The 70142-nt window shown below is 35.6% G+C and overlaps 8 protein-coding genes and 1 pseudogene across 10 annotated transcripts; 6 read left to right on the top strand and 3 right to left on the bottom strand.

Moving 5' to 3' along the window:
- The first annotated feature begins 9444 nt into the window (after window positions 1-9444).
- On the top strand, window positions 9445-14746 carry LOC130722423 (serine/threonine-protein kinase PBL27). The gene is made up of 5 exons (XM_057573143.1): window positions 9445-9868; window positions 10746-10945; window positions 11112-11301; window positions 13163-13545; window positions 13690-14746. The coding sequence occupies exons 1-5, from the start codon at window positions 9733-9735 to the stop codon at window positions 14284-14286; spliced, it is 1506 nt and encodes a 501-aa protein (XP_057429126.1). The 5' UTR covers window positions 9445-9732; the 3' UTR covers window positions 14287-14746.
- Window positions 14747-15733: 987 nt separating this feature from the next.
- On the bottom strand, window positions 15734-23186 carry LOC130722932 (ISWI chromatin-remodeling complex ATPase CHR11). Its single transcript, XM_057573820.1, has 25 exons — window positions 22872-23186; window positions 22615-22743; window positions 22421-22527; window positions 21781-21884; window positions 21456-21553; window positions 21096-21275; window positions 20774-20995; window positions 19990-20124; window positions 19619-19901; window positions 19455-19528; window positions 19085-19305; window positions 18903-18990; window positions 18716-18809; window positions 18441-18629; window positions 18287-18318; window positions 18091-18167; window positions 17907-17996; window positions 17759-17828; window positions 17614-17668; window positions 17469-17527; window positions 17227-17392; window positions 16722-16900; window positions 16426-16641; window positions 16235-16333; window positions 15734-16139 (listed from the first exon to the last, which is right to left on the bottom strand). Exons 1-25 carry the CDS (start codon window positions 23106-23108, stop codon window positions 16122-16124), a joined length of 3222 nt encoding a protein of 1073 aa, XP_057429803.1. The 5' UTR covers window positions 23109-23186; the 3' UTR covers window positions 15734-16121.
- A 2365-nt stretch (window positions 23187-25551) lies between these two features.
- LOC130722371 (lipase-like) lies at window positions 25552-30832 on the top strand. Of its 2 annotated transcripts, none has more exons than XM_057573079.1 (11): window positions 25552-25697; window positions 25891-25965; window positions 26629-26708; window positions 27309-27374; window positions 27517-27564; window positions 27704-27771; window positions 28093-28165; window positions 28246-28407; window positions 29279-29473; window positions 30039-30127; window positions 30327-30832. In XM_057573079.1, the coding sequence occupies exons 2-11, from the start codon at window positions 25899-25901 to the stop codon at window positions 30550-30552; spliced, it is 1074 nt and encodes a 357-aa protein (XP_057429062.1). In that variant the 5' UTR covers window positions 25552-25697; window positions 25891-25898; the 3' UTR covers window positions 30553-30832. The 2 variants fall into 2 exon arrangements, with proteins under 2 accessions (XP_057429062.1, XP_057429061.1); XM_057573078.1 differs by having other exon boundaries at window positions 25552-25716.
- Window positions 30833-34196: 3364 nt separating this feature from the next.
- LOC130722372 (E3 ubiquitin-protein ligase MIEL1) lies at window positions 34197-37702 on the top strand. The gene is made up of 12 exons (XM_057573080.1): window positions 34197-34435; window positions 34541-34628; window positions 34730-34786; window positions 34880-34912; window positions 35037-35114; window positions 35294-35337; window positions 35432-35472; window positions 36291-36373; window positions 36480-36571; window positions 36650-36719; window positions 36860-36901; window positions 37231-37702. The coding sequence occupies exons 1-12, from the start codon at window positions 34386-34388 to the stop codon at window positions 37354-37356; spliced, it is 804 nt and encodes a 267-aa protein (XP_057429063.1). The 5' UTR covers window positions 34197-34385; the 3' UTR covers window positions 37357-37702.
- A 1744-nt stretch (window positions 37703-39446) lies between these two features.
- LOC130723585 (CASP-like protein 1D2) lies at window positions 39447-41343 on the top strand. The gene is made up of 3 exons (XM_057574691.1): window positions 39447-39934; window positions 40680-40806; window positions 40926-41343. The coding sequence occupies exons 1-3, from the start codon at window positions 39474-39476 to the stop codon at window positions 41148-41150; spliced, it is 813 nt and encodes a 270-aa protein (XP_057430674.1). The 5' UTR covers window positions 39447-39473; the 3' UTR covers window positions 41151-41343.
- Window positions 41344-48361: 7018 nt separating this feature from the next.
- On the bottom strand, window positions 48362-50094 carry LOC130725982 (divinyl chlorophyllide a 8-vinyl-reductase, chloroplastic). Its single transcript, XM_057577178.1, has one exon. It carries the CDS (start codon window positions 49868-49870, stop codon window positions 48632-48634), a length of 1239 nt encoding a protein of 412 aa, XP_057433161.1. The 5' UTR covers window positions 49871-50094; the 3' UTR covers window positions 48362-48631.
- Window positions 50095-52255: 2161 nt separating this feature from the next.
- On the bottom strand, window positions 52256-56445 carry LOC130726811 (uncharacterized). The gene is made up of 8 exons (XM_057578117.1): window positions 55982-56445; window positions 55163-55335; window positions 54180-54273; window positions 53783-53893; window positions 53582-53671; window positions 52865-52950; window positions 52656-52720; window positions 52256-52506 (listed from the first exon to the last, which is right to left on the bottom strand). Exons 1-8 carry the CDS (start codon window positions 56339-56341, stop codon window positions 52400-52402), a joined length of 1086 nt encoding a protein of 361 aa, XP_057434100.1. The 5' UTR covers window positions 56342-56445; the 3' UTR covers window positions 52256-52399.
- A 3380-nt stretch (window positions 56446-59825) lies between these two features.
- On the top strand, window positions 59826-65682 carry LOC130723204 (probable serine/threonine-protein kinase At1g54610; annotated as a pseudogene).
- Window positions 65683-67447: 1765 nt separating this feature from the next.
- On the top strand, window positions 67448-69053 carry LOC130727022 (leucine-rich repeat extensin-like protein 6). 2 transcript variants are annotated; one of them, XR_009015079.1, is made up of 3 exons: window positions 67448-67675; window positions 68148-68417; window positions 68869-69053. XR_009015079.1 is itself a non-coding variant. In XM_057578351.1 (2 exons), exons 1-2 carry the CDS (start codon window positions 67572-67574, stop codon window positions 68413-68415), a joined length of 372 nt encoding a protein of 123 aa, XP_057434334.1. In that variant the 5' UTR covers window positions 67448-67571; the 3' UTR covers window positions 68416-68662. The 2 variants fall into 2 exon arrangements, 1 of the variants encoding a protein (XP_057434334.1); XM_057578351.1 differs by lacking the exon at window positions 68869-69053 and having other exon boundaries at window positions 68148-68662.
- Window positions 69054-70142: the final 1089 nt, after the last annotated feature.

Here is a 70142-nt window from a genome sequence, read left to right as displayed (position 1 = left end):
CAAGTAAGTCTGACTTTAATTTGTCACTATTTCAAAGAGAAATGTCGTATGTGATGGCCTAATAACATACGTGAAAAGTGTGTAAATCATTTGCTCGATGACACAATATAACGAACAAGAATTTGCCTAGCTATTTGCGTGAATGGTCAAGTAGTTATCAAGGAATGGATTCTTCATACGCAGAGGGCTGACTCTGTCTTAATTATTTTGCAGGAAGGGCTTTACCATCTCTTTCAAGAACAATTTTTTCTTTACTTATTGGGCTTGGTAAAGGGGATTGCGAAATCCAATAAATAGTCGGGTCATGATTCGAGTTCTACTCGAATTGTAGATTTGTGAGTAAGGATGTTATACATTGTACTGTTTTTTTTAATGGAAAATACATTATTGTTGTGTTTGATTATGAAGCATTGTTGTATTTTATTTAGTATTTTGTAATGACTTTATTACATCTACTCATTTTTCAAAAACCACATTGTCCTCCAAAACCTTCCTTCGCAATTATGCCCAAATAAAGGAAGAAGAATAAATAGATTGTATATTTTCTTAGCAAAATTAGATAGATATGTAAGGTAATATTCACTATCTATAATTGGAGTGAAAGAATAGAATAAATTCTACTTTATCTAATAATCCAAAAAGTTATACCATCACCTGCACCCACTGTCTCATTCATTTTCATATGATGTAATTGTAAATGCTGTGGGCGTTCATAGAATTGATGCTCTGTTATATAATTAACCAGATTATTTTTCTGATCATTATCTCATATTCATAGCTGGAAAATGAGGGGAAAACTTCATATTTTAGTCCTAGCTGGATCCAGTTTCTATTTTTGGCCCATTAGCTGGAAAACCCAATCAGCGTATATACCAACCAACCCAACTCAAATCCCTTAATTAGGCTAGTGTTTGGTTTTTGAAAAACAAGCCCAACTTAGTTAGTTTAATTTACTGCAACAAGGGTTTGATCCCTGTATTTTGGCGACAAAAACAAAACCCTGTATATTTTTTTTAAAGAAACCAAAACTGCATTAAATAGAAGGTATAAAAGTCATTACATATGCGTTTGCCAAAACGCTCTGGCAAAATCCTCCTCCACCCAAATAGAATCAGGATAAGTGGTAACATTCTTTGTCAAAAAACCAGCAACAGAATTATCACTCCTACACACAAAAGATAAAATAACAAAATCAAAGATAGTTAAAAAAAAGGCTTAATCCTCAAATTAGTCCTTATCTTTGTCTCGCCGTCTGAACTAGGTCCCTCATCGGAAAAATTTGTGGAATACGTCCCTACTTTTGCAAAACGTCTGGAGCCAGTCCTCGCCGGAGCCCGGAGCTCCGGCGAGTGATGAAATGGCATGATGACTGTGTAAATGAAGCTGACATTTTTTTTAGTGCCATGTCAGCTTCATTTACACAGTCATCATGCCATTTCATCACTCGCCGGAGCTCCGGGCTCCGGCGAGGACTGGCTCCAGACGTTTTGCAAAAGTAGGGACGTATTCCACAAATTTTTCCGATGAAGGACCTAGTTCAGACGGCGAGACAAAGACAAGGACTAATTTGAGGATTAAGCCTAAAAAAAAACTCTACAATTACTCATAAGAAAAAGGATAATATAGAATTGTGTTACCAAACATTCACTTGTATATACAAAGCCATCAAAGTGATTACTTACAGAAAATTTTAATATTGTATAATACTCACCAAAATTAATTTGTATATTCCCTTGCAAGATCTGCCGGCTTAAATTTGATTTAAGTGGTTGAAATCGATTAAGGCCCTGTTTGGAAGAGCTTATTTGAGCTTATCTAACAGCATAAGCTCTTATGCCAGTGTTTGGAAGAGCTTATGCAAACAGCTCATGGTCTGCCATAAGCTATTTTCAGCTTATTTTCATAAGCTACTCAGAATAGCTTATGAAAAACAGCTTATGCTTATACACAGCTTATTTTTAATTTATTTCAATAAATTTTTAAAAATAGCTTATGAATAAGCGCTTATGACCATAAGCGCTTAATTAAGCTGTTTATCCAAACGGGGCCTAAAGCTAGTAGTAGTAGACTAGTAGTTGTTGAATGCTTTTGAAAACAGGCTTACTTTGGTTGGTACGTAGTTACACAACTTACAATAGTAAAGATCTACATAATCTCCAATTAGATTTTGACTTTCTACCGTCAACCGTTGAAAAGGTACAAGGTCCTAAATTTTCTGGGTCTTTATTTTCACTTTTCTGTTCTGTCTCATGTACTATTGAATTTTCTTATGTTACTAGTATTATGTAGCTGCTATATTAATTACTATTAAGTACCATGTTTAGTCAACTGAAATTAGTTTACTTTACTTACCCAAAACGGGAAAAATTTACATTGTGATACATGTGATTAAATATTAATCATCATTTGTCATTGCTATTGAAATAGAAAGCCAAAATTTGACTTAAAAAATGTAGCCGGCAGACGTGATGGCATGCTTTTTTGGGCTCAAGGCTTTGCTTTGCTTGCTGTCTGATTAAGATGTTGGGTCATTTACTCTTTGACCCGTACCCGTTTTGCTTGTGGCTACTTGCTACATTAAGCTTTTTTTTTAAAGACCGGTGTCCTCATTAGTAATCATGTTTGAGCCGGGAACATTCACATCATAGTGTGACTAATATTTGGGTGCGATTGTAAAATTAAATTTACGTTTCAAAAATAAATAAATATATGTTTAAAATAATATTACAAAAATTAATTTAAAATGTACATTATTTAAATAAACAATTAAATGAAATCAATTGTCAAACACAAGTTTTATATTTTATTTGAATAGTTTCACAACCTTTTTTTTGGTATTTAAAAAAAATATCTTTTGGGGCACATTCATTTCTCTTGGATACACAAGTTTCACAACCTAACTATTGATTTATTTTTATTTTATTTTTTAATTATTAAACACACAAAATTCAATTGTTATATATTTTTTTCAGAAGGATATATCACAACTGATAGTTATAAAGACTAATTCTCTTAAAACTCTCATATCACATTAAGTCGGTAAACTTTTCCCAACAAATAATTCTCCTACCCTCCGCTTCGAGATATATAATTCAATTTTGCACAAATACATCATTTAAGAGCTAGCTAGTGCATAGCATCCGCCATAATTAAGATAATAGTACAAAAATACTTGCGACATATAGTTTTTTTACTTTTTTTAGTATTGTAATAAAAGAGCTTTGAAACTGAGTTTAATATAACTTACCATCTATATATATATGTAAAGCTCACTTGAGCTATATGTAATAAAAGCATTAAACAATGAAGTTAAACAAATTAAATTTCTATTCAACTTTCAATATAATGTAACTTTTGAAATATTTCAATTTTTATGATTTTTGACTTTACACATGCCAATATGATGTAACCTTTGATTAAATTATGTAATAATATTTTTATTAAATACATTAAATATAAATATTGAAAACTGAAAGAAATTAACTAGAGACTATTTAGCTACCTATACTAAATAATAAAATTATAAACTAAATTTTGAATTTGTTTTTTACATTACTCATTTATTATTTCTTCATTTCAGAAAATAATTCATCAACTATAAAAAAAAACTACATTAAATCATATATATGAAAGTATTATATATTAAATAGTAAAAATATAAAATACATTAGATAATAAAATACTCATGTTTGTATTAGTTGTATTAACTATTAATTATAAATTGCAGTTGCTTATAAAAAAATGGTTTATTCAATATTAATTAAAAAATGTTAGAATATTAATTATCAATCATAAATTGAAGGGAAGAAAATTAAAATAGAACCAAGTAATATTTTTTATACAAAAAATACTGAGAGTTAAAATTAATTATAATAAAATAATATTTATTAAAAATAATTAAGAAAAAGTAGTCTTTAAATAAAAAGTCGCTCTATGAGTATTTACCATTAACTATAATATGTGTGTATTCGTTGAAAAAATTCTTCAAATATAATTTTTTATTTATTATATATTAGTAGAAATGACTTGAGAAATAATAACAGAGTAAAATAACTATAACCAGAGTTGAATAAATTTAAATTTAATAAATAATTCTTTACACTGATAAAATCATTTCTTATTGTAATTTTAAAAGTTAAAATTACTTTATTGTGGATATAAAGTGTAAAAAAATATGTCATTATAACTTATTTATGATATTAAAAACTTATTACTTGATTTAATATATTTCAAATTCACATAATGATTTCTATATTTTTAAATGAATAAAATATTAAGACTACTTCAGTGCTAATTATTTAATATCAATTACTAGAGATAAATGCATGCGTGTTTAATAACAATATTGTTTCTCTTGAACATATATGAGACTATTGCTTGGTTTGTGTGTTTTGGTGGGTCAAGGGGAAGTGGAATGATTGTTCATATGATTTGGAACAGTTTGCTAGCTAGAGGCTTTGAGCGTATTAAATGGTCACGAAAACAAAAGATGCCACAAAGAGTGTATTGGGAGCCACAACTAGAAACTGTTTTGAAGTTTAATGTAGATGAGGCGTTGAAAGGGAACCCAGTGGTGAGTGGTATTGGCGGGATTTTGAGGGATCAAGGAGGAGATTTGTTAGGTTACTTTGCAAAAGGAACTGGAATGTTGTGGGCTTTTGACGAAGGTTCAAGCAGTGTTACATGCTTTGTTATTTTTCCAACAATTTAAATTTTCAAATGTGGTAGTTGAGAGTGATTCTTCCTCAGTGGTTGGGTGAGTACGTCTATGGTAGATAGGAGGTCATGGAAATTGGAACATGTATTTAATCATATAGATCATCTGATGTCTATAATTCAGTGTGTTGGTGTGGTGCATGTATTGAGTCAGGAAAACACTATGACAAACTTTTTGGCAAATCAAGGGTGTGGTAGGGAACAACAGATATGAGTTTGTTATGATCCAATGTAATTATATAAATGAGAAAGTTTTTCTCATTTTTATTGCGTTTCAATAAGGTTTCTTTTTTAAAAAAGGTCAATTATCAAATTTGAGTAATATTAATTATTTAGATTTAGACAACTATAATTCTACTCAATGAAATGCCTCACCTCCATTATTATTTAAATATTATATTTTATAATTAAACATATTTATATATTTCTTAAAACTATAATAATCATATATAATTTTTAAAATATTATAAATAAACCCGTGCAACTCACGGGTATAATTTCTAGTGGATGGTAAAACAAGAGCAGAACTTTCTCAATTCTTAAATTCTGAACTTTATTTTATTGCAAAAGAAGATAAAAGGGTAGCTGTGTTTGTTGAATGTGAAATTTCACAGCTGTATCTAGTAAACAATTCCGTGATTCTCGTGTGAACTGGTAATGCAATTTGAATAATGCAATACGCGTAAACAAAATTGCAAATTACACAAGAAGGATGAGAAATTGCTGATAAAACAAAAAAATATGCAATCATGGGACCAAAGGAAAGAAAAAGATATGAATAAATTATATATAGAACAACTTAGGTGACCCACTCATGGTAAAATAAAAGAAAAGGAGTGAATACAAAGTTAAAAAGTAAGTCCCATAACGTTGGATACAGCGGGAGGCGGTGTGCAGTTTGACATTTGCCCAACCAGTGAGCTTCTTCACGATGGAGGAGACTAGAGGAGGGTGTGGTAAAGCTTAACTTCGATGCATCAGTGCGTATATGGTGTGGCGGGATTTGGAGTGGTGGCATGAAATTGGGAGGGTGAGGTGCTGGAGCAGCAGCATTCCATGTCCGGTCCTATCCCCCCTCTTGGCGGAGGCGACGAGCTTCAGGTGGGCGATGGTCTTAGCATTGGAGCTTAGGTTTTAGTGGGTTTTTTAGACTGGTTGCCTCCAACTGTACCAGAGTCGGTTGAGGAATAATCATGAACCACTCTTACTTAGCATCTTTTGTTTGTTAGACGTAAGGAATGCCTCGAGCTTTCTCAATGTTATTAGGGTAGAGGAGGTTACAACTTGTTGTGTCTCTCTTGTGAACGTTCATGTATTAGCATATTTGTCTGATTCATCTTAATTCCAATTGATGGTTTATTTAAATAAATAAAAATCGTCCCAATATATGCACAACGCACCATGAATCACTACAAACTTCCCGGGCTGGTCAACAACTTGGTAAGGAATTTGGGGGAATTAGCAAAGAAAGAAAAAGCATGAACATTCATCAACTTAATAAAGAAAATGAAAATTGAAAAAATTGAAAACTGAATAAAGTAAAATCTATTAAATCCTACATATTTTTTTCTTCTGAATTCATTTGTGCATAAAATGAGAAATATCAGGGGAAAGAATTGCTCTAAAATAGAAAGAAATCTTCTCAGTTCAAAGGAAACAAGAACCAAACAAAGCAAAATTTTATAATTACGCACTCATAGGGAAATTATCATAAATCATTATTTATTTTTTTGACAAAAAATCATATTAACTCAATAGGATAGGGTCAAATAATTACCACATCATATTTTTTTGTTATTTCTAATTAGGACGTGTTTAGTTCAAAAGAAGGGAATAAAGAGATTTAATGGAGGAGAGGAAGGAAAGATAAAAATTTTAAATCTTATAATCTTTGGTAAAGAGAAGATGGAGGGGGAGAAGTAGCCCATTTATTGTTTGGTTGAGAGAGATGATGAGAGTGAATTTAAAACAAATTTACGTTAAAATATAAGGAACGACATTTTTGTCTAACGAAATACTCTTCCTCCGATCTCCTTCACATTTAGAGGGGACACCAAATTGAATTAGAAGCGATTTTAACCCCCTTGTACTCTCCTCCCTCTCTTCATAAAAATTGAATCGAATATGATGAGCTTTAAAAGCCTTTATCCTCTATTTCATCCCCTCTAATCAAACACTATATATCTTAGTGTTCGTGTATAATCCAAATTTTAAATGTATTATTACATATTTATTATCAAATTTTATTTTTTCTCATTCAAATATTTTATAATTCAGAATGCTCAAAATTTCAACAAGAAAATTATTTACACGTGATTGAGTTTTATTTAAGTTTATTTCTATTTGAATTCTAACAAGTCCTCGCAATACCCATCACATATCCAAGAGGTGGGATCCACTGCTCGACCGTCACGATGAATTTTTTTAAGGACTTTTTTTTTAACGCTAAGGACTTTGTTCTAAAACAATGGATTATTACCTTCAAAAAGGAAAACAATGGATTATTCATTTTGATTTAGTCGTTTTAGTCAACTAAACAAATATTCATTAAGGAAATATCTCTAAGATCATAATTAATCATTTGTAAAAATGAAAATTTAGATTTACATTCATTCCTAAAGCTAAAATTAGTTCATATCTATTATAAAAGTAGTAATTTAAATTTATATCAATTTCTATAATTTATATTTTCAATTTAGGAATAAATTGACTAATGAATAATTTTCCCATAAATATCATATATGTTTTTTGAGACTAAACCAATCTACTATTAGTAAGATTATAAATTGCATTTGCGATAACAGCCGCGCTCACAACACAATTATGCCATAGTCTTTTATATTGCAAAAAATTGTATATAAATTTAGTTGTTGCTATTGAAATCACAATCACGTTGCGGCTCCAGAGACCTTCAAAATTTTAATGTCATGGCCGAAGACATAGTAGAATGTTAAATACTAGTGTTTTTTTCCCGTGCAACCGGGGAATATATTTATTGTATTTGATACATCAATTAATTATGAATGTGATTATGCGTTTTCGTTTGAATTTATTATGTTGCGGGACGAAGAGGTTGGTGGTGGGGAGAAGGATTCTGAAACAAAACATATCATTGGGATACCTTAAAGATGCTCACCATGTCTCTGAAACTAAAAGTAACCCAAACAATGAAAACATGAATCTTTCACTTCAATCCACAACACCAATTTTGTTTTAAAAAAGGATGGACCTTGTCAAGGGGAAAAGTACAATAAAAACATTTCAAAGAGTTCTACTTATGCTTAAATAATATGACTTGATAAAGATAGATAAAAACTAACAAAATCTAGCAAATCACCATAAAAACTCATAAAATCCCGATTTAATAAAAAATTCGAAAATTCAATAAAAATTAATTAATATATTCTAAAAATAAGTTTAAAATAAATTAAAAGACCAAATCTTATCTTTTAAAATAATATCAATCAATTATTTTAGAATATATAAAATTAAAAGATATATCAATTGGAAATTATATCTTCTAAAATAATATCAATCAATTAGTTTAGAATATATAAATTAAAACATATATGAATTGAAAATTCTACCCTCTAACAAATTGGCACGTGGAATAATTTTTATGAGAATTAATCTGGTGCTGACACGTCACTAAGAATTAATCTGGTGCTGACACGTCATTATGAAAGTTCTTTTTTTCTAATATATATTGATTGATATTGATATTGATATTGATATTGATATTGATATTGATATTGATTTTATAAATTAATACTATTTAATTAATTAAAACATAAATTATTAATATATCAATTAACAAAAATTAATATTAATTATAATATTTAATCAATTCATTGATGGAAATCATGTAACAAAAAAAAATTGATTGATGAAATTACTAAAATAATAATAGAAATTCATGCAATTACTATTGAGCTTTTATTATGAGTAAGTCATTGTGAGTTAGGCTATTTATTTACATCCAATGAGAGCTCCATCATCTCATCTCTCATTAGACCGTTAACCTAGACACTCTACACACTTATTAGAAGAAAAAAAAAAGAGAGCTTTTTTCTCACTTGTATTGGGATTTGTTCAAGAACACAAAAAGATGAGGTCTTCTCTTATACCAGGTACATAAATATTATGATTTGATTATACGTGTATAGATTGTTCACCATGATTTTGTGTATATTCTTAAATTTCCATCATAGAAACCTTGACCTCCGAAGTCATGGTAGAGGACATTGATTTTGAAACGAGTAATGTTACTCACACACCTCTCTTTTGAGGTGTGTGAGGTGGAATGATGAGAGAGATAGGAAGAAAAGAAAAAGTAAGGGAGAGAAAGTATGAGATGTGATAGATGGTAAGAGGAGAGAGATAGAAACAAAAAGAGGTGGAAATGAAGTGTTTTAAAAATGAGGTGTGGATATATCATTACTCTTAAACCATGACTACCACACTTTCACATACTAAAATGTTTTTTCATTTTTTCATTTTTTCTTTTTGTTGTTTATATTTGTAAATTTTGTGACTTGCAAGAAAATAGAATGGCAATCTCCAAAATTAGAGAGATTGTGTAATAAGTAATAACATGTTATAAATTAAAAATTTAATTTCCACTTATAAATGAAAAATCAGCAATTTTGAAATTGTTACCTTTATTTATTTTTGGTATTCTTCTATTTTTATTTATTTAATATTTAATAATTTCCTTCCTTTACTTTGTGTTTGATTCTTTCACCACAGCAACACCAGTTTGTTCGATTGGTTGATCTGCTTCTCCGGCAACTTGGTCTCAATCTTCCCTTTATTGTCCGATGAGGATCATCTTCCGACACAGACACACTCACTTCTAGAGAGAGAAAAACACAACACACACACAGTTCTAGAGAGAGAAACAGTGATTGGTGGCTGATTGATTTCAGCTGAAAAACTGAGAGGGTTTGTTGATATGAGAGCTGCTATCCCTTGCTGGTTTCTGTGAGGGGTGGCTCTGATTCGCTTGGATTTGACATGGGTGGGTGTTTTCCTTGCTTTGGATCATCCAACAACGAAGACAGTACTGGTTCGGTGAAAGAAGTTGTAAAGAAAGAGTCTTTCAAGGAAGCTTCTCTTCCTCAGTCTCTCCACCCCATCAGGGTCAGCTCAGGTTTGACACCAAATTTTCAAACTTTCTCCCTCAATTTTGCTTTTACCCCCCTCTTAGGTTAATGGGTAGGCTTCAATTGTGTTCAATTTTCATTTTTTTTTGCGTGTTTTGTTAGTTTTTGTTACCTTGTTTGATTGCCCAATTGACTTGTTGCTTTGATCTGGCTCATATGAGGTTGTAATTCAACTGAATTGATTTGATGGGTAGTGGACATGTTTTTACTTCAATGAATTGAATTGCATTTTTGTTAAGAGCTCTAAGGAACATCCTTGGAGATCTACCCTTAGCTTTTGAGATGACTCGTGTATCACAATGTTTCATGATGTTTTCATCTTTTGTTTTTAGCAATTCTGGGATTGGGATGCAAGGTAGATAGATGCAGGGTCCAATGGCTGCATTGTTAGTAATGTGCTCAACATAGTGGATAATTATATAGTTTTAACCAAGATCACCTGTGGCTCTATGAAATAGAATGTAGAATGCCATTATCTAGTGAAACATTTAGTTTGTTTAGAACATAGATACTGAATACTTTATAATCGAGGCCTGTTATTTCATTATTTGTGCTGCTGGAAAATTGGTATTATGAAAACTTCTTTTGAATCACACTCTTACTGATTTTGGGATGTAATATTTGATTTAACAATGAAAACCACATCATTGAGTAATTTTTTATACAAAGGTAGTTTCTTGTATACTTTGCAATTTACCTGATTATAGTCCTTATGCTGTTTTTAAGTATTATGTGATGTTGCACATTACGCGACTGCTTAGTAATTAGCAGCATGAGACTGTGGAATCAGCCTATGTACATGATTTTATGTCTAATTAAACTGATGTGTTTTTCTATTCTTTTCACTCCTGCTTATTCATGCAGACAAATCAAAATCACGAAGTGCCTCAGATCCTAAGAAGGAAACACCTGTTGCAAAGGATGGGCCAACTGCCCATATTGCTGCTCAAACATTTACGTTCCGAGAGCTTGCAGCTGCTACAAAGAATTTTAGGCCAGAATGTTTATTAGGGGAAGGAGGCTTTGGACGTGTTTACAAAGGTCGTCTTGAGAGCACAGGACAAGTAAGTTGTGGTTGCTCCTACAATTTTATTTTACCGTACACATAAGCTCAACCATTACCTCTGATATTAGAAGGATTCACCATTTTTCGCTTTATATTTAATGTTTGTCTGTTACTATGTTGCCTCTCCCTCTTAGTCCCTGTGGTTGAAATCATTTCCTTTGCAGGTAGTTGCAGTAAAACAGCTTGACCGAAATGGTCTTCAAGGCAATCGAGAGTTTTTGGTTGAAGTTCTCATGCTCAGCCTCTTACATCATCCAAATCTTGTGAACTTAATTGGTTATTGTGCTGATGGTGATCAGCGTCTGCTTGTTTATGAATTTATGCCTTTGGGATCTTTGGAGGATCATTTACATGGTCAGATCACGTTCCTTTTAACTGAAACCTTTCCTTCCTTAATTGTTGCGTTCATTTACATTGGAAAATAACAAATGAAGTCCTTCACAAGTCTTAAACAAGAACCTTCTAATTCCAAAACACTGTTAACAAGATGTCTCTATAGTTTACACATAATGTAATGACTCCAATCTCCAAAAACTTTAGCTTGATGTTTTGACAACCATCTTTACCTCTGTTATTGCTTCTGTCATTGTTAAGGTTCCACATTGACCTGAGTTATGGCCAAATAAGTATTTATAAAGGATAGTGCAATATCCTCGCCACTGGCTTTTGGGGTAGATTTAGGCCTAACCTAAATTCTTAAGATGATATCAAAGTCTATCTTAGATCCGATAATTGACTCACTCGCATATGTTCAGTCCTTCAAACTTTTCTCTCCTAATGTCCAGACAGGTTGCACATTAACTAGAGATATGACCAAAGAAATCTTTATAAAGGGTAGAGTAATCTCACCTCTGAGCTAGCTTGTGGGGTGGAGTTAGGTCTATCCGAATTTTATGAGCATAGGGGTGAGTATTTCCATACCTTTTGTTAGGATTTCTTTGGTCATATTTCTAATCAATGTGAGACCTTAGTCGTCATTGCCTTTCCATGACCACCACTATCATCACTCTCTGCTGTCACCATTCCCTTTGTTCCCTCTCCCTCCGCCTCCACCACTGTTACCTATACCACCCTTCATCTCGACCACCATTGCCACTACTATCACATGGTTACCACCAATGCTAGCCTACCATCACCACTACATTCTCTTGCTGTTTCACGACACCGTTAATTGGTACCATCTATGTTTCCACTATTATCTTTCTTTTGAAAAACATAGACCATTTCTAGTTAGTATCAACTCTGGGACTTCAGAAAATTAAATGAATATTTTGGATGGAAGGGATGTTTAAAACTTCATCACCTGAAGTTTTATAATTGTTAATAAGATGTTCAAATTAGCTGTAGGTTCTAAAAGTTACAAAATGAGGAAAAACGGCCCTGGGATGCCCATTCTTTCTTTCTCAGTGTCAGTAAGACGTTCATTTACTTTAAACGACTGAAGTATATTACGTTTCATCTTTCAAGGGAAGGGAGTACTTTTTAAAATAGAGGGTGGGTCAGGATTTGAGGGTCTCTTCGGGAAAAGCAGTGTTATTTACCTTTTCACCTCTTAATTTCTCGTGCAATCCAAACTTTAAGATTCTGACTAATTGACCTGAACTAAAGCCAGCATTGATTGATTCTAAACCTTATGTGTGTGTGTTTGCGTGTGTGGGTCGTATGGTAATCCTCAATGACACTGCTGAGGAAAACTCAAAACAAATGAACAATCATGTAAATGGCAGCTGGGGATCAACAAAGTTAATAGCTAATTATTGAAGATAAGGCTTTCTTTCAATACATTTATCTTCAATGATCTTGTTATGGACATGAGCTGTCTTAAGTAAAGTTTGATTCAGATCTGAAATTCTGAATTGATGTCACCTAGGAGGCTTGGTATTGTCATCTATCTAGTTACAGTCTAAAATCTGAGCTTTGTTTTCACAAATAAAAGAAAATAAATATCTTCCTGTATTGCAGTTTAGACCTTTTGTGTTGCTTGATCTAGTGCTTGCTGGTTTATGTTGCATCTGTAAATATGATGAATTACATGTGAACTGGCAGGGCTCCATGATGAACAGACCCTTGGATAAGTTATTTAGAAGTACATTATAGTGTCGGTTTACATTACTGATAGTCATTGCTTTTACAATTGTATGTTATTATTAGAATCTCCCAAGAAAGGTTTCAGCTTATCCACTGTAGAACTTCCTGACTCTGAATCTCTTTCCAGGAGACAAGGAGCCTCTGGACTGGAACACTAGGATGAAAATAGCTGCTGGTGCGGCAAAGGGATTGGAATATTTACATGACAAAGCAAACCCCCCTGTGATATATAGAGACTTAAAATCATCCAACATCCTCCTAGATGAGGGTTTTCATCCCAAGCTATCAGATTTTGGGCTGGCAAAACTTGGGCCAGTTGGCGACAAGACTCATGTATCTACACGAGTAATGGGAACATATGGCTATTGTGCCCCAGAATATGCTATGACTGGTCAACTAACTCTGAAATCTGACGTCTACAGTTTTGGAGTTGTCTTCCTTGAACTTATCACTGGGCGCAAAGCCATTGATAACGCGCGTTCACATGGAGAGCACAATCTTGTTGCTTGGGTAAGTACATCACCTGCTCATCATTTTGTTAGTTTGTAGGCTGTGTACATTACGTGAATTTGTTTGTACTTAACTGTTCTGATCAGCTTCTGGATTAACATAAAACAAATTCACTGCCATTTGTCTTCATATTCGACTTTGCAGGCACGTCCTCTTTTCAAAGACCGTAGGAAGTTCCCCAAAATGGCCGACCCTCTACTTCAAGGCCGTTATCCTATGCGAGGGCTGTACCAAGCACTTGCAGTCGCAGCAATGTGTTTGCAGGAACAAGCTGCTACTAGGCCGCTTATTGGGGATGTTGTGACTGCTCTCACGTATCTGGCTTCCCAGACATATGATCCAAATGCACCCAATCAGTCTACCAGGGTTGGTCCATCAACCCCCAGGAGCAGGGATGACAGGAGGAGCATGGCAGAAAGTGTAGATAGCCCAGACCGTGGCCGACTCGGCTCCCCTTCCACCCACAGAAACTCACCTGACTTCAGAAGGAGAGATGGCAGGGATCCAAGTGCTGGGAGCGACAATGGTGGCGGGTCAGGGAGAAAATGGGGATTGGATGAGTTAGAAAGACAGGATTCTCAGAGAGACAGCCCTGTGAGTGCTGGAAGAGCTAGAGAGACTCCAAGGAACCGCGACCTCGACCGAGAACGCGCAGTTGCTGAAGCAAAGGTTTGGGGTGAGAATTGGAGAGAGAAGAAGAGAGCAAATGCAATGGGGAGCTTTGATGCTACAAATGAGTGAAGAAACACATTGCTGTTTAGGGTCTAGTGAAGAGTTTTATGATTGAGTCACAGGGAGAGATCATGTTGGTTTTCATGTCTATCCATCCAACATTGACTGTTCTTCCACATCATTCTAGTAGTCATTCATCATGTGAAGCAAACACTTTTTTTTTTTTCAAAGAAGTTGGGGGAATGGGGAGAAATTAGTATGGGTTGGGGTTTAAAATGTAATCATGCTGTGGAATGTGAATTCAATGTCCTCATCTATGTATTAACGATTTCTAGGTTCTTGTTGGTTGCATTGAGCAACAAAAGTGTCTAATTTTTGGGCCTTCATGTTTGCTCTGCATACTGGGGGTAGCTTAGTGGATTTGGTGTGGGTGTCATTGGTGTCGCATGTTATCTCGTACAGTATCCTATCCTATCTATTGTATTTCTGAGTCTATGTTTTCGGCTTATACAAAAAAACATGTTGATTATATCATTAGTTTTGCTGCATGACTCATCTATCTCTTGCTTATGCACGCTTTAAGTTGAATTCATAATAAAATATGGTTAATGATTGATATCATATGCTGATCTTAGTAGATAGTTTACCATGAAAGTGAACATGTAGTGTATATTGACTGCACTGTTGATAAATATCTGGCATGCCTTTAATTGCTTCATTATACAATTGAATAGGTAGAAATATGCATTTCTTATCATCATTCATCAGACAAGTTCAGGGAAGTTGAGATAATCTAATGATGAGATACTTGCTTTCTTCCTGTCCACCATGATTTTGACTCACGGTGATTTTCATTTTCTGATGTGTATCCCAAGATGCACTACACAACATCTACAAGCAATATAATGGAATGGACTCCCAACATAAGAAAGAACAATACCAAAGCTTGTTTTTTGCCCTTAAACACCAGCAAGATCTTATAATTATTTAACATTTTTATGTTTGGGAAAATAAATTTAAGAATTCAACAATCCTGAAAGTGAAAATCAACTTCTAATGCGTAATCTCTAAATGACATTCTGGAACTTTATTTCTTGAACTAAAACATAACTTGATTCTGTAAATTAATCTCCGGAGCAAGAAACAACTAAAATCCAGCTCCACACCACAAGAAAGGGGTGATGTTAATAAGCGTAGAAAAAGGATTTCATAATTATCATTATTTTGGTCAAGAGCATTTCATATTTTAAGGTGAATAGCCTTAACGAAATTCATATTTTAAGGATAGTATGATTAGAAAGATTGTAGCCCCACAAGTTGTCGATCTTGACGAAATGAAACCTCAATTTTGTAAAATAAGCTGAAGTGAAACTGGTCTACGGGGCACATGAAATTTTTCACAGCTGAAATTATTTATTTTTATTCCACCTTTGCATCATTATTACCGTCTGATAACCGAAATGAGATGAAGAATATCAGAGAGAAAGATGGAATTTAGCATCAGCTTTGGAAAAGATGAGTCTTAATTTATATGGTCTTATTATTTGATGGGAGGGAAATGCAAGTATTGAACATTCATTGGCGAACTGTTCTTTAAAACATTTTAGCCTAATACATGTCTGCTACTGCTACAAAAGTGTAAAGGTGGGACTAAACATATTCATTGTACTAGTTAAATCTAAAGGATTTGTTCGTCGCTTTACAATATTACAACAACCAGTTTCAACATCGGCATAACATTATCAAACTAGCCTACACAAATACAAAAAGGGGGTTGGTCACACGAACTTTGGTCAGCAAGCCTGATCATTAGTTGTCATGTCAGAGCACATCAAAATCACCAAGGCTTTTAAAACCCAACCACCCTATACTTACTCTATAAGCAATTCTGGGTGTATGTCCATTTACTTTTTTTTCTTCCCCTGCCACAATAGCATGATCTGCTTCAGTAAAACAATCCAGCAAAAAACTTCTAAGTATCATGAAGAAATACAGCATGTTTAGAAAGTATGCATACCGTGCTTGCATAATCATCCATAGTTAATTGCTTGCGCTTCTTTGTAGAAGATGGAGACTCTGTTTGTCTAGCCACAGCACGCTTTGATGGGGTCATGCTCTGAAAAATTTGTCAAACTTGAGTATGGGGAAATTTCAAAAATGCAATAGTAGAAACCTGAAGGTATTTTGAGTAAACACAGATAAACTTACCTTGGCCAGTTTTTTCTCTTTACGAGCTTGTCTCTCCCTCTCATCATATTCTTGGTTTTCCTTTTCTACCAGCCGAATGAGGGTGTCACACCTCCTGGCTAGTTCCTGTGTTGTGCGAGACTTAACAAACCAATCAAATCTAAACAAGGGAGATGTTCGAAATGCTGCCTTCAACTCATCCCAGTTCCCATAGCCGAGTTTGTGAACCATGCATATCTGCAAATTTATAGCAGAATTAAAGACCACTGGAGCTGGACATGAAAGAAAAAAATTGAAAAAATAAATGAAATTCCTACCATAAATCTGTCACATTCTTCATTATATAACTTCCCTTTGTTTTGCCCATACTGTATCTTCAACTCTAGCCAAGGATTCTTGTAACGGTCCAACTTCTTCCCTATAGCTTTCATGATCTCATCTTTCCGAGAAATTCTAGCCTCCCCCCTCTCAATGTTTTTAATAATTCTATCATAATCTGTAGACAATGATTCAAAATGCACAAATTAAGCAGAACCTTAACATTTTGATGAGACTAAATTCAAGCTACAATTGATAAATAGCACATACACATGCATAACAAAAAGAATAAATCCAGAAATGAGATGCATTTTAACTCAACACAGCACAAGTCCATATCAAAATATCAATAATGTTGGCTACATGAAAAAAGAAATTTGATTTTCTTGGACACTATTGTCAACTCAGATACACTCATTTGGATTTGGCTATCTATTTAGATTCCATGTTCAAACATACAAAATAAAAAAAGATTGCTCCTTGGTCACATTGACTGTAACATACCATTTAACTCTTTGTATCTTTCTTTGAAGACATTTGCATATCTTTCAACTTCCTCCTCAGTTTTTCCTTCCATCTCAGAAGCAATATTTATTATATCACTCCGTCCATACTTTTCACAGGCCCTAAGAAAAGTATTAAAATCTCTCCGGCTCCATGATGAAAATCCCTATATTAGCCAAATAACAAGTTAAAAAATGTCCACATGAAAGCCTAGTTTGCAAAGTATGGGGGAAATTGTTCACCTCTTCTAGCAGGCGTTCCTTTTCTTCCAACTCTTCAGCAGTCAATGGTTCTCCCACCTCTAAACATCCAATACATCATAATTAAAATTAACAATAGACATGTAGAAAGGAGGATTCAAAATAATAGTGCAGAACACACATGTACCTTCTGGTTCATCAACATCTATCGAATCCTTTATTTGATTCTTCTGATGTGCTTGCTGAAATTTTTCAAATAAAACGCATTAAACAGCAATAACTTGGAGAACTAAACCTAAACATATAAGCAAATTCAGGTTCCAGACACCTACCATGAGATTGCGTACTTCCTTTTCATACAGCTCAGTCAGCCTGTGTGTGTTGAAGAACTGGAAATCATGCCTGGAAGCAAAAGGGGGGAAAAACTGAGTAATACAGGGGCACTATATATTGAAAGGAAAATCAAGTGTAGAAGCTTACAACTGGGGCATCCTAGGAATACGGGGCTCTTTTGGTTTAGTAGGACCACCTTGACGCATAGTTTGCTTGAAGTATTCAGACTCTGAGTAACTGTAAGAAGCCAGAAAAAACCAAACCAGTATGTCATGTCATTAGAAGATACTGAATAAATTTGGAAGTATGAAATTTAAAGGGCGATGCTTACTTGCGCTTCCGCTCCCTCTTTGGTGGTTCAATCCAATTTTCACTCACAATTTTTTTGAAATCAAATTTGTCCTCATCCTTTATTTAAAAAAGAAAAATGATGTCAATGTCAATTAAATAGATCAGGACAGGCTGGGAAGAGAAGGCTGATATAAGGCATTAATAGATGGCAAAGACAGAATAAATGTCATTTTTACCTTATCATCATCAAAATCATATAATTCAGCAGCTACAAAAATAAAGTATCAGTATCAGTATCTCCAAACTAGTGAACAGCTGAAAGCATAAAACTTGTAAAGATCAAGCCATTATAATTTCCAAAGCTATAATATATAGATATAGGTTACTTACTGTCATCCATCTTAAACTTGATTGCATCTTCAGTAAATTTCTTCATCTTGGCATCAAGCTCAGCAGTTGCCTCTTCTCCTTTAGCAATAATTCTATCAATATCCTCATCCGTAATTGTACTATCCTTGGAACTGAAAACCATTTCAGCCCCAAATCTAACCATTTGAAGTAACTCATCTTTATTTACCGCTGCACATATAGGCCAATGGAACTATATTAGACAATTCATACATCATGCAACAAAGAAACAAGAACACTCATCCAGCAAATCCTACTCTTTTGTTCCGCCAATCGCCCTTGCTGAATCACCAGAGCATCAAGTGCAAGCTTTTTGTAGGCCCTTTCAATGACCTTCTCCTCAATTGTATACTGTACCATTACCGTGATGCCATGAGATACTAATACACACATCCACAGTGAAAGATTAATTGAACAGTACAATAAAGTTTAAAAATTGCATACCTCGGTGCAAAAACGGAACACTTGAACTTCTTTCTTTTGACCTATCCTATGAGCACGATCCTGAGCCTGCAAGTCAACTTGTGGGTTCCTGTTGTAAAACCATAAAGCAATCAACAAACAATGAAAATTAAGTACAGATATAAAATCAGATGGCTGTGTCCCCAACGGCTTGAAATACTGACCAGTCACTGTCATATAGAATGACAACATCAGCCGTAGCAAGATTAATACCAAGACCTCCAGCCCGAGTTGATAGCAAAAAGACAAATTTCTCACTTCCTGGCTTGTTGAAAGCATCAATGGAGGCATCACGATCATCCCCACCAGTATTACCATCTATGCGACAATATAGATATCCACGAAACATCAAATAATCTTCAAGTATGTCTAGCAGCCTGGTCATCTGGGGGAAGGCCACAAAATAAGCATAAAAGAAAATTCAAAAGTCAGTGATACATTAACATACGAAGCATTTAACAAATAAAAACAGGTCGCGAAATGTATAGCATTCACAATTGCAAGTAAGAAGAACTGTATTCTGACTGAACTGACCTGTGAAAATATGAGCACCCTGGAATCACGCTCTTTCAATTTTGGAAGTAGCTTATCCAAAAGAACCATTTTACCTGGAAATATATTTTTAAGCAAGGAGCAATTTCAGGTTTTATTCACCAACCCGCAAAAACATCTTAAGTCTCTATATAAATAGATTTTACCGGCATTGGTAATGAGATGGTCTCCTGTTGTATAGGGAGGACCAGGTTCAGCTCCTTGAAAAAGATATGGATGATTACAACATTTACGTAATTGCATAGCTATATTCAGAAGACGCTTTCGCTCTCCACCAGCATTGACAACCTCAAGATCCTTCTGCAGTAATGCTTTATAATACTGTTTCTGCATTTGTGACATGCCTACTTTGAGAATTGTTTCCTTTTTTGGTGGCAACCCTTTCTCAACATCTGATTTCAACCTTCGAAGCAGAAATGGTCGGAGAACCTAATATACACATAAATGGAAATTTCAATTATGCATCAGATTTACATTAAAGACTGACAACAATCAAAATGATGTTTCCATAATTTACCTTGTGTAATTGTTGGACAACTTCCTGTTGATCATTTTCTCCAGAGATTTGAAACCATTCATCAAAAGTTTCAGCAGAACTAAAAATTTCAGGCAGAAGAAAGTTGAGAAGAGACCAAAGTTCATGAAGATTGTTCTGTGTCATTAAAATGAATAACAAACAGCAGTCAGTACTTGAGTGTACATACAACAAAAAATATAAAATTCAGATTTCAAAATAAGCCAGAAAAGCATATAACTCAGCAATTTAAACTGCAAAGCAGAAGGAAAAACCAACAGTAACACCAAACAAGAACACTAAAACGTTCACCAATGCAAAGGATTAAATCATCTGACTTACTATGCCTGCTAACTAACCAAATTTGACTGTTAATAAAAAATCACAGTACAAGCGCAATGCCAGATGTGTAACCTCTTACAAAATTTGGTAACATACTACATAATATGGGTTCCCCTGAAGGTAGCTAATTAATTTCAAATACTCTTTCCTTACTATAATAGCAATTTCCACAGGTAATGCTATTCACATCCCTCCTCCCCCAAAAAGAAAGAAGTAAAAATGGCCTAGTCTACAACAACTAATGAAGATCATTATTTAGAAATTCAACAATGCAGCCAATATTTCCAGCACTACTAACAATTTCTTCATTTGAAGATTTGCTGAGACTCATGAGGACGAGATCATACTAATTTTGACTATATGAGAAAGTTGGCAGGACTCCATTTTCATTTTTAAAATAGACCAATAAATTAAACAAAAGTAAAGAAATAAACAATATAATTACTTGAAGTGGTGTGCCAGTAATAAGGAGGCGATAGTTTGTACTGTAGAGCCTCATTGTTTTGGACAGCAAAGAGTTCTCATTCTTGATTCGATGGGCTTCATCAATGATTATGTAGCGCCAGCTAAATCGACGCAATGCAGTCTTCTCCTTGATTGCCATTTCAAAACTTGTAACACAAACGTCAAATTTCCCAGCAACCAACAAGTCCTCTCTTATATGTCTCTGCAGCAATTTAAAAAACAGTAAAAAAGTGGTCATTTAATCATCAATTGCAAACTTTGCCCAAAAAAAAAATAAACAACCCAACAAAAGCTGGTCTTACCCTTTCATCAGGGTTGCCAAGAAATTTTACAGCACGCAGAATAGGACAAAAGCGCCGAATCTCATTCATCCAATTTCCAAGAGTAGATTTTGGAGCAACAACCATATGTGGGCCTTTGATTCCTTTAAACTCATGCAAATAACCCAATAAAGATATAGTTTGCAATGTTTTACCAAGCCCCTGCAAATCACATTTATTTGTAAATTTTAATCAGAATCAACTAATCAATAATATCTACACTACACCTTAGCCATGTGATTGGGCATTTAAATAAATTGACTTAACCAAACTACAACGATGAAGTAGATGCATTCTTATGCAATTAATAAGACAACTGCAAGCCCAACAACAAACACCTACCATTTCATCAGCTAGAATTCCATTTATTCCATTCTCATACAATCGTATGAGCCAGTTCAATCCAGCCAGCTGGTAATCCCTCATTTTTCCTTGGATACCTGTAATGATGAACAAAATAAGCAATTCACATTCATTTGAACCAGTAGTTCAAAATAATGAACCATGATACTTATCACACAAGGATTAGAATCAATCAATGTCAACTGACTAGTTTTCGGGAATAAACAAGAAAGGAACAACCAGGTGGAAGTGTTTACTAGTATGATAGGAAGATTCCATTATAGTGGAATGTACTAGATGTACTAAAAAGTGTAATAACACTTACATGCTGGTTGTGTCACTAGGCGTGTGTTTGCTGAACCATCTTCTTCTTCTTTTAGGTATTCTTCATCTTCCTCTTCTTCAGTCACTTTTGATGCATGGCGGCCCCTAAAATAGACAACAGTAAATTTCGGAGTCTATGAGAAACCACCAGTAGAAATTAACCATAATATTTTTTATGGCTACAAACAACTATGACGAGAATGACATAACTAGCATTTAAGAGGAAACTATTCAAAAATTGTTTAGCAATAATGTAAATTAAAAGACAATTGTTTCTACTGGTTTCCTGAAACACTAAAGCGCATATAAGAACTCTGCCTGTATACCAATTAGTTAGACGGCCCGTTTGTTTCTACTTTCAAGGAGTATAAAGCGTGTATATCAGTATATGCCCTTTAAAAGTACTTCAAGGCATGTAAAAATTGTATCAACTAGTTAAAAGACCAGTTTTTCCCTACTTCCAAGGCGTATAAAGCGTGTAAATGCCCTACAAAATTACTTCAAACTTCCAAGGAATGTGGTGAAGTTATAACATGTGACAAAATCTGAATGGTAAATGTAGTAAACTCCTGAGCAAAACAGAGGGAAAAGTGGGGGACATTGTCATAGACTCATAGTATGAGTGAATATTAGGAATGTACCTTCCTCGTGACTTCTTCACAGATGAAGACTGATCACCCTTAGCAAAATGCGCAAACAGCTCCGTCTGCTGTAACAGATACTTCAGACGCCCCTTTCCTCTATTGTTCTGCATTAAACATCAGAGCCATTTACTCACCAATCATATAAACAGTCAAGAACACAAACGACAAAGATTAATCATAACTACACGAACCATGTCAGCATCAATGGCTGCATTTTGAGCATCCAAAATCTCCTGAACCTTCTGCTTCTTCATTATCTGCATTTCCCTTAACCTACTCTTCTCACGCTTTCTAATTTCAGGATCAACATGATCCCCACCCTGAAGCCAGTCAACAAAAGTCAAGCTCCCAGTCAAAATCGTTTCACAAACCATGCATGACCAAAACAGCACCAAATTATAAACCCTAACAAAGGAGTGAGAACAAGAGAGTAAACGAGAACTCCAACCTGTTCGTCGTCGTCGTCATCAGCATCTTCAGCGGCGGCAGGATCTTCATCGGAATCCGGCGGAATATCCTCCGCAACTTCGTCGTCGCCGGAGCTAGCGGGACGCGCCACCGCTTCGAGCTCCTCCTCGTCTTCTTCGTCGTTGATTTGTTCAATTTGTTGCTCTTCCTCTGAAGAACTGGAGCTGTTGGAGAGTGATTCGTCGGAAGATGACTGCGTCTTCGATGGTCTCGCCATGGATTCTGAAATCAAGGGTTTGTTGGTTCGCGACGGAGAATTGAAGTCACTGTGTGTGAGATTGGGAAAATGGTGAACACTTGGTTACTTTTGCGGTATTTATAACCGTTCGATTAGGGAGTAGATGTGCGGTCACGATTGGAAGGGAAATGGGGATTTCCCGCCATCGGTGTGGAAACGAGCTTTTCCCAGTCTCATGCACTCAGGCCCATCCTTAATGGACTCTCATTTTTATTTTGAGGCTTTTTTTTTCCTCTAGGATTTGTCCTTTGGAAAAAAAAAATCATTCACAATTTTACACTCTGGAATAGAGTTGTGATATTTGACCAAAAAAAAGGAATAGAGTTGTGATAAGAGAGAGTGATATGAAAAGATGATTGAAAAAGTAAAAAAATGTGATATGATTGAAAGGGAAGAGAGAAATGATGCATTTCTTTTGATACTTGTTTCTCTCCTTGTAGTTGTACAAGGTTTCGATAGCAGAGTCGATTGATGCAGTGAAAGAAGTAATGATTCAAATATGAAAAGTAATAGTTGGTGGTTGGGATCTAGTAGAAAAAAATCACTGGAGGAGCTTGGTTTCTTTATACATATAGAAAATGATTTGAGAGAGAACAAGATTTTGAAGCCTGAGGAACAAAGAGTGATTCCAATCAAAATCATAGTACGAGTATTTTCCCCCAAATGCAAATGTATTTGTTGGGAATTTTTATCTTGGTGGATTGAGATGAGTTTAGCAAACCTCTTTTGATTTATTTTCCTGTTGTATTGAATTGATTTTATTTGGTGGCTCTACGATTAATGGAGGTCGTGGAGAAGGTGGTTCTAATCGGTATAGGTGGCCATGAGTGTGGCTCTACTGTTAAAGTTGTCGCTATTGATGTGGAGTTGTGACGTTTGAGTCAAAGTGAATACGGTTTTGGGTTAATTTATATAATTTCAAATTATTAAAAAAGGCCACATAGAATTATATTTTTTACAACTAAGGCCCGTACCGTATATTAGTATATCCCTAGCCGAAAAAAAAGGCTTAATTGCAACTTTGGTCCCCGACGTTTACCAATGCCACGATTTTGGTCCCTCACCTAATTTAATTACATGGATGGTCCCCGAAGTTGTAGGCCGTGTGCAACGTTAGTCCTACCGTTTATTTCTTAATGAAGGAGGTTTACGTGAACGTCCAGTTAGAGAGAGAAATGAGGTATGAGGAGAGAGGGAAACACGTGAGTATCACGTGACCCTTATCTGAACCCATTATACCCAAACCCCTGACCTCCCTGGAACGAAAAAGGTAACGCGATTTAGATCCCTAGGGTTTCAGATTTGGGTATAATGAGTTCATATAAGGTTCACGTGAGTTCACGTGATACTCACGTGCTTCCCTCTCTCCTCAGATCTCCTTTTTCTCTCCAACTAGACATCCACGTAAGCCTCCTCCATTAAGAAATAAACGGTAGGACTAACGTTGCACACGACCTACAATGTCGGGGACCATCCATGTAATTAAATTAGGTGGGGGACCAAAATCGTGACATTGGTAAATGTCGGGGACCAAAGTTGTAATTAAGCCAAAAAAAAAAAAAATCCAACGAATTCTTATAATCTTATCCCGTGCCAGATACATACTAGGGGTGGAAATAGGCCAGCCGGCTCGTCCGGGGCCTATGGCTCGGCTCGTTTGAGGCTCGGCCCGGCCTGACTCGTTTATTAAAAAGGACAGGCTTAGGCTTTTTAAAAGACATATTTAACTAAAAAGGTCAGACCCAAACAATTTAAAAAGCCTATTTAGCCTGATAGGCCGACCTACTTATATATTATTTTTATTAATAATATAAATAAATATAATTTAATTATATATAATTTAATTTTTTTTAAACTGATGTAGACTTTAGTATAAAAGAAAATCCTAAGTCCATACCCTAACCTAGATTAGAAACGTTCCAAACATATTCAGCATAGCACATCCTCAGCCACACAGGACGCAGGCTGCAGCCAGCCGCCACTACCGATCTACCGCTGCCAAGTCCACCTCTCCTCCAATGATATAGGTTTAGTTTTTGAAATGCAATGATACAGGTATTTTTATTTGAAAAGAAAGTGCAATGATATATAAAAGACTTATTAGCCCGCAAGCCTAATGACCTTCTTTTGATAAAATTATCTGTTAAATAGGTTTTTAAGAAGGCTTGTAAGCCAGGGCAGACCCTAGAAAATGCCAGGTCAAGCCATAAAATTTGGCCTATTGATAGGCCGCAGGCCAGGCTTGGGCCACGAAAAAAAAATGCAGGCCAGGCCTAGGCCACGCAAAGCTTGGCTCGGCTCGGCCTATTTCCACCCCTAATACATACATAGCTGAAGTTCAAATCAAATACGCAACGCAACGAAAACGACGAAAACAGTCGCTTTACGACGTCGTATTTATACGGTCTAGTTCTTTCTTTCAATCTTCATTCTCTTGTTACGTCAAAACTCCAAACCCATATTATTGTTACGGTCCCGTTATGACTCTTTGACTTCTCCTTCCTCCACCGTACCGGAAAACACCTTCGCCGGAACCACCGCGACGGAGGACACTGATTCCTAATTGCGGTATTCTCCCTTCACACATGTACGTAACCATTCGATTTCGCCCTAATTGTTACTTAACGTGGCTCCTAATTTGTTAATTCACTTTTTTCAATTCGAAGAGAATCCACTTTTGTCGTGAAGTAATTGGCGTTTTCTTTATAGTGAATTGATGTTTTCTTCTCCTTTTCGTTTGATTTGTGTACTTCAATTGCAGTGTACAGTATGAAGAAAACTTGGTGCTTGATTTTGGTTGCCTGGTTATGCCTGTTTGCGTTTGCAGATTGTAGAGGTAAGAGTGAAAATTGTGCTTTAATGTTCTTCAGTTTTCAATTCATTGGATTTTTAGTTCTATGCCTATCACTTGATTTTATTCCTTTTGTTTGGTTGGCTTAGTATCTGCTTGCTTTTTGAATTAGTTGGATCATAGTTGTTGGGTTTAGGTTTGTAATGGGTCTGACTGACCCTTCTCTGTACCCAGCCATGGTTGGAGCTTTAAGCACAAGGTTGCTTGCCCTTTTCAATAGTTGTTGGGCTAACCTATGTTAGGCATCATGTTATTTCTCTTTTCAGTACAATTGCTCTCTTTTTGTATGATCCAAAATTTGTGGGCAATGAGTTTATCTGTCCATGTATAATACAAAAGCGGAATACCGAATTTAAAAGGATCTCGGAGTGAATCGCGTTGTGGGCCATTCGAAGGGATGCCCTTTAGTTTTCATCGCTTTAGGCAATGTATGGAAGATGCATATTTGGTAGAACTATCTAATGCATGGTGCCACAGAACACATGTGGCAGGATCTTTATCTTTCTGTTTCTGCACAACTCAATGAGATATTCACATATGCAGCTGTGTCTATTGCATAGATGAACAAATATGAAGTTGTAAGATATTAACAAATTACATTTTGAATCGTAGTCTTGTTTCACATTTGTGTACCTATTCTATTTGCAGAACTCAAGGCTAGGCATACAAGCAATGATGTCCCGTACAATCATACACTTGCTACAATATTGGTGGAGTATGCTTCAGCGGTGAGTTCTATGAGAATTTTATATGTTCAGCCTTTAAGAAGTATAAGAAGAATTGCAACTATTATGCATTTTGTCTGTATTCTAATCTTATCATGGAGGATCGATCAGGAATCATGATTGTAATGAAAAATTCAAGTTTCAATTTGGCCTTGTTTAGATAAGTTTAATATTAGCTTTGATTATTAGTCTCATATAGATATTTTATTGTTTATAGGAATCCCGTAATAAGTCCTGAGACTGTTTTAAGTAGGTCACTTTAAACCATATCTTCTTTCTTTTACAGTTTTACTGATAAAGGAAGACAATGTATTTATTTCTGCTTTTGCACTACTAAAATATTTTAACAATTAATGGACCTTCTGACATGCCAAACCCGATGTAGAGACTCCCAACCTAACCCAACCTAATCATGGCCAGGCCACATCCAGCATAAGCTAAACTGTCTGTCATTTATTGTATTATATTAGTATAGCTAAGAGTTCAAGTCATTTTGCTTCACTGATGTAGTGAATCTAGAGTTGCATTACGTGCATTTGATCAAACTTATGCAAATTCTGTATTAATTTTATAAAAGGACTGAAGTATATTAGGTTCTTGCAGGTATATTTGTCAGATTTGACTCAACTTTTTACTTGGACGTGCTCTAGATGTGCTGACATGACTAAGGTGCTGAGAATGTGAATATTGATTTTAACTCTGTATGTTCACTCAAGTTGTGAGTGAGCTTTGCATTATTTACGTTCCAGTATCCTACTAATTTGGTCTTCTTATAAAATAATTGGTCTAAAGATCTTTAAAATGGAAACAGGGTTTTGAAATTATAGAGCTGGTTGTCGATGTCGAGCATTGCTTACAGGTGGGTGAGCTCTCATCTCAGAAATAACATTCAATTAAATTATTGAAAAATTTCATATCTTTATTTTCTTTTTTACTCATTAATTATGTCTATTTTATTGATGTACTTTGTTATTATGCAAATATCACTTCCATTCTAGGCATTTGTTGGAGTGGCCGAGGATCCTAACGCCATTATCATTGCATTCAGAGGAACTAATGAACACAGGTATATTTTCTTGCTGGCCTAAATTTATATATATTTTGTTATTGTGGGCCCAAATTTCTATAGGCACTGCTAAAATGGATCTTTTAGAACGTAGTGTTATTACTTATTAGTGATGCCTAGAAACAGATTACATGTTTGGCTTAAATTTATATTTTGTCATACTTTCCCATATAACTCTGAGAGTCAGAGCATAAATAATCTATATATGAAGAAAACATGTTTGGACCGTCATGTTTGAGATCTTGCAAATTATTGTTTGTTAAGTTAAAGAGAACATGAGTTATATTCTGAGTTGATTTGTTTGAAACTGCTTTTATGCAGCTTACAGAACTGGATCGAAGATTTATATTGGAAGCAGCATGATATAAATTATCCAGACATGGATGACGCAATGGTGTGTGCTATGAAAGGTTTAGAGTAACTTTGTGCTCTGTAGTTTTGTCAATTTTGATATATTATTGTCATTGTCTTCAGGTACATCGTGGTTTTTATTCTGCATACCACAATACAACAATTCGTCCTGCAATTCTAGATGCTGTTAAAAGAGCAAAGAAGTTTTATGGAGATATTCAAATTATAGTGACAGGGCACTCAATGGGTGGGGCAATGGCTGCATTTTGTGCACTTGATTTAACGGTAATTATAATTTGGCTTGTTGGCATGACTGGGTATCATGTGTTGGTTTTGCTGTGCTCTTTTTGATTTTTCTACATAAGTATTGTCTATGTTTTGCCTCAGGCAGGGATTTTGAATTTCTTCGGGAACGATTATATTAGGAAACTTATATTTTAATATTAGAAATATAAGGAATACTTGCAACACACTACTACTATATGAGTTAATGGAGTGAGACCAAATTATTTGATGACCAGCATGGAATTCATCCAACAATAGATGGAGTATTGGAAAGAGTGTGTTGCCAATATTTATCTTATAAATTTATATAGTTGGTCTCAACCTTGGGTAAAAGAGGAAGGTTGTTTTCTGCAATTTAGCAACTATGTAAAAGTTGGTAAATCTTTTTTAAGCATGGAACAGAACAATGATAATACCTTTGAAGTTGAAAAATGATAAAAAGATTCCGGAAGAGCCATTAGAAAAGGCTATGCTCTAAATATCTTTTCTGAAAATTTGATGCTTTGATCAATGGCATTGATCATGTAGTGGGATGAGGTTGGTTTTTTGTTTTGGTTGTCGAACTTGGAATGCTATGCCATGGGAACTTGGTTAAATTTGGTTGATGTATTTTGGCACTGCTGGATATCAAATAAGTCTAAACTTCAAAGTTTAAGCTGAATTCATCCAAATCAGCTCATGAACACCCAATTCATAGAAAATTATTTTTTTGGATCTTAATTAATCTCCACAAACCTATTCGGCATTCCAAAATCCAAACTGCAAACTTGTATTATCTCTGTGTAGTTCATTAAAGTTCTCATTTCAAGATTTTCGTATTATATAAGGATACATAGTTACTTGTGTGACACTTGACTCTACATTTTTACAGGTAAATAAAAATGAAAATAATGTTCAGGTTATGACATTTGGACAACCTCGTATTGGCAATGCTGTTTTTGCATCTCTCTACAATGATCTAGTTCCAAATACGATCCGAGTCACAAATGACCATGATATTGTTCCTCATTTGCCTCCATACTATCAGTATTTACCACAGAAGACATACCGCCATTTTCCTAGAGAGGTAAGGCATTGCATAATGCAATGATGAAATGTACTTTGAGCCAGTTATGTTTTCTTTCTCTGTGGAATGTTATGACAATGTCATCTACTGTATTATTGTATCTCATTTAATAGTGCCTAGACATTTTTTGTGTGTGGAATGGAGATAGTTTTTGCATACCTATAGTAATTTGTTAAATTGCATCTAGTTATACAACAAATAATAACTGTCCCATCTCCTTGATTATTTTGTAATTTTAGAGAATTACAAATAATGATTGCATGCCAATTATAGTCACAATTATAGTTTTGTACTTTTATGTCTTTTTTGGTATGACTTAGTTGAGACACCAACTCTCCTCTGCATTCCCAGCAATGTGAAAACTGAAAAGCAACAAATGATTTATTTTGTGCCTTCTCCATCAGCTTGTTTTCTTGCTCGGACAAACCAATAGCTTTTTTCTTGGTCACTCTGCTTTGTCATAATCTACGGCTCTTCAGTTTATTCATAGCAGGGAATATGCAAACCTGCAGCACTTGTTTCATTTGTTTTCCAGTTGTTCAAGAATCATTGTTGTTGATTGCAGGTATGGCTTTATAATGTTGGATTAGGTAGTCTTGTATACAGGGTTGAGAAGATTTGTGATGGGTCTGGCGAGGATCCATCTTGCAGCAGGTTAGTCAATCTGTTTTGTCATAATGCTACTTAAAAATATGGACTTCATTGAAAATTTTACTACTGAAGTGGATTCCGTGGGTATATATGTATAATGTATCCCTTAACTCTGGTGTTATGATGGAACTAATATCCCGGAGGTTTTAGCCATTTCTCAATTGATAATGCTGCTCAAATTTGATTTGGTTATCATATGCAGGTCAGTGAGTGGGAATAGTATCACAGATCACTTGGTCTATTATGGTATTGACATGGGATCAGATACACCAGGATCATGCAGAATTGTTATGGATTCTAATTCTAATATTCTGAGTTCTGGCATCAGAGACTCAAGAGGAAACCTCATTTTGTCCAGAGATCCTGCAACCCTTCTAAAATTGAGTAGAGGGTTTGACAATCAGGACAAGTCCTTTAGTGTTGATTGATTTGGCTTGAGATATCTTCAGCAACATAGTTGGGGGGAGGTTATACTTCTGATTTCTTCTTCCTTCAAGCAAGCTGAAGAATTCTATTGAAATTAAGTAATTAACTATGGCTTGAAGTAGTTTGTGTATATAGTCTTCGAGTCTTGTATATGCTCATCCTTGTACATATGATTAATAATTCTTTCTTTCTTTTTTTCTTGTCAAAACAGAATTCAATATGATTAATATCATATTAATCATATTAGCTCATAATAGTATTAATATGATTAATAATTCTTGATACTGCTGTTAGTGTACAATTTTATTTTTAAGATCTATTGAATTCCATCCATGGTTTAGGTTACCCATTTGTGGCTAAGTTTAATTTTACTCAAAAAAATAATCTGCTCCTCCCCTTTATTTAAATTTCTAGTCTTTTTCCTTGTCCAGTTTCATATTTTGTCTCTAGGTTCGAGTTCTGTGCTAGCCCCACATTTGGAGGTTTTTTCCAAGATAATGTAAGTGTGTATAAATTGAGAAATAAGACTATTAACGTCTATTGACCTTAAATCTAACAGAAATTCAAATACACGCTAAGATACTGTAAACCGGTTATGAAGGAAGATACATAAAAGAAGTGTAAATAAATTTGTATTTATCTTTTTTAGAATGTCATTATGCTAGCTTAATATTGTTCCCTAGTCAGCTAAGTAGGCTATTTATGGGGGATTTGCAGGGTATTCTAGGAAGGAAGCAGGGATCTTTATGTTTGAACTGAGAACGAGTTTGAGGAACCAAAATTGCTAAGAATATCCAAGTTACAATTGCAACATTTGAGATCCACACATGAAACAAACAAGGGAAGTACTCCAACTATTCCATTAACTTCAATATGTGTTACATTTAAAGAGGACCAACCGAAACATAATATAATGCAGGATCAATATCAACAACACATACAACTAAAACATGTCACTATTAGTATTGTACTGGCATTCATAGCAATAAATCTGAGCAATGAGCCTTTTCCATCTAGCAAATTAATCCAAATGTCGCTTTTCATTTTGTCTTCAAATCTTCACTGTTTGTTGGATTCTTTATTGTCCCTGCAGCACAAACATGTTTCCATTAAGTTCTTTCTTATCACAAGTATTTATACTAATTAATGTGTGAACTTTTGTTTCCCCACATACCTCCTCAACCTTCAAATCTTTTTCTTCGCCTTCAGAGGTTGAAACATTTGTGTCTTCTTTTATGTCTTCTGCTTCCTCGGCCAAAGTCTTTTCTTTTACACTAACATCCTCTGTACACATTTAATAGCAATTCAAATTCAACAACTTAATCCTGGCATATTTGAAGCAATTTCTATGAAAAATGACAAAGTGTTCAAATTTCATATCAAAATAACTCTACGAGGTTCATCCTTTGCACACACCTTTTTCATTTTCTGCTGGTTTTATCTCTTCTGCAGCTGCGCCAGCAGCATTATCATCAATAGCATCATTGATTTTCTGATCATTCTCTATCAATGAGTCAACTTTCTCAGCATCAGCTTCCTTCTCTTCTTGTACATTTGTTTTCTCAGGTTCATCTTTAACATCATTATTAACTTCAACACCAGATTCTGTGACACTTGCACTTTTCTTCTCATCTGAAGTTACATTCTCAACATTGTTGTTCTTTTGGTCTTTGGTTTCTGTCACATTTTCCTGGCCTGCCTTGGAGCTGACACTGGATTTCTTGCGCTGGAGGACAGTGTTATCTGAAGCAACATCGTGTTTGGATTTACCACAACCCATTGTTTTTCCTACTTTTGTGTGAATTGATTGAAATAGAAGTAATTAAAGGGAAAGGAAACTTTGAGATGAAGGCTTCAATGTACAATAACTCTCTTTAATAGGAATATCAGAATGCGTGAATTGAAGAGGGGGTGGTTTATGTTGTTATGGTTGAGCAATGGAAACTATGGCTTGCATGGATGTGATTAGGTGTCATGGTTCCTCTGTGCTATAATTGGAGCTTTGTATTTGCAATTAGATTCATTCATTGATGGAAAATAGGCAATAAAAAGTTGTTGGTTATGAGTAGGAAACTGTCTTGGCAAGGTAACTTTGTTTTCTGTTTTCCCTCTTCCAAGAATGGCAATATTGAGATTTTGAGGTATTAGGTTCACTAAATTAAGAAGGTGAATATTTACAAAAGTTGTTAGGATAGACATATGTTCTTGTTTTGTTCTGAATATTTCATTAGGCAATATGGTAAATTACCTTCGAACTTTCATATATAATTTTCAAAGATTAAATATAAATATGAACAATAATTTTGCCCTGAATATGATATTGGGTGGCAAGTGGTATGTCCATGTTTAGGCTAAAGTTCCAAATGATCTTCATTTGAATGATTGAACCACTTCAAACACAAAACAATATAAATAATCACCAAATCTATTTTTTAAGACTTGACAAATGAATCAGAATAGTTTTCATAAACAATTATCAGTATCAGTATAGTTGACAATCATGTCGCAGCATTTCTGGTCAGAGCTCATGAAATCCAGTAATAAACAATTAGCTAGATTGACGCATTTTTTCAAAAGAAAGTAAAGTTAGAAGATTCATGCTTGGACAATGGACAGTGCCAATTGATAAATAGTAATGACCGCAAGGTGCATGAATCTCGAAGCCCAAATGGCAATTGTACAGTAAACCCACAAACAGCATAAACACATAAAACTTTATCCGGATGCCAAATGTGAGTAAGAAGTCTCACATTCGATGAAAAAAAATGTTGAATAGTTGTTAATGTGAGAAAATAACATAAGTAAATAAATGTATCTAACTTTCAAAAAAAAAAAAGTTGAATAGTTGTTAATGTGAGAAAATAATAGAAGTGAAAATAACATATTCACTTCTTTTCCACCTTCATTTCTATCTATTTCGCTTTTTTAGTTTTTTCTATCAATCAAATCATCTATCACATATTTACTTCCTCTCTCATTTCTTCTTATCTCTCTTCCTCCACCTCTTCACACCTCAATGACCATCATAGTTTTTCTAACTCTTCTTCAAATCACTTTTATATTTATTTCAAATTTAATCTTTGATTTTACTTTATGATCCGACCTTGCTTCTTAGACCCTCTTTCTCTTTGAATAATCAAGATTTTCTCATCACTCAATTAGATTCAAAATTTTAATATTAACAACTATATATAAGGTGAGAGTATCCATACATCCCACACGGGTCAGAACTCAACAATTTAGAAAAATAAAAAATATATAGATTCACTTTTTTCTTGGAATTTTCTCAAACAAGGAAAGCTTTTGGATCGATACAGTTCACTCAGAGTTGGCAACTTGGATCTATACAGACATACAGTACAGAAACTGCTTTGTTAAATTTCCCCCCACAAAACATAGTATCTAGTAAAATAACAACAAAACACAACGGTTTTCACGGTTGGTTGCCTTTTCCATTTCTGAAATGCCATTTGTTTGTGTAGAATGTTTAATCCTACGGCCATACCCTCTTCTCTTAAAATTTTCACCATCACTCAATCAATAATGAATGCTGAAGTCATGATCAATCTTCTGCCATGCCATGCCATGCCATCCCAACCACCACCTTATCTCCTCTCTCTCTCCTCCCAAGTGGGAACATGCTATTCATTATCATCAAATTTTGTAGCCAACATTTTTGCATTAAAATATTACATGATAATCATGGCTTGCTGCTCATGTCTCTTTGTGGATCAACGCAACCCCCCATTACCACCCACACCATCATCAAAATCTTCACAAATCACAAAACTCCCCTCTCTCCCTTCCCTTCTCTCCCTCCCTTCCTCCAAAACTCATGGAATCCTCTCCCATTGAACGCCTTGACTTTGGGAAGATGGGATATGGGTGTGTGTTTCTTCTTCTTCTTCTTCTTCTTCTTCTTCTTCTTCTTCTTTTCATTCCTTCATTTCATGATGACCCTTTTTTGATTTTGTGCTGTTTATTTGGTAGGTGCAAGCATTACAGGAGAAGATGCAGGATTCGAGCACCCTGTTGCAATGAAGTTTACTCATGCCGTCATTGTCATAACGACGCAACGGTATTTCTTGTTCTTTTCCTTTGTTTTCTTCTCTTTTTCAGCTCAAATATCTTGTATTTTTGCTTTTCTCTGATCTGGGTTTGCCTTATTCCATTCATTAGAGCATGCTGAGCAACCCTTTTGATCGCCACGAGCTTGAACGCCAGGAGGTTGAACAAGTAAGAATGAATGGACCACCCTTTTGTTATTGTGCTATTTTCATGAGATGATTATAGGACTTATGTGGTTTTTGCATTTTTTTGTTGTTTCAGGTTGTTTGTTCAGTTTGTGACACAGAACAGCCAGTATGAAACTATTCCCAGTTTGATTTGAAACTATGTTTTCTTTTTCAAATTTTGTGTGTGTGGATAGCTTATGGTTTTATTTCTGCTTTCCCCTTATTGTTGCTTTCATTTGTTTCTTTTGAAGGCTGCTCAAGTTTGCACAAACTGTGGTGTCAGAATGGGAGAGTATTTCTGTGACATCTGCAAATTCTTTGATGATGATGTAATGAATCACTGTATAAATCTGCAGTTGATATTTGCCTTATTTCTACTTTCTGTTCTCCATACTTCCTGGAGATGGAGTTGACTCAGAGTTGATATTTGGTGTTTAGTCTTGGTTTATGATTGTTAATCATATTTTTTTCCTATTTGGTGCTGATTGCTGGTTTACACATTGTGCAGATAGGGAAACAGCAGTTTCATTGTGATGATTGTGGGATCTGCAGGTGCGAGTTTGAGTAAATCATTCTATTATTCCTGAGTTGTGTTACCCAAATTTATGAATTGCAACTAATTTTAGTGATGAAATTTTGGAAACAGAGTTGGTGGACGTGAGAACTATTTCCACTGCAAGAAGTGCGGTATGCATTCATCATTAGGCCACCATTGTGTCTCTTTTGTTGCTTTAGGATTTCTTTTTTCTTTTTCAAATTAGATTATGCTGCAAATTTTTAAGTTTCTAATAGCAGATTCAATTCTTTCCTTCCTTTGCTTTTGCTGAACTTTTCACTAGTTTATCTTTTCTGTGAGGTACTGAAGGTTGTATTTGATAGAATTAAATAATAACAATAATAATCAGTAGAATTTGCATGGTAACTGTGTGTTCAATAATCTGAAAGAATTGCCATACATGTTCTCAGCCTCTTATTGGCACCAGAAGATCAAAACCACTATTGTGTATCAATTAGCTCTGCATTCATTTTTTCTTGTAGTTGGGACAGAACCTTTGTTTTCTGTTTTGGTATGCTAGTTTCCTAAACCTACTAGGTTTATACTAGTTTGTTCTCAAGTGATTTCTTATTTCATGTGCCTGCTATAATGCAATGTGACTTATTGCCCTCTGATTTGGATTTTTAAATTACTAGTGTACAGTTATGCTTCCTCTGTTTTTCCCCTGCTTCTTATGACAACCCATCAGAATCCAAATCCATATTGGGGATCTAATAGTGATCTCTCAAAAGCATAGCATTCAGGATGTAGTGTATCAATTCAAAGAATCCATTTCGAACCCATCTATGGTGTTTTGTAATTTTGTGAACTGTTTCCTTTGATTGTTTCCCTGAAATCCTCTGTGATGGATTGTTCTGTTTTCCTTGGAATCTGAAGGTACCTCAAATATTATCTACTGAATGGCACTATCTTTTCTTTTGTTAACCAATCAATTGCTCTATCGTGACAGGGTCTTGCTATTCAGTTAATCTGCGCGGTAATCATTCATGTGTGGAGAACTCCATGAGGCATCATTGTCCCATTTGTTATGAGGTCTTCCTCTCTTTCCCAGACTCATGTTTTCTGTCAAAAGAGGAATTTCATCTTTGTCCATTGGAAAATGAGAATATTCTGATCTGAATTCATTATGTTGTTACAGTATCTTTTTGACTCATTGAAAGACACTATTGTCATGAAATGTGGTCACACAATGCATTGTGATTGTTACCAAGAGATGATAAAGCGTGACAAGTGAGTGTGTTAACTGTTTGAGAGTTCTTTAGTATATAAAACGTTATCCCTATTAACTTGACTTGGTGTATGGCTTAGGTGCTGTTGCCCCATATGCTCCAAGTCGGTAATTGACATGTCTAGGAGATGGAAGAGAATTGATGAAGAGGTAGCTAGTTAAATTGAAGACGGGAGATGCTTTCACTTGATTTCTTAATTTTTATACTGTGCAACTATCTATACTTGAAGAAATGTTGACTGTTGTACCACAATTGTGACTTCTCACTTTTTTTTTTCTTTCTATAATAGATTGAAGCAACTGTCATGCCTGATGATTATCGGTATAGAAAGGTAAAAATACATTCCTTGGAATGCTTGCCTAATATGTGTTACCTCTATTTATATGTTGACTTCTGTTAAAAACTACAGATTAGACATGAAGTATGCTTTTGATGAGTATGAATATACCTTTTGTCCTTTATTTCTATGAAGCAAAGAACACCATGCAGATTTCATATGGAATTATATAAATATGGATGAATATGACGTATATACTTTCAGGATGGGTTGAAATGATAAGATTCTTGTTGTGCACATCAATCACACACACACGTACCCACATTCACAAATATCACAGTTTTATCAGAAAAATTCAGAAAACTAAGCAGCATGAATTGCAGGTTTGGATACTCTGCAATGACTGCAATGACACAACCGAAGTTTACTTCCACATCATTGGGCATAAATGCGGTCACTGCAGTTCGTATAATACTCGTGCTATTGCTCCTCCTGTTCTTCCTCAATGACCAGATTCTTGCTGCTCAGGAAACAGATCTTGCAAGGCAGTCAATTTAAGTTTTTACTCTATTATTATAGAGCCTTTTTTAACTCATCATCAAAATTGATGGTATATCACTATATTGTGCCTTTGAAACTTTTCATAGATTATTCTTCCTCCATCAAATGGAGTGGTTAATGTTTTTTGTGTTCGAGTCATTAGACTGAAATGAAAATCTGTATACTATGTAATATAGGGGGAAATGTTTATTCATGAGCCTCTGCTAATTGTGTGTGCTAGTGATGTATTGTTATTGGAAGATGGATTGACATTGAATTTAGTCAACACAATTCAGTGATTCCTTCCTTGCATAAGTCAGCCTTTGTCATATTTCCTTTGCTCACTGCCATAAGTTTATCTGCATAATCAAACAGATGAAATGAACTGAATTGAAGTTTTTAGTAATATAGACAACTACTCAGTTTTATGTGAAAAGTTATAATATATCAAACCGTCATATATGATGGTTCACGGTATACCAACCCAACATTTTGAGCCACTATCAATGGTTCAATTATGAAGATCATTTTTTAAGTATTGGAGGCTGAATCATATTGCTGGTGTTAAATCTGTTATTTTTAAATTTCACAAGGTTTTAATGCTAGTGTTTCAATCAATATGTCTTGACTCTTGAGAGTTGATAAAAAGCTAAAATGTATGAAGTATAAGGTACACCATTTTGAATATCAATTGAAGAAGACCAATTTCAAGATTTAGAGAGTTCATGATGAAGATCAGAATATACTTGCCTTCTATTGGAAGTTGAAAAGAATTTTGCCATTAAAGGGTTGGTTGAAGGGTAGAGCTTGAAGAAGATGCACTGTGAAGTAACAGTTAGATTCTGATATTCATTTTCTGAGTTTGTATACTTTAAGTTGTTGGATATCTCATTCTTACTTTTCTTGAATTTGTTCGGCATTCATCTAGGCTTTAATTAGAAAGATTTGAGTCTCTAGAAAACTATTTTTTATTAATTCTCCCTGCTCTTCAATTTCAATTCTATTTGATTTCAATAACACTGAACCATATATTCTTTGTACAATGATTTTACTTCATAAATGCATCACCATTTGTTCTGATGAAGATGGAGAGAGAATGGGTGAAGTGAAAATGTCCATGATAGAGCACTTGAATCTAGCCAACAAAATAACAAGAAAAATCCTTGAACATTTTTGCCCGTTTCCATACATGGGTAAAATAATTGATCCACTTGTAATCATTAAATAATTACTGAATTTTAGAATGCTCAACTAATGATATCCAATAGTGGAAGGTGCGAGAACATGACACAGGAAAAGTCAAGGTAGTTCTCCATTGTTTTTTGTCTTGAATCTTTTCCTTGGAGAAGTACTGAAGTTGCAAGACCCTCAGAAAACTAGTTTAAACTAGCATTCAAATTTCCATCACTACAGTTAAGGAGAGATGAACCACAAGTCCCTCTCAGAATCCTCTCCATCTAGATTCCTATAGTAAGTTAGTAACTATAGTAATTATATCATTATCAATTTTTTCTGTCATGTCTCCCATCTATGTTATATAGATGATAAATGGGGGAAAATCAACTAATGTAAGAAAGGACAAGTTGATCGCATCATGTCTCCAACCACAAGTGACCAAACTTAGCAAGAAAAAAACTACAAGAGGCAATTTTAAAAGGTAGGTCCACAGGCTAGTGATGGATTTCACACTTATTGCATGTTTGGATCAACTTTTTTCCTCATAATCAATTATGACACTCACAAGCTACTCAGATATGCTTCGTCATATAATTGATTCTAATCTTAGAATCAATTCTGGAAGGATTTCCAAACATGCCCTTAATACAATTCTATACCTATTTCCGGGCTAGGCCCATAACTCATACCATGTAACAACCATGCCATATCTAAAATACAAAGTGAAAACCTTCCAATCCCATTCTCAATCAAACAAAATTATAATCCAAATTACGCCAAAGTTATTAAGCTGACAATCGAAAAATGTCTTTAGTTGAAAGTTGAAACATTGTATCCACTATTCTAAGCCACAATATAGGTTAACAGTTTGGCTTATCACATAAGCACCACCAACTAATGTGCCAATGCAATGTCCAAATCAGATAACTTAACCTGCAGGGAACTCCAACTCATTTGTTTTCAACACCTTTTCAATTGGCTCCCCAAAATTTCAAATCCACAAACACACACACTCAGAATATATATTCCTTCTCAACCATCTGTGCCCTGCATCTCTCAGTTGCAACTAGCTAGTCTCACTAAGCAACTACTAGTACCTTTCATTCAAGTCAAGTTCACCAGATACCTTGGTGAGGACTTCATGGCTTCAACAGAGTCTGACCCTGAGCACAAATCATCTTCAACTCCACCACCTCCTCCGGCCGGCGGTGTGGACTACTTTAAATTCGACGTGATCCTCAGATTCCTGTTATTGGCCGCATCAGTAGTGGCGCTTGCAGTGATTACCTCCAGTGACCAAACAGAGCTAGTGCTATTCCAAGGAAGGCCTGTGCTACAGCCAGCCAAGTTCAAATACTCACCAGCTTTTATGTAAGTTGAGAATCATTCAAATTCTCTGCAATTTTACTCACCAGCTTTTATGTAAGTTGAGAATCATTCAAATTCTCTGCAAATTTTACTTTGTTTATTGCAAAATTCTCTTCTTTTCAAAATCAAGTTCAAAAGCTTCTTAGATATATGCTTGTCTATATTTATTTATTTGCAAAATGATATCAATCAAATATCTCGATAATAGAAGAATCAATGATAAAAAACCTCTAAATGAATTTGAAGCATACCAACTTTTTAAAATCAGAAAATTCCTTAATTCCTTGAAGAGTTTTTCCCCTTAATTTTTTTTTCAGTTGAGTAGCTAGGGGTGTGGAAGCATTGAAATTTTCGCTTCTTCTTCCAGCTACATGGAAATAAGTTTAGAAATCAGCCTCTTGTCTTGGTTACTCTAAAGATCAGGGATGTAATAATATGTTGGCCTTTCTTGAGCATGCAAGTTTAGTAGCAAAATTGAATAGCTGCAGATTCTATTAACAGATTTACGAGTGAAAAGGTATAAGTCAATAACCGTTGTGCTTATGGCAATTTGTGTGTGTGTTTCTTTCCTCTGTTCCTGATGTCATGCTCCTCAAGTCTTTTCTTTTTAAATTTAAAAGGTCAAAAGTCTGAAATACATTTATGATTTATTATAAAGCCTCATTTTTGTTTACATCTTTTTTTCCCTGTCAAACAAGTCTTCTATGTTAAGATTTTTAATTTGACACATAATATGGTATGCATGCAGATATTTTGTGGTTGCATTCTCTGTTTCTGGCCTTTATGCCCTTATTTCTGCTCTTGCATCTATCTCTGTCATCCAGAAGCCAGAATTCAAATTGAAGTTCCTCCTCCACTTTATCTTCTGGGATGCGGTAACTAATCAATTAACCTTTTATTCCACCATGCTATTCATCTTCTATTCTCAAATCTCTTGATTTTTTATATATATCAAAGTATCATAAGGTAAATTGTTCACTATGGCTTTGTGCAGCTGATACTGGGGATAACAGCCTCAGCAACAGGAGCAGCTGGGAGTGTCGCATATATCGGTTTAAAGGGAAACAGCCATGTGGGTTGGAGTAAAGTTTGCAATGTTTATGATAAGTTCTGTAGGCATCTCGGTGGTTCAATAGCAGTGGCATTGTTTGGCAGCATTGTGACTGTGTTGCTCGTATGTCTTTCAGCTTACACCATTCACAGTCGCGTCCCCAAGTAAATTGAAGGAGTATGGACAATTCAGTGTGTCAAGTTGATATTCTTAGATTGATGTGAATAACTTCATGAGTTGTGTTTTTTTTAGTGTTGATTATTTGTAAATGATGGCCTCCATGGCTCGCCAGTTATAATTTGCATTATGGTCATTTTGAAAATGGTGCCTCAAAAATAAAAATTAGAAAGTTTATAATTAAGTAATCAAGAACAAGTTACTCAATTTAGGGTTTGTATTGTGATTGTGGAAATCCTACTTTTCCTACTGATGAACACACAGAAATGCTACTGGTTTATTGAAGAAAACAGAGACTCAATCCTCAAGTACCGAGGTTGAATTCTCAGGAATTACACAGAAGAATCAAGAACACTAACAAGAACCCTAGCCTCTGGAATTCGAGATCCAGAATCTCCCAAATCCTAACCAACTGAATAACTGCTTGTAACTTCCCCCTTTCCCTTATTTATACTACTCAGTAGTTCTAACAGAATCACAACTATTAACAGAATTAGCCAGCTGTACTCTAACAGAAACAACTAACCATGCCAGCTGTTTATTAACAGATCAACTAACAATAACAGTCACACTAAGTTGTGACTTTCCTCTTGTTTCTTCTCTCATACACCTTCTTAATTGAAGGTCTATGCTCATCAATACCCCCCCCCCTAAAAGTTTCACCTTGTCCTCAAGGGGAAAATCAGGAAAAGCTTCATGGAGCTGGGCAGCAGATTCCCAACTGTTCTCACAAGCAGGTAAAGAGTGCCACTGAATTAGCACCTCAATCTGGCCCATTGTGGTTTCCCTAACAGCCATCACTGATTCAGGTTCCACCAAGAGCTCATGATCTTCATTTTCTTGGCCAAAGACCTCCTTCTATAAGGTTGTAACTTGAGAAAAACCTCATCACCAATTTGATAATCCACATCCCTCCTCTTCTTATTTGCATATGTCCTCATCATGTCCTGAGATTTTAAAAGATTAGCTCTCAGATCTGATAGCAATTCATCCCTCCCCACCTGCAAATCATTTACTGCAGCTATCTTGGAAGGAATTGTAGTCCCTTGAAGAAGCACAGGTGGTTCCCTACCATAAAGAGCTTGAAAAGGAGACATTTTGGCAGATCGGTTGTAATTGCTGTTGAACCAAAACTCTGCCCAAGGAAGACAAGTAACCCATTTCCTTGGCCTGGATCCAGTAAGGCATCTCAGATAAACTTCAAGGCATCTATTGACCACCTCAGTCTGGCCATCAGTTTGAGGATGGTAGGCTGAGCTAAACTTAAGTTGTGTGCCTGACACTCGGAACAGTTCCTTCCAAAAACTACTGAGAAATAAAGAGTCTCGATCTGAGACTATGGTTGTTGGGAACCCATGAAGTCTCACTACCTCATGAAGAAATAAAGCTGCCACTTCAGGAGCTGTAAAAGGGTGCCGTAAGGGAATAAAATGAGCATATTTTGTCAGCCTATCCACCACCACTAAGATTGTATCCTTGCCATTAGATTTAGGCAAACCACCAATAAAGTCCATGGACACATCTGTCCAAACCTGAGTAGGCACAGGTAATGGCTGAAGCAGCCCTGCAGGGGAGAGATTGTCAAATTTGTTTCTTTGACATGTGTCACATTCTGCCACAAAATCTCTTATGTCACTCTTCATCCCTTCCCAATACACCACTGCAGCCAACCTTCTATAGGTTCTAAAGAACCCTGAATGTCCTCCCAACAAAGAAGCATGAAACTCTTTGCAAAGAATTGGAATCCTAGAAGATTGCTTGGACAGAACCAACTTTCCTTTATAAAACAACCTGTGATCCTTCAAAGTATACCCTTTATGAGCCTCAGGATCCACAATCGGATCTTGTACAATGGCCTGTAGCTTGGGATCTTGCAACATCTCAGTTTGCCACTCCTCAAAGTCATTCACCTTAAGAACTGACAATGCACAATATGAGCTTCTCCTGGACATGGCATCAGCAGCTGAATTGTCCTTCCCAGGCTTATATTGTATCTCAAAGTCATAACCTGAGAGTTTGGAAATCCATTTGAACTGCCCCTCTCCCACAACCTGTTGCTCAGTAAGGAACTTCAAACTCTTTTGATCTGTTCTAATTATGAAATGCCTTCCTAAGAGATAATGCCGCCACCTTTGGACAGCTCTGACCACTGCCATTAACTCTCTTTCATAAACTGATTTAGCTTGACTTCTATCTGAGAGTGTAGCACTCCAGAAAGCCAGAGGCTTCCCTTCCTGAGTCAAAACTGCTCCTAGACCAGTACCTGAAGCATCTGTTTCCAGAACAAAGACCTTGGAAAAATCTGGAACAGCCAAAGTAGGTATCTCTGTCAAAGTGTGCTTAAGAGCTTCAAAAGCCTGTTGGGGACTAGGTCCCCACTGAAAACTATCTTTTTTCAGTAGCTGTGTCAAAGGCCTAGCTATCTTGCCATAATCCTTGACAAACCTTCTATAGTATCCAGTAAGACCTAGAAATCCCCTTAAGCTCTTCAAGTCTTTAGGGACTGGCCACAACCACATAGCTTCCAATTTCTTTGGATCAGCTGCCACAGTTCCAGCAGATAACACATGTCCTAGATATTCAATCTGGCCCCTTCCAAACACACTCTTCTTACCATTGATTTTAAGATCATGTTGGTCCATCAATTGCAAAACTTGTGTCAAGTGAACAACATGTTCCTCCATGGTCAAACTGTAAATCAAAATATCATCAAAAAAAACTAGAGCACACTTTCTCAAAACTGGTCTCAGCACCTCATTCATCAGAGACTGAAAAGTGGAAGGAGCATTGGTGAGGCCAAAGGGCATCACCAAAAACTCATAGTGGCCCTCATGGGTCCTGAATGCTGTCTTTTCCACATCCTCTGCCTTCATCATAATTTGATGATATCCTGATTTCAGATCAATTTTGGAAAACACTCTAGCTGGACCAATCTCATCTAAGAGTTCATCAATGACTGGAATAGGAAATTTATTAGGGACTGTGATTTTGTTCAAAGCCCTATAGTCTACACAAAATCTCCAGCTACCATCTTTCTTCCTAACCAAAATCACTGGACTTGAATATGGACTAATACTAGGTCTAATGATTCCAGCATTGAGCATTTCAGCCACTAACTTTTCTATTTCATTTTTTTGGTAATGGGGATACCTGTAAGGCCGAATGTTGGGAATGGATGCACCTTCTTTCAGATGAATGGCATGGTCATGTCTTCTCTGAGGGGGCAATTCAGTAGGTGCTGCAAACAGTGCTGGAAAATCTGACAAAACTGCCTTCAACAACTCTGGAGTTTCCTCTGCTTTAGCCACCTCTTTTTCTAACATTTGATATTGAAGCACATATCCCTCTCCCTGCTGTTGAATGGCTTTAACCAATGCATTCATGGAAGCTCTCTTCTTCAGCAATTCAGGCTCCCCTTTGAGGACTACCTTTTTATTTCCCAGTTTGAACTTCAAGGTCAGCTCTTCAAAATTGGCTTTGATGTCCCCCAATCCTGCTAGCCATTCTAGACCAAGCACAACATCCACTCCTCTTAATCCAAACAAAAAGAAATCTTGAGTTACCACAAATCCTTGAATCTGCACACTGAGATTCTTACACACCCCCTTGCTTTTCACTACATGTCCATCCCCTACTTCTACTGTGTAAGCTGGAGTTTCTGTAATCTGTAACTCCATTTCTCTTGCCAAGGACTGAGAAATGAAATTATGTGTTGCTCCACAATCTACCAGCACCACTATGGCAGTTCCTTTCAATTTTCCCCAAACCTTGAGAGATTTCCTTGAAGAAATTCCCTGTATACTGTTTAGTGACAAGTGCTTTAACTCCATAGCTTCCTCAATTTCTTCAGTGAGAGGCTCTAGTGTCTCAATCTCTTCTTCCTCACCATCATCCCTCAGCAACATTACCCTGAATTGCTTATTCTTACAGATATGGTTTGGTCCAAACTTTTCATCACATCTGAAACACTCCCCCTTTCTCAACTTTTCCTTCATCTCTTCCCCAGTGAGTTTTCTGTAAACTCCTCCCCTGGCTGGCTTACCTCCTACTCTCTCATTAACACTACCACTAGATGATTGCACTGTGCCCTGAGTTACACTACCACTACCACTTTTCTGTCCAGTATCAATTTGCACAGATTTCTGAAAAGTTGTGGATCTAAAAGGTGGTTTGAAAGAGGAATTATACCTGCTAGTACTGCCAATTCCAGCCTTGCTCACAGCCAGGTTCTTCTGTTCCACCATCAAGGCTTTCTTGACCATGATTGTTAGGGATTTGGGCTCATAGAGCTTGATTTCTGCTGCAATTTCCTCCTTGAGTCCATTAACAAAAATATCCATGTAATGCTCTTCATCAATTCCCTTGAGCATTCCTGCAAATCTCTCAAATTGTCCTACAAACTCTTCAACACTACCTTCTTGCTTCAAGGCCAGCAAAGCCGCAAATGGACTAGAATTCGAGGTGAGTTGAAATCGTTCCAGCATGGCTTCCTTGAACTTGGTCCAAGTAGTCACCTGGTTGCAGGTTTCCCACCATTGGTACCAGCTCAATGCCTTTCCATCCAAGGCCACCATAATCGCTTGTACCTTCTCTTCCTCAGTCGCTCCCTTCAGTCGGAAGTAGCGTTCCAATTTCTGAATCCAACTGTACGCATCTTCTTCACCCTGGAAAACTGGAATGTCAAGCTTCCTCCAACGCTCTGTTTGTGCATTTGCAGTGCGCTGAAGATTCTCTCGCGCATCAGCTTCGTCTCTTACGCTTCCCGGTTGTCCTCCGTTCACGGTGCGCTCCTCCTCCATTCGTCGGCGTTCTTGCTCGCCGTCGCTGTCGCCGTGCTCGCCGGCTCGCCGGCGCGTCATCGTCTCGACAATCGCTTCCAGATTGCGAAACCTCTGCTCCACGCGTTCATGCTCGATCGCACGCTCTCTCCGTTCTTCGTCGCGAATCCTCCTGTCTTCTTCGCGATTCCTGCGTTCTTCCTCGCGATCGCGATTCAGAACCTCAATGAATCTCTCAATCGCTTCCACTCTGGCTTCCATTCTGCTCGCTACCATAGACAAATCGATACCACAGCTCCTGGATGGAGCTCTGATACCAATTGATGAACACACAGAAATGCTACTGGTTTATTGAAGAAAACAGAGACTCAATCCTCAAGTACTGAGGTTGAATTCTCAGGAATTACACAGAAGAATCAAGAACACTAACAAGAACCCTAGCCTCTGGAATTCGAGATCCAGAATCTCCCAAATCCTAACCAACTGAATAACTGCCTGTAACTTCCCCCTTTCCCTTATTTATACTACTCAGTAGTTCTAACAGAATCACAACTATTAACAGAATTAGCCAGCTGTACTCTAACAGAAACAACTAACCATGCCAGCTGTTTATTAACAGATCAACTAACAATAACAGTCACACTAAGTTGTGACTTTCCTCTTGTTTCTTCTCTCATACACCTTCTTAATTGAAGGTCTATGCTCATCACCTACCCTCAACTTACTATACCTGTTTTAAGAGCGTATAGTTCGAACAGTACAATATAAATCTGCCAACATGACTAAGGCCTTCATGGACACTGAAGAAGGTAACTTAGGAAATGCCTTCTTTTCATTTTATGAGGCATAAACATGTAGCAAAGAAATAATCAAGTTGGTGAAATTTGATTGAACCAGATAGTTTCCAAACTCACCATACAAGGAAGAGTAAAATACACTCACCCCCCTCAAGATTTGCAAGAATGACACTCCACCCCATTCTTTTTAAAAATCTACACTCCACCCCATTTTTTATAAAGGCAAATTTTAGTGACGAAAACAAATTCCTCACTACTAAAAACTAATTACTAATTAGTAAAAATTTAAATAAATTTAATGCATATACACTATCATACATTAATTTATGAAAATAATTTTACTGAATTAAATTTAAAAAAACCATTCACTCTGTCTGTTAAGTCCACGTCCCATCTATCTCCAAATCATATTTCTCACCACAAACGGCCACCACCAAGCCTTTACTCCCTTTAACACGGCTCCACTGTCCCACAATGTGAAACCCCATGGCACCTCCATGCCTCAAAGTTTTGTTGCAACCTGAACCCCAGAACGTGAATCGCACATCCCTAAAGCCACTTGTTCAACTACTTCTTGTGAATTTCACCCCTTGAAGTTGTGAGTGAACGCTCTGTTGGTCTTAGATATTGTTGGATTTTGTTAAAAACGATGCTCCACCGCCTCGTTGGGCTCTAATAACCTCAGATCCACTTCATATTTTCATAATTTTGTTTCTCTATTTTCTTCACCCATTTGTGTTGCTTTTTTGGCCTACAACCCAATTTTGAAAATTGGAGGTATAAAGAGATTATTTTGATTAAAATTGAATTATTACCAAATATGAAAACACAAGCATGTTTCACTATGTTCGAGATATGGTTTGTAAATCGGGCAGGTGTGCTATTGCATAATTTGCATTATGAATTTACGGAGGAAAAACGCGATTGAGAGAATGAGGAGGATTGTGATGTTTTCATTTTTAAATTTATTGGATTATATTGATTTTTTTTTGAAATTATTGATTAACAATTTAAATAATAACTAATTATTAATGAAAAATATTTTTCGTCACTAAATTTGCCTCTATATAAAATGGGGTGGGATGTAGATTTTAGATAAGAATGGGGTGGAGTGTAATTCTAACAAACCTTAAGGGGGGTGAGTGTACTTTACTCTACAAGGAATAGAAGTAATTAGTCATTTAGTTACTGAAATATGGAAATCACTGTTTTTATTCCTGGAAGATAAAAATGTAATTGATGTTTGAAAAGGATATTTCAAGGACTAAAGATTATCTTTTTATCATTAAGGGACAAAACTGGTAATTTTCATTTTTCAGAGACTAAAGTGACCGACTTAATATATATTTCACGAACCAAAATGACAATTTATTCAAGGAAGAACATCAATGTAATAAATAACAGGACAATAAGAACATTTAAATAAAGCATATTGATATAGGAATTCATCACATTAATGATTAATCTCTTGTGCAGCTGACTTTCATCAGTTAAGTTCTTTAAAAGATGGATTAGTTAGTCCATTCAAAATAGGTTCTCATTTTGAGTAATCGATTGATAATAGTAACTATGCATTACAAATTTACAAAAGCACTATATGTACACATTATATAAACACATCCAGTACTTCTCAGAACAGAAATGAACTTGATTCTTGAACATCAAACTTACTGCCAGTATGCAATATATTAACAGAGGAATTTAGTGCTAGGGCTATGCAATTGAAGAATGAACCTTCAGTAATGCATTTCCAAAGACTTGAATTTCTTTCAACAATGCTTGAACTTGTAAATGCTACATTACAATGACTCTGGTTGAATACATGAATTTACATCAAAAAAACTGGTTGCTCTATTGGATCTATTATCAGGTTCATACTTAATTAACCACAACCATTTCAAAACATTATTTGCTCACCTAGCTCCTGACCAGCCATCCCCTCCCTGAGCACCCTTGCAAAAAAGTCTTCCAATGTATCATTTCCATAGCTAGGTGTCTTCTCCGCACTATACTCTCCAGTCTCGGGGTCCAAAATCAACATGCTTTCCACAGCATAGTACCTTCCAATTTTCCCGAACTCAGCAGCATCTTCCAGTGAAGGAAACACCTTCACAAGGTTGTCAAGCACCCCAATGGCAAAATCCATTATCCCAATTGGAACTTTCAAGAAATTAGGCTTCTTCCCCACAAGCTTAAACAACATTTCCCCTTGTTCCAATGGAGTCAATGCCTTCCCTGGCCCTCCAATTGGTAAAACCTTATTAATTTTGTCCTCACTCAGCACACAATCCACAATAAAAGAAGCCAAATCTGGCTCACTTATGGGTTTACAAGCACAAAGCCTCCCATCTCCAAACATCACATAAGGCTTCCCATCCTTCACCAACTCAACCTGACCACCTAAACTCTTGAAAAATGCAGTTGGTCTCACTATGCTATAACTGAACCCCTCATCCTCTTCAGCTTCCTTCATCAGCTCCTCCTCGAACTTCAGCTTTGCGCGCTGAAACTCGAGAAGGGGCTTCTGCACACAAATTGCTGAAAGCAACACAAAATGAGAAGCACCACGCTTCCTACCAGCAACAAGACTATTCTTTGTTGCCTCATAATCAATCTTCCATGAGTCCTTCACCCCTCCATTCCTACTAGCAAGGCATGACACAACCACATCAAAGGAAACACCTAAACTATTCAAAGACTCTTCCAAATTATCCAAATTGGTCACATCTGAGAAACACACATTGGCCCCTCTTAACTGAGACAATGTTGCATCCTTGTCATTGCTACCCTTAGTACCACTCTTCTCCCTAGCAACTGCTATAACATTAAATCCTCTTTTAACCAACTCTGTCACCACAAATTTTCCTATATACCCAGTTGAACCCACCACCAAGACATTAACATCTTTTGGATTCTTGTTTCTGTATGAAGATGGGGTGGTGTTAACAGCTTGAGATGGTGTGAGAGAGGCAGAAAGTTTCAATGTTTCTCTGCTAAACTTAATGGGTTTGTGAGGAGTTGAGCTTACCTTGAGTAGCTTGATGAAGTGAGAAGACTCTGAAGAGAAAGTGAAGGAAAGGCTTTGATGCTTGGGTGAGTGGAGTGTGATCAAATTGGAAGGATAACAAAGGGACATTTTCCTAAGTGCTTCTGAAGAAGTTAAGGAAAGGAGACAGTGAGATGGAGAAGCAGAACAAGAGTGCAAGTGAAGAAGATTATGTGAAGGAAAATCTAGGACAGTGGAAATACAAGGTTGTTAATCTGGTAGTAATCAGCTTAGAGAGAGAGAGAGAAGAATCCAAATGGATGAACATGATGAGATGACGTGGAGTTGCATCCATCCACTATCTGGGTTCACTATTCATTGCTATCCTTGAGGCTGAGAAATGCAGATTGGGGGAGAACAAAGCCCGAGATAATGGCCCATGATAACAACTATGGAATTGAGAAATAAAAAAAATGTGGGGTTGGACTCCTTCACTATCGAGAGGGGCAGAACATCTATGAGCGACAAAACTTTTCTTATAATGTAGTATTAACGCAACTGCATTCGTAAGATTCGAACTCGAAACATCTACTTAAGCTAAATCGAGTGTTGACTATTGTGATGTGTGTTTTTCTTTGCATAAATGGCAAGGTCAAACCAAACAAACACTATTAATTTAGGGAAAATGATGTATTTTCTGAAACTTTTCAACCGAAATTCTCTGAATTTTGGTTAGAATGTTAATTAATGTGAATTAAAGAAAGTTTAGTATCTACGTGCCAAACTTTTGATGGAGTTGGAGGAGGATGTTTGGCCGTATCTTTTTGTCTCAGTTATTCTAATAAAAATTGAGTTTCTCTTGCAGATTTTGGGAAAGCCTAGTTTCTAAACACCATAAACCAACTCAAGTTAAGCAGTGCGTTCAGATTTGTTTTTTAGGGTTTAGGTTTTAATTTTTATCCGTGTTAGTTGTTACAATGGAAAGTTTCCAAAATGGATTCTTACATTTGCATCACGAAGTATATGTAGTTCTAAAATTTTTCATCAGCCAAGCTTCAAGCAAAAGCCAAAGAAGGAGGGAAAGGAATCATTCAGTTAGTTTGATAATGATTCAAACCATATAACGGTGCCAAGTTTCTTGATAACAAAGATGAATCCTTCAGCCAAAAGAAGAAATGATATCCATGGATAACATTTGAAAATTGTAATGATATTTAATGATTATGCATAATCAACATGATGCACGTCCATGTGTATTATACTATGCTCTTATCCGTGTTCAGTGTTTACATTCAAAGAAAATCACTTCTGTAGCTTCAGCAGTTAGTAACTAGCACAGCAACTAATCTGCCACTGTATCTCACATTTTTACGCCATAGCCAAGTGAAAAAAAAAAAAACTGAGGAATGATTTTTGTTGGCTCAAAGTGAGTACTAATGTTCGATAGCACTAGTGCGGTAGGGGAATTAGATTTCCCACCCCCTGTTTTAGAATTGCCACCCTAGTCTTTTTAAAAAAATGTCGGGACTACCCTCCGGGACTTAAACCTCTATACCAGTCCAGAGGTTGATGTTTTGGACTAGTACGAGAGTTATAAGTTCGGATTCTTTAATTACAGTTAAAATAACATGACTTTAGTCCAATTGTAACATGACTTTAAAATTTAAAAGTTACATAATCCAATTTAAACAAAATTACAATACATAAATAATGTAATGGTGTAGGATGCCTTTGGTGCATAGGGGACTAATATAGGAAGTAAAGAGATTTATGGTGTAGGATGAATGAGTAATGGGGCTGGTGGTGGGGTTGGTGGTGAAGATTAATGGTGGTCAGAGTTGGTTGTGTGATAGGAAGTGATGGTGGTTGAGATTGTAATTGAGGAATATGTCTTTGGTTTGGTCTTAACTTACTGCATTCTGCTGCATTTGGTAAGAGTGATCCAGGACTTTAGGTTTCGGATCTCTTCAGGACTATAAGGTTCGGACTGATTGATAATTAAATTTACCACCCCCTTTTTAAGACGTCCAAGAGTTGAAAAACTGGATTAAAATGAAGCTTCAAGATTCGGATCTCTCAAACCAGATACTGTCACAAAGACAAAAACATGAAAATGCAGTGACAATAATATGGGACATGGGTCTTGGTCGCGATTCTTGGTCGGATATGGGTACCTCAATATCGCTTCTGGGTTGCTTCTGGGTCATACGTATTGAGAGCTCAGTGTCGCGATTCTTGGTCGGATATGGGTACCTCAGTATCGCTTCTGGGTCACACGTATTGAGAGCTCCGAGTGTTGATGTTCTGTTCTGTTCTAAAAGTGAATCTGAATTGATTGTTCTGTTCTAATATTAGCAGAGTCCGAATTTTCAACCTCTGGAGGAGTCCGAATTTTCAACCTTTGGAGGAGTCCGAATGTTCAACCTCTGGACTAAAACACGGAGGGGCAATTTTGGTTTTTCTCCACTTTTAAATGGGGTGGCAATTCTAAAACAGGGGTGGGAAATCTAATTCCCGTGCGGTAGTGCCAACTAGTATCCAAACATAACCGACCAAATTGAGTGTTTTTGCTTCCATTTAAAAATTGAGGAATGGGAACCTTTTCTATACAATTTCAACATGGAGAAAAAAATGCTGATTTAGATTTGGTTTCAACCCAAATATATACACAGCAATTAATCAGATGGTGTCAAGGAAATGAGCAAAGCTAGAGTACTTGGGCTCCCAACCAATTTCCTGGCGTGTTTTGGAGTTGTTTAATCTCTTACCTAGAGGATCATCACTTCCTGCAAAGGAAAGACACAACCAAAGGCATGATGCTTTTACAATGAGTTACATAACACCCCAACAGAAAAAAAAGTTAACATCAGAAAATGTGATTATGGTTCATCAGTCTCAAATCTACCATTTAAAAAACAAAGGAGTATCAATGCACCTGTAAATTTCTCAAATTTTTTACTGAATTTCCCACTCTTGTTGACTAGATCCATCACTTCTTGCCTGCCAAAATGTAGAAAGTGTTCTTTATATACAAAAATATAGAGAAAGGAAAAGAAGGATACAACCGTATATATTAAAATCACACTATCTATAACAGAGCGATTGCAAGAGTTAGAAACTAATCTTAGAAAGAAAGAATGTAACCTGGACAAAGGATGATTATCACAACCCAAGAAAATTCGTCCCCGGAATTGCTTCTTCAAAATTGCAATTGAGAGGGAAGCTGCATCCTGGTTCAGAAACGGCACATTCAACAAAATATTCAACTTTTCGTATAGACAAATACTAAAAGCAGATAATAAAATGATATGTTCTAGAGAAACGATAGCACTAAGTTCATGGACTAAAATGGGTCTACTAGCGAAATGCCAAATATGAAACTAAATATGCAATTATGATCTATAAAAATGAGTCTATTCACACCTAAAGTCCATTCACACTCAGAGATATGAATGGAGGAAAGAATTAAGAGAAAATGAGTGAAAATAGAATGAAAGAAAAAATTAGTGTGAATATATCAAAACTTATTGATGGGAATAAAGAAAGAACATGCGTAAAAAAACTTCATTTGATAAGCCCCGATAAATGAGCTTCAATACCTCAGTATATGTTAAAGTCGATTCCAAATCAACTTTGATATCTAGACATCCGTACATTAAATTCGCCCCTCATCGATTTAATTTTTCTTTCTATTTCTCTCTCGAAGTCACTTCACATCATCCATCACATTTTCATTTTTCTCTTGTCTAATAGGGGGGGGGGGGGGTCTAGAACATTTTCCTTGCAAGATATAGATATAACCACTACCACATCATTAAAATTTTACAACAGTAATAAAAAAAGATGCAATGAAATTCTGACCTCGTAATGTATAAGATTGAGGACGTGATCAGGTCGAGATTCAACAATCCCCTTCTCTAACCAATAAGCATGTGCACCTCTTTCTTCTTTGTTTAAAAGGTCAAGGTTCACACCAGGTATAATTATATAACTACAATGGAAAGAACCACCAAAAAGAATATATCCTGGAAGTCCTAGTGTATTGAATTCTCAAAAGGATATATAAAGTCCAGACAGTCTCACAACAGAGCCACCAAACTCCAGCACCACATTCTCAGCTTTTAGAAGGACATCAGTCCTGGGGCTCCTCCCAATTGGCACCACTGGAGTATCCTGCACAGAAGTATATCTAATCCCATTAACTAGACAAGTAGACAGAACCATCACCCGCCATACATTAAACATATGAAACATTACTCTATGATGTTATAAGTCTGAAGACGATGAGGGAAATAATGATGAACAACAGCAAAAATTAAGCAATTAAAACAAATTTATATTTATATATGGTTAAGAAAAGCCATGCATCAATAACAATAATGATACTTTCATTTCAAATTCAACCCCACAGCTATGAATTAAAGAGAAAGAGAGCAGCAAAAGATGTTTCAAGACCTACCTCATCACATAATCCGTTATCATTGCAGTCATAAGGAGCAGAGCTAGATGTATACAGAAAAGAACCTTCACCATTCCAGCACAATGCAGCTAGCCTGAATGGTTGACAATCCATGATACACAAGTTCAGAAGAAAAAAACACAACTAGTCTTGAAAATTCTAATAATGAAGGTTTGGCGCTTATCATACTTTTCCTACCTCCATTTTTGTTTTGATTGACATGCTATTAGATTAATAATTAGTTAATTACTGATACCTATTTGGGAAACGGCACTAATTAACATAATACCCAAAACAGAATCACCAATTCTGTTTCGCTAGGCATAGCACTATAGCACAACCCTTATAGGAGATTGAGTTGGGTAATCAAGCAGAATAGCAGTAGTAAAATACATAGTGAAAGTAAATATAGACTTTTAAACAATGCATAGATAACTCCAAAATAAACTGAGAAAAATACATCAAAAGATAAGACTTTTGACAGAATTCAGGGGCAAAGGTTTAGATGGATCAAGATCTTCTGTCACCAAATGGTGTCTCAATTTCCTGTCTCAGCAATGAAATCTCACACCTCAATTAAAAAAAGACATGAATGAGACAGTTACAAACTTATCTGACGGTTTTTAATTGACATGTCAAATTTTTATTAGTGGGACGGAGAATGAGACATTTTGGGGATAGAAGATTTCGATTCGATTATGATATGCTTCTCGATAATCCTTATGGGAAAAAAAAATCACAAATATGGAGTATTTATTCTAGAAATCTACCAAAACTCACAAAAGGTGTGAATACATATCTGCATGCTTATTTCATAAACATGATGGTCAATAGAAACTTAAAGTCTTGTGACTGTAGAAAGCAGGAACACCCTTCTAAGCCGAAGATTTTTCATTAATTAAACAAAAAATCAATTTAAAAAGACTAACCAATACACAGGTGCTCAATAGCTCAATCAAGGGATTAACTTCAAGACTGCTCACCTAATATCACCAAGGTAGTCTGAGGATTGGTAAGGCGGAGCACAGAAAATCACATAGGGGAATTTTTGCGTGGCTTTAGTCCAGTTCAAAGACGGAGTAATACCCATTTTAATCAACTCCTCATGATGATTGGTGGTTATTGTCTGTCCAAAAACTTGACAACCTGGATACTCCTGCTTCAACCGAAATATATATGTACATGTCAATACAAACATATTCATAAATGATATCAAATGCCAAGAAACCCAGAGCAATCACAATTGTCATTAACCAACCATTCTAAAAGCTTAAAACACTTCCATGAAGACACTTAAATTATTTTATATATTTTTATTTCTAACACGCCTCCTCACTCAATCAGGGCCCCTCACGGGTCCATTCAAATGGTGCGGTCAACACCCGAGAGAGATTTATGTCATAATAAAGTAGTATTCAAATACAGCATTCGCCCCCCTCAAAATTTTTATACAATCTTTTCCAATAAGTCATTTTTTATTTTGTTTAGTGTGTTAGATTTCTGTCCCCTTACTCATTTTTTTCATAAATGAACTTACTTTTGATGGCACTCGATAATCGATATCAATAGTCAATTAGGCTTGAAGGATAGACAATTCACACAATGATCAATCATGGAGACCATGATGCCATGTTAGGAGCCATGCATACCAAAATCTTAAACAAATGAGTGAAGACACAAATAATTTTATGTATCAAACAACACAACACTAATCCAAGTCCATGCACTAAAACCAACATGGAACTAAATTGAAAGTCATCAATCAACAAATACATATCAAGGCCAGAGATATAAAACAGTACCTTCCGCCATTGCTCAGCCACCAAACGACCAAGAACCCCAGGACCCACTATGAGAAGATCGTGCTCTCCAATTGGAAGAGAAGGGGAAGAGCCCGAGTCCTGTTCACTGGGTGCACCTTCTGAGACCTGCAATTGGGTAGCCATCATCAAAGAGAAGGGTGTTAACTTTAGCCCGATTCCGCAACTGGGTGTTGTAGAGTGTGAGAGTGAGACAGAACAGGGGAACCCAGAAGAAGAAGAAATGCAGCGGAGAGTGGAGAAATGGTGATGAAATGGAACTTGTGGCTGTGGTTTTGCTAGGTGCATGGAAACATGGCTGGCATTGACATGGACAACAGTTCCTAATCCTATGAAAAGCATTTGTTGATGATGTTTTCGAGGTAAAAATGAATAATGAAAGGAGTGAATGGTCACCAAACCAATCAATGTTTCACAAAAGCAGCACTCAAGAAGGACTCATGAGATGAGAAGAATGTCACGCGTCACCTAACCATGAATTTTTATCATCATGGGTTTTTTTAGCTTGGTGGTGAACACTTAACCATGAATAATGATTTGTTGACACCTCAAAAAATATAAGTGGAATAAGGTGGAGAATTAAAGAGATACAGTAGAAACTCTTTAAATTAATACTCGGTAAATTAATAAACTGTCTAAAATAATAAATTTGTTCAGTCCCTACTTTGGTCAATGTAAAAAATTGAAAAACTCGATAAAATAATAAGATAATAATTTTTCGGGAGATCCCTTTATAATTTTCGGTCCCAAGAAAATCATAAATTAATAATTCATAGAAACTGAAAAAAAAAAATATTACACTATATTAAAATATGATTCAATAGTTGTCTGTTTTCTTTTAAAGTTCAAGTTTATTTGGAGTTCATCTCTAACATATGTTCCTCTTATTTACATTTACTGTACTTCAAAAGGCATTATTGATTTCTCATGCATATGAACACAGTCGTTACTAATTTACGTTGAGTCCCAAGATTCGCTGCAACGTAATTCTAAGAGGCATAAACTAATTTGCCTTTTTGTTTGGTATGTACATTATAATTACTTAAAAACTCTTTAAATTAATAATTATTTATTTATCGATAAATTAATAACTCTCTAAATTAATAAATTTCTCCGGTCCTGACATTATTAATTTAAAGAGTTTCTACTGTAGGAAGAAATGAAAAAAGTAAGAAAGAGAAAATAAAATATGTGATAAGTGATAAGAGAAGAGAGATAGATATAAAAATAAGTGGAAATGAAGTGTATAAAAAAGGAGGTGTGTATATATCATTGTTGTTGCTTAAAAAGTGTAGATATCTAGAAGGAAATATGATAAGATTAAAGAAAATGATAAATGTGATATGTGATATAATAGAAAATTAGATATATAAGTGTTTGTTGGGAGAGACTTACCCACTTAGTCTGATATTAGATTCTCAAATATTAGTCTTATAGTTGTCGGTCGTCGGGATACCTTAGGAAACCCAAAAATATAAAAGAAAAATAAAATGTATGGAAGATGTTATTAAATGGTTTATGAATTGAGAATGTTTTTAGTTACAAACCCAATATTTGTCATCTAGAAAGACATTGACTCAATTAGTAATAACATCCAACTTTTCTTTATAGTGTTTTGTGTGTTTAATTTCTATGTTGATGTAAATTGGTGGGCGTTTAAGGGACCTATGGTTATAGAGACATGTCATGACTTGTGATGGTGACTAAAACTGAATCCACTCAACTATTTGTAAAAAAAACCTACTAATATTTATCATACATAGTTTTGTTTTGATATTCAATCAGATTCTACTCAAACCTTTAAAATTCTTGCTTTCACATTTTGTTGTTGGGAAAATGCGATTTCACTTTCCAAAACAAAATAAGTTGAAGAGCTGCTACATTTCAAAGGAAGAAAAAAAAACACATAATCCACCACCTAGCATTTTACCCCTTTGTGGTTGTGGTATGTGGGCTGGCTTGATAATCCGCATGCCACAAACCTGTTTAACTGAAGTTTAAATGGGCCAGACAATACAAAAAAGTCCAAATTCTTCCCATTAAGGGTTGGGCTTTGCCCCTTTCTCAATCAAACATGAACCTTTGACCAAAGGTAAACTTTTTTTTGAAGATTTTATTGAATAAAAATGTAAGGCATTTTATTTACAATAGTAAAGAGGGAGTAAATGCTAAATACTCTACTTGGGTCCAGTTTAGGTTCACCTACCTTAACAACAATCCCTGTCCTATTATGGCTGTCCTTACACTTCAACGTTTCAATACTTAATGGAAAAGATAGTCGATTACGATGGTGTAGCTATCTTACTTGTGTTTGCTTTGCACACATTATTCCCAGAATATTGTGGGATGAAAAAAATTGCATATCAATCCCACAACACTACCACCAAGCATTGCAAAATTTATCAAAGATTTGGCAAATAAAAATAGGTTTCAATTGTTCTTAGGATTTTCATTAATAAACTCTAAAAAAACTGGCCTCTAATTGCGAAATCACAAAAGTACACAAAAAAGTAAAAAAAAAAAATATACATTTTTCCTTGATGGACCAGTTTTAAGTTAACTGTAATTAAAGACGGAACCAAGAAAAATGAGTAAGAGATGAAGTTTTAACACACTAAATGAAATTAAGAATTACTAATTAAAAAAGATACTATAAAAATTCTAAGGGTGAATATAAAATAAGAATTTTTTTCACTTTTGGAGGTGACTGCCCCTTTTTAATGTCCCTAGAAATAGTAATTAAAGAAAAATTAATTTTAAATCTATAATAGTAAAGGTTCCTCTAGTCAGAAATATGTTATTTTGATTAAGTACATGCTTTAATTGAACTTTCCGTTATTTTTATCATAAATATTGACCAACTATTAACTAACAATCCCATTTTAGTTGTGAAAGCAATGTCCTAACATCTAGTTTTATAGCTTAAGACCCCCAAAACAAGCCCCAAAAAATGCAATAAAGTACACATCGACTGATTAGGTGGGCATGGGATCCAATGTAAGGCTTTCCCATCAACTAAGCCAATTAATTATTTTTACCACATGCAATGCAACTATAAAAAAAAGGAAAAACCACCATGAATGTGATTTGCTTAAACACTTTCATGTTACGTGACTCTACAGTGTGTTTGAATTTACAGTTAAACCCACTCCTCTTTTACACAAGAAAAACTATTTAATTTATTGGATTAAGTTTACCATGGAAACTTCTTCACTTTGACACAAACACATTACTAAACTAAACTAAAACTTGAGTTTTACTTTGTGTAATGGTGCTGAAAATTTTCTACCACTTGATTAAAATCAAATCAATTTTTTTCCCAAAATATCTTCTCATAGTCGACAGTTATGAGACTAATCATTTGAGACTAGATCACGTTAATTGGGTAGTCATCTCTCAACAATTGCTTATAAAATAAATTTTGAGAAAAAACCTATACGAGTTATTTGTGAGTATTAAAATTATTTTTTAAGAAAAATAAGTTAATTAAAATATGTTGGACTTTTATTTTCTTTCTTTTTCTATCAATCAATGTCCAATGCTATCTTCAATGTTTATTATTTGGTGAGTCTGTTAGTGTCATTTTCAACCGTGATTATTTATCTCATCGCAGATGCTCGCATTAAACGGTAACTAACGACCACATGCTTATTTAATTAATCTTACGAAAGTAAAATTTTGCCCATTGAACATTGGAATAGTTAAATATAGAATTTATTTTCACATATATAATTAACTTTAACATAAGATAATTAATTAAGTCCCCTAAAATTCATTATTTATTCATCACATAGTTGCTTTTAGCTCATTTTGCTAGTCAGAATAACTGCAGAGACCATTGTCATTGTGGGTAGAACAGAGAGAAGTTGGAAAAAACAGGGAGATCCATTCCCATTGTTTCTTCTTCTCTCTCTCTTTAAACATTCTTTTCTTTTCTTTTCTTTTCACTGATCCTGGAATCTGGTAAGACCCCTTAACTGTTTCAACTCTGATTTTTCTTCCATATCCAAATCTACCATCCTCAAATAAAAAAGGAGAAAAAAAAAACAGACCCACCTTAAAGGAGCAAAAAAAAAAAAACAAACTTGGTCTTGTTTTCTTTGACTACACCACAATTTGTGTTTGTGGGGTGTCTCAAAATCATTGCTTCTTCACTTTTGTCTGCCAAAGTTAGAGCCTTTTGAATTAGCGTTTGCACATTCCAGCTTTGCAAGATTTATCATTAGGGTTTTTCAAGCCTGAATGATTGTTTGGATGGTGAGAAAGTGAGGGGAAATGTGGTTGGAGCAAGTGTGGGAGAGTGATGGGGGAGTAAATGAGAGATTTTGAGAGATGGGGTGTGTGTTTGGGAAAAGGTCATCTGTGGAGGAGAGGAGAGAGGAGGTGAGAGAAGCAAAAGCTGAGGTTGTTGGTGGAGGAGGAGGAGAAGGAGAGGCTAAGAATGTGAAGAAAGAGGGTGGAGGAGAGGTTGAGAAGAGGACAAGGCCTAGTGGGGAGAGAAGGAGGCGATCTTCGAAGCCGAATCCGAGGCTGAGCAATCCTCCTAATAATGTTCATGGTGAGCAGGTGGCGGCAGGGTGGCCCTCTTGGCTCTCCAAGGTTGCTGGGGAAGCTATCAATGGATTGACCCCTAGGAGAGCTGACACTTTTGAGAAGCTTGATAAGGTAGAGGAAATCTCAGATTCTGTGCATGCTTACTTTTGTTTCTAATTTAAGCATGTGGGTTCATATTTTGATTTGATGATTTTGATGAATGTTGAATGATATGGTCTTGCTCTTACTATTTGGATTTGGAGAAAGCATGAGCTGTTCCTATGTTCTTCATTGTTCATTGCTTTTTGGAGTTTTAAGATAGTATGAGAAATTTGGGCTCAAAACAAGGACTTATTGTTTGTATTGTTTTGGTTTTTGAATGCTAGCAATGACAGCTCGTAAAATAGTAATGTGGATGACATCTGTTGGTTTTTGGGTTGGAACCTTCCAATTGAAAAGCCTCCTGTCTAGAAAGTTTATTTTTCCCGGTCTGCTTAAGTGACAAAGATTGAATCTTTCGTTGTTACCCTTTTTATTTCTAAATCAGATTGGGCAAGGTACATACAGCAATGTTTACAAAGCTAGGGATACTTTGACGGGGAAGATTGTTGCCCTAAAGAAGGTCCGTTTCGACAATTTAGAGCCCGAGAGTGTGAAATTCATGGCAAGAGAGATCCTGATTCTGCGTCGTCTGGATCATCCCAATGTTCTCAAATTGGAAGGCTTAGTGACTTCTAGAATGTCATGCAGTTTATATCTTGTGTTTGAATACATGGTGCATGATCTGGCAGGACTTGCGACAAACCCTGCGATTAAGTTCACTGAGTCTCAGGTGTTGGCATAATTACATTACTACGTGCATTCTCTTGTTGTTTGAAATATATGATTCGAAATATTTTTCTTGTTTTTGGTTCCTTCCCAATCTGGACCTCGTTTACATGATCTTATTTGGGTATTTTAGGTAAAATGTTACATGCATCAACTATTTACTGGGCTGGAACATTGTCACAACCGTCATGTGCTGCATCGTGATATAAAGGGGTCAAACCTTCTTATTGACAATGAAGGGGTTCTTAAGATTGCTGATTTTGGATTAGCTTCCTTCTTTGATCCTGATCACAAGCACCCAATGACCAGTAGAGTTGTGACTTTATGGTACCGACCTCCAGAACTTCTTCTTGGGGCCACTGAATATGGTGTGGGAGTGGACCTCTGGAGTGCTGGCTGCATTGTTGCAGAATTATTGGCTGGAAAGCCTATTATGCCTGGTCGAACAGAGGTAACTTCTATGATAAGATGCTTTATAAATGTTCTATAATTGCACCTTTTATGAGCATAATATGTATTCGGTTTACTAGTCTATGGTGCAAGATATTATTTCCCATAGCCTCTCAATTATCTGCTAATTTATTGTGATATGTGCTTCACTTTTCGATGACATAGTATCCATCATGCTCTGTAGGTGGAGCAGCTGCATAAGATTTTTAAGCTATGTGGTTCTCCTTCTGAAGAATATTGGAAAAAGTCAAAATTGCCACACGCTACCATTTTTAAGCCCCAACAGTCGTACAAGCGATGCATAGCAGAGACTTTCAAGAATTTTCCACCATCATCCCTGCCACTAATTGAGACCCTTCTTACAATCGATCCAGATGAACGTCTAACTGCCACTGCTGCATTGCATAGTGAAGTAAGATAATAATTGAACTGACTAAATTAACGTTGCGAGTTCATCTAGTTCTTGTGATTCTTTCTCCTATTGTATAGGCATGCTATAACTGCATAACTGGATGCTTTTCTCATGTTTAATTCTTAAATATAATAGTTAACTTGACCAAGCTTATATCCTTATATAACTATGAAAAACAATATCATATTACATAATCAGGGGCTTCTTAGCTAAGTTACATGGCTTATCTTACTTCCCCAATGCTCTTGCTTTTGTGAATTTTTTTTTCATAGGTATTCAGTTGTGTGCATCTTTTTCCCCCCTTTAATAAAAGAGGAATATTAAATTATTAGATTTATACTTTAACCAAATGCACCAAAGTGTAGCATAGGTTATACTGAAGTGTGGCATTGAGCGTACACACACATCTTTCCACTGATTATTTAATTAGCATTTTGTGTTGCATGGTCTTAGGAAGATTTCGTTACATGCCTACCTTATGTTTTAAAAAGCTCATGTGTTGCATGGTCTTAAGAAGATACAATTTAGTGTTGAAATTGAACATTTTTTGAAATTGAGAATTCTCAAACAAAGAAACTAAGCAATATTTTTTTGATACCATTTGCTGAAAAAATGATGTATTTAGCATGCACTATGGTTTATGTTCAAATCAAACTATTGAATATTGTGTACTGTTCATCTACTATGTATTTTCATTAATTAATTCTAGATTTGTGATGCTATCCTGTTAGAAGGAGTATATTAGTCCAATACTTGGTTAAAAAGGTTAAATATTTGCCCAATATAACCTCGTAAATTATTGAACTATCAATTGTCAGTCGTTATGAATTTGACTGCTTCTTACCTTGCTTTAACTTCTCTGTAATCCTGGTCATGGTGATGCTTAGGATGACCTGATTGACTCCAGTTTCATGTGCCCATCAATCGTTCGTCCTTGTGTACTAATGTGCCGAACCCCGGCATAGCATCCTGATCAAACCCAAACTTACTTTTATATCATGAATCCCTGTTTATGTTAATTTTCTACTCTTTCTTTGATTATATCTTAATACTAGCAACTATCCTGTTTTGTTTCTACAGAATACATTCCTATGTACTATGAACACAGTTATTTAAGTTTTGAATGACATGGTTTTGGATTTTAAGCGCTAAATTCTGAACAGATATCTAAAACCTTGTCCAGAAGTGATGCTGAACTAAATTAAGTTGGACTTCGTGATGGATGAACTGATGAATATCCCTACAATCAGTTTTCTTTGGTTCTTTTTTCACTTTTAGCAACAAATAGAACTGTTTTTTGTTTTCTTTTTTAACTCCATCCTGTGTTAGAAGTTGGATTGCTTGTTTCTCTTAGTAAATGACTGAGATAGCTATATGTTGGCAATTGTGTTTGTATAGAGCTGAAAGTTTCAGATATGATGAATTGTGTTTGCAATCCTTATAGGGTTTCAATAATTCTATGTAAGGGTCCTAGTTTGATGTTATTTGCTTCACTTTTGCAGTTCTTTACAACAAAACCGTATGCTTGTGAGCCCTCTAGTCTTCCAAAATATCCTCCTAGCAAGGAGATGGATGCAAAATTACGGGATGAAGAAGCTAGAAGGTGGCTTAAATTACTTATGACATCTCATGATCTCAATGATAATTTAATCAGAATCTGATGAAACCCTTATTTGAAAATGGTTTACTAAAACTCTCAAATTTCACCATGTTTTTCTTTAGTTGGCTCTGCCATTGTGTCTTTGTCTTTATAATTATCAATGTTCCATTTTATTTCTGCCATGCTGTACTTGCTCATTTCACTTCTCTTCCTTTGTTTAGTCGAGCAAGTTGTTTGGCATGTGTATAACTTGAACATGCTTATTCAATTACCTTTCTCCTCATGATACTGGAGGGAGCAGAAGATATTTATTTTCAGCTGACAAAATGAAAATGCAAACATTTCAATTCTTAATTTAATTATGTCATGGCTGTAGATTGAGAGCAGCTGGTAAAGCTAATGCTGATGGTGTCAAGAAATCTCGTCCACGTGACCGAGCTGGGAGGGGAATTCCTGTTCCAGAGGCCAATGCTGAACTGCAAGCAAATATTGATGTAAGTCTGATATGGCATCTAATTCCCTCCAGCAAGTTTTCTGATTGCTTATATATAATGTGATGATCTAATAAATTTAACAATTGGCATTATGATTTAAATGTCAACTTTAAATGTATAACAAAATCCATTTATTTTTTTGTTTCACTTGGCTGTATGCAGCGGTCTTTGTCGATGTTTGATTGGAAAAGTTTATTTTCTTCTTTTTTAGTGGAGTTTTTGTCTTGGTGAAAACCTTTTTTTTCTTTTGTAGAAGTTTTGGCGAAAAGCTTTCATATATCATTGTATCTAATCTTAAAATAAGCTATTGTCGATATTTGGTAATTCCTTTAGGGTGTATGGTGTCTTCTAATATTGTGTGCTTTTTCAGTTAGTAGAAGTTTCGAAGCTGTGCTTAAAATAAAACGATTTGTCTTTTACTATATTACTGATTTTTAATCAGTAGCCCGATATATTTGCTTTTAACTTGTGCTTTAGAGGTTTTATATCAAGAACATGCCAGAATGTACTAATACTGTTGGACAAAATAGCCTTGGTGGATAGGCCAGGAGTGCAGATTGAAAATGTTCTGATGCCATTTTCTTGAATGCTGCTTTAGATATGGGAAATTTGGTTGAATTGGTTGTATAGGTAGCTACTATTACTGCAATATATGCTTCCCCTCTTGGAATTTATACTGCTGTTTTGGGTAGTTATATTATATGCTTTACCTTTGTACAGAATAGTGTTAATGTTTAACTCTTACTACAGAGACGGCGATTGATCACGCACGCAAATGCTAAGAGCAAGAGTGAGAAATTCCCTCCTCCCCACCAAGATGGAGCTCTAGGCTATCCTTTGGGTTCTTCACAACACATGGATCCATTATACGATCCTCCCGATGTTCCATTTAGTTCCACAAACTTCTCACAACCAAAAGCAAATATCCAAACCTGGTCTGGCCCATTGGTAGATCCTGCCAGCATGGGCGCACCGAGGAGAAAGAAGAAACATGGCAGGTGATGAGCATATGTACAATCAAAGGAGGATTCAAAAAGATAAGAGTCAAAGAAATATTCTTGTAGTATAACACCAATCATTTTTTAGTAATCATGAAGCTTCAAGCAATGTTGCTGACTTTATGTCTCACATCTAGTTGGTAAAGTCATTGGTATTGGAGGTAATCTATATTGTATTTCCTGCTCCCATTTCTTTCACAATGATTAGAGGTTTATTCTCTATCTTGTATATCTTTAATTTTTTTCCTCTTAAGTTTAAAAGTTTAATTAGGCCAGATGAACAACTAATAAATAGGGTTTGGGAACAGTGTTTGTGATTTATATTTCTTCCTAATTTTATTACTTACTCAAACAATTAAATTTTCGCATTTAACTTCTTTCTCCAGAAGCCTATGAACTTTGCAGTTCATATTTTTTGTTCTGGTCATTTGGTTTCTTCATACGAATATTCCCTGTTATCTTTTTTGTCCATTGGCATCAGAATTCAGAAATAGAGCATGTTTATAGTTAAAGGAGTGCTAGCAATACACTTTTTTAAACACTGTCTGATCATGACGATGAACTGTGACATGGTTGCTGATTGGACAAGTGAGATATTTCCCTCAGTGTTGACTGCTATTTGGGAGGATCATCAGAAAAATCATTTTCATCTTCTTTGTTTGCATTTGGACCACTCAATGGACGTAGTACTGGTGTAAAATATAAAAGCAAAGTTGGAATTTTGCTGTTTGTTTTATTCTTGGGTGAGGAGAGTAAACTCAAAAGTGGAACTTGGTTTCTCAGTGGAATGCCTTTGGATTCAACAATCAGATGAAGTTTACAGTAAAACAGAAGCACCTCAACGTTCTTTTATTTCTTGTACTTAGAGTTTAACCATTTTATAAATAATGCTTTAAAAAGAAAATCTTTGGTTGTCTTTGAACTCATTGATTAGAATTGACACCACATATTATCAAAAAAACTTCACCTATGCTTTGTGTAAAATTTCACTATTAAATAAATTGTTACAGATAATCTATAAGTATAACCGTTCTCACTTCTCATGCACCTTTCACTGAACACCCCTCATTTTCTCTCCTCTCTCATCTTAACTCCTTCTTGGTGGGATTTTATTTGGTCAAATCATTGTCCTCCAATTCAGTTGGTTTGGGAAGAGAAGATGGAACGTGTCTAGAGATGTAATAAACTACCATTCTACACCATTTAGTTTAATGCATTTTTTCTTAGAAACCTTCCTATACTGGAAACCTCTTTCTTCACTTTATGCCCCTCACTCTCAGTTTTTCACTATTTTTCTAGGTATTTAGTGCATGTTTGAAAATCGTTCTACAATTGATTCTGAAGCTAAAATCATTTATGAGAAAAAGCTTCTCCGAGTAGCTCATGAGTGCATGAGTTAATTACGAGAAAAAAGAAGTTGGTCCAAAAATGTATTTACCAAATTTTGGTGTCATTGATATTTCATCACAAGAAGGTTCCAATAGGGCCCACCCTAAAAACTAAGAAGGGTAGATTGAAGAGCAGTTGTTAATGAGGGGTTAATGAGGGTTGACAGTTAGATTCTAAATCTGCTTTTCTTATACTCCCTCCGTTCCTAATTATAAGATCTAGTTTTAAAATTTTCTAGTTCCTAAATATAAGACATTTAACAATAATCTAGCAAAAAGTATTCTACTCTTCCATATATAACCCTTACATCAATGATGTGTTTTCAATTCCAAAGTTTTAATTACCACCTACCATTTATTAGTGAGAGAAAATAACAAAGGGTAAATATGGAAGAATGTATGCATTTTTAAAAAACCAACACACTAATTAGACACATTTAATATTTTCATAATAAGCGCAATTTTTTGTATTAGGTCTTATAATTAGGAACGGAGGGAGTAAGTGTTTTCTCAACACATGGCAGTCTAATGTGCATGTTTAGAAGTTCTTCTATAATTGATTTTGGAGTCAGAATTGGTTTTGAGAAGAAGTTTTTTGTAAGTTGGCTCTAAGTTTCAAAATTGATGTTAAAAATAGAAGTTGGTCCAAACATGCTAATATCACAAATGTGCTACTAATAGTCTTTCATTATAGCCACCAGTCAATGTCTTGGTTGTGTTTATATACAGTGGTGCAGCTATCAGTTCTTTACCTAACCTTTTCTCTAGGACTGGATTTTCTTAGTTTAGAGTGAGAGCAGCAACAAAATAGGTGTGTTTTAGGGTTCCATCTTCAGCTTGGTGAGGTTGCAAATTCTTGAAGCCTGAGAATGAGTGGACAAGGAGGACCCGGGCCTCCTCCAAGTTCATGGCCTGGACCTCCTCCTGTTCTTGGCAACTTCTTCCATGGACTATGCAGTACCATATCTTCTTGGTTGGTCACATATTTTTCTTCTTGCTTTCAAAATTTACATTAGCATTAACACCAATAGTATATGAATTATAATTAGCATTGCAGATCATTTTTTCTTTCCATGTATAATGTTTAATAGAAAAAAGTAGTAGTATATTCTTTGATCTATCATTTTAAATTTTATCTTAGAACAAAATCTTATGAATCTGATTAAATAAATTGCATATACTTTCAATTAATGAGATTCAAGTAAAATTTCACTTAATAACAAAAGAAGGGTGCTCCTACCACTTCTCATGAACTTAATGTCATCATTTGAGAAAATCTGTACCTACCAATACCTTATACCATAGTAAAGGTAAAAAAATAATTATGCATAATTACCTCTAGTCAAAATTTTCAGCCCCTTGTTTTTAGTTTAAATGTGCACTATTAAACAAGTGCAAATGCAGCAGAAAATTTACTATGTTTTCAACTCCTTGTGCTTTGACAGTTTCTACGTAGTCTGCTGTTGTTGGCTGCTACAAGACTGTTTTGGGGCGCAACCAGAGCCGCCTCCTGTTCCGATGGATCCACCACAACCTCCACCACCTGTGCCTGGCCCACCTGGTCCTCCCATTCCGCCACCACCAGAGCCTCCTGGTCCTTATGGGCCTCCTGCTCCTCCAGACCCTCCAGGCGGTCCATATAGCCCTCCGGGCGGTCCAATTGGCCATCCTGGGCCTCCAAGTGGCCCACCCGGGCCTCCCCCTCCTTATTAAGGGTCTGTAATTGTAACCGACGGGAATACATGCATAAACCAAAAAAATTTCTTGTGACTGCAGGAGAACTTGTAAAACTTGCTAGAGTTTAACCATATTGTTGGGGTACTAATTGCATGAGAAAAACCTTGCACTTAACTTAGTGATTGTTTCATCTCAGATGAATGATACACTGATAAAAGAGTATCAAAATTGTACCTGTTCAACACTTTGCAACAAATAGTTAAATAAATTGGACATGTTTAAATTCTTGTCTCAGCTACTCAAATTGTTCATTGTGATGCTCAATGGTAAGTCGAAGTACCCTAGTGACACAAGAACACATCACAGTTGGTTAAAAGATTCTAAATTCTCTTTTTAAGGTTGAAGTGTTTAATGAACCATAGTTCAATTCCTTAATTACTTTATTTGAAATATTTTATTAGCCCTAAACAAAACAAAACTCATGTACAGGTACAAATACAATGCAGCGACACATTTGAGTGATGGGCATCTCGAGATCTTGGATTTGATTTGAATTGGATTGTCAATTTGTCATCGAAACATATCCACATGACCCTGTACGCAAATGCTAAGAAATAAAAATAATGTTTGTAACTTAATTATTTAAAGAGATCAATATATTTAACTTTTTGACATATTTTTAAGAGCTTCTATTCATTTTGTAAAAAAAAAAAAGCTTTTATTCCCTAAATCAATAGCTCAAAAGCGGAGCATTAGCGACTCTCAATTTAATACTTTTTATTTCAGGGTTGTCTAAATAACCCATGATAAAATTTGGGTTAAATCACTCATTGCCTAGATGTACTAATCATGTTATAACATGTGTTCTTATATTATCCACCTCATTTAATTTAATTTTTTATTTTACATTTTCATAATATTTGATTTATTAAATAATTTTATTGCAGAATAAACCTATAATTTTAGATAATAACATAGTACTCCTTATACCCAAAGAATCCCTAATCCCCATTTTCTTCCACACTAATCCCTTCTGGACACTTTTCTCCTATAAAACAACTCAAATGTTGAATTTGGTTCCAAGAGAACGATGCTTCTCGAATTCAATTATTTTCCTATGTATTAATATGAAACAAAATTAAAATCGCATCATATATATGATCATATCCTTCAAGGGGAATGTGCAAATAACCCAGCACCAGAGGTGGCGGCATTCACAGGGCCAAACTCCTACGGATCATAATTAGAAGTTTAGAACCCACTTCGTTGTCGCCACAGAGAAACTCGCCAGGGGAATCCTATTCATGTCCATTGCTAGGGCTCTCCTAGCTGATTCACGTTGTTCCTAAGAGCTTTTAGAGGAGATGAGCATGGAAAAAATAGGGATTATGGATTCTTTGAGGATTAGGGCTCTCCTAGCTGATTCACGTTGTTCCAAAATTATAGGTTTATTTTGTAATTAAATTTTTTAATAATTAAATATTATAAAAATGTAAAATAAAAGAATTTAATTAAATGAGGTGGATAATATATGGACACATGTTATAACATGATTGGTACACTTTGATAATGGGTGATTTAACCCAAATTTTATCATAGGTTATTTAGACAACCCCTTTATTTCAGCATTATTTCATTAGTTGATTGTAATTCACGTGGGTCCCATTAAATTAGAAATGAGACATATAGATTTAATAGACCCACATAAATTTCTATGAATAAATGAGAAAGTGTTGGAAAGAGAATGCTAGAGACGAACTGAC

This window comes from Lotus japonicus, chromosome 6 (genome assembly GCF_012489685.1).
Source record: "Lotus japonicus ecotype B-129 chromosome 6, LjGifu_v1.2".
Lineage (NCBI taxonomy): Eukaryota > Viridiplantae > Streptophyta > Magnoliopsida > Fabales > Fabaceae > Lotus > Lotus japonicus.
Note: the sequence above shows the minus strand (reverse complement) of the source record. Positions and strands in the feature narration are given on the sequence as shown.

Coding starts and splice junctions, on each gene's coding strand:
- LOC130722372 (XM_057573080.1), top strand. CDS start 34,386: ATGGAATCCTCTCCCATTGAACGCCTTGACTTTGGGAAGATGGGATAT. Junction 35,115..35,293: donor GCAAATTCTTTGATGATGAT/GTAATGAATCAC, acceptor CACATTGTGCAG/ATAGGGAAACAGCAGTTTCA. Junction 35,338..35,431: donor GATGATTGTGGGATCTGCAG/GTGCGAGTTTGA, acceptor TTTTGGAAACAG/AGTTGGTGGACGTGAGAACT.
- LOC130727022 (XM_057578351.1), top strand. CDS start 67,572: ATGAGTGGACAAGGAGGACCCGGGCCTCCTCCAAGTTCATGGCCTGGA. Junction 67,676..68,147: donor TGCAGTACCATATCTTCTTG/GTTGGTCACATA, acceptor GTGCTTTGACAG/TTTCTACGTAGTCTGCTGTT.
- LOC130722932 (XM_057573820.1), bottom strand. CDS start 23,108: ATGGCGAGACCATCGAAGACGCAGTCATCTTCCGACGAATCACTCTCC. Junction 21,554..21,780: donor CCTAGTGACACAACCAGCAT/GTAAGTGTTATT, acceptor TCATCATTACAG/GTATCCAAGGAAAAATGAGG. Junction 20,125..20,773: donor TTACTGGCACACCACTTCAA/GTAATTATATTG, acceptor TTAATGACACAG/AACAATCTTCATGAACTTTG.
- LOC130722371 (XM_057573079.1), top strand. CDS start 25,899: ATGAAGAAAACTTGGTGCTTGATTTTGGTTGCCTGGTTATGCCTGTTT. Junction 27,565..27,703: donor ATGTCGAGCATTGCTTACAG/GTGGGTGAGCTC, acceptor CTTCCATTCTAG/GCATTTGTTGGAGTGGCCGA. Junction 29,474..30,038: donor ACCGCCATTTTCCTAGAGAG/GTAAGGCATTGC, acceptor TGTTGATTGCAG/GTATGGCTTTATAATGTTGG.
- LOC130725982 (XM_057577178.1), bottom strand. CDS start 49,870: ATGTCCCTTTGTTATCCTTCCAATTTGATCACACTCCACTCACCCAAG.
- LOC130726811 (XM_057578117.1), bottom strand. CDS start 56,341: ATGCTTTTCATAGGATTAGGAACTGTTGTCCATGTCAATGCCAGCCAT. Junction 53,672..53,782: donor TGAGACTGTCTGGACTTTAT/ATATCCTTTTGA, acceptor GACCTTTTAAAC/AAAGAAGAAAGAGGTGCACA. Junction 52,507..52,655: donor AAAATTTGAGAAATTTACAG/GTGCATTGATAC, acceptor TTTCCTTTGCAG/GAAGTGATGATCCTCTAGGT.
- LOC130723585 (XM_057574691.1), top strand. CDS start 39,474: ATGTCCAAATCAGATAACTTAACCTGCAGGGAACTCCAACTCATTTGT. Junction 39,935..40,679: donor AAATACTCACCAGCTTTTAT/GTAAGTTGAGAA, acceptor GTATGCATGCAG/ATATTTTGTGGTTGCATTCT. Junction 40,807..40,925: donor ACTTTATCTTCTGGGATGCG/GTAACTAATCAA, acceptor GGCTTTGTGCAG/CTGATACTGGGGATAACAGC.
- LOC130722423 (XM_057573143.1), top strand. CDS start 9,733: ATGGGTGGGTGTTTTCCTTGCTTTGGATCATCCAACAACGAAGACAGT. Junction 10,946..11,111: donor GTCTTGAGAGCACAGGACAA/GTAAGTTGTGGT, acceptor TTTCCTTTGCAG/GTAGTTGCAGTAAAACAGCT. Junction 11,302..13,162: donor TTTGGAGGATCATTTACATG/GTCAGATCACGT, acceptor ATCTCTTTCCAG/GAGACAAGGAGCCTCTGGAC.